This window comes from Hakea prostrata, chromosome 8 (genome assembly GCF_041222555.1).
Source record: "Hakea prostrata isolate BN-2017 chromosome 8, UWA_Hpros_2, whole genome shotgun sequence".
In the NCBI taxonomy this organism is placed as follows: domain Eukaryota; kingdom Viridiplantae; phylum Streptophyta; class Magnoliopsida; order Proteales; family Proteaceae; genus Hakea; species Hakea prostrata.
The window spans coordinates 9,559,009-9,631,097 of NC_142607.1; the positions used below are offsets into that span (position 1 = coordinate 9,559,009).

The 72,089-nt window shown below is 37.9% G+C and overlaps 4 protein-coding genes across 5 annotated transcripts in view; 2 read left to right on the forward strand and 2 right to left on the reverse strand.

The window, feature by feature from the left end:
- Positions 1-19,891: 19,891 nt before the first annotated feature.
- LOC149006740 (small ribosomal subunit protein uS4y) lies at positions 19,892-22,763 on the forward strand. Its single transcript, XM_089166583.1, has 3 exons — positions 19,892-19,968; positions 20,283-20,664; positions 22,366-22,763. Exons 1-3 carry the CDS (start codon positions 19,941-19,943, stop codon positions 22,547-22,549), a joined length of 594 nt encoding a protein of 197 aa, XP_089022709.1. The 5' UTR covers positions 19,892-19,940; the 3' UTR covers positions 22,550-22,763.
- A 12,353-nt stretch (positions 22,764-35,116) lies between these two features.
- SETH1 (phosphatidylinositolglycan synthase family protein) lies at positions 35,117-39,087 on the forward strand. The gene is made up of 2 exons (XM_089167289.1): positions 35,117-35,204; positions 37,673-39,087. Exon 2 carries the CDS (start codon positions 37,775-37,777, stop codon positions 38,684-38,686), a length of 912 nt encoding a protein of 303 aa, XP_089023415.1. The 5' UTR covers positions 35,117-35,204; positions 37,673-37,774; the 3' UTR covers positions 38,687-39,087.
- A 4,387-nt stretch (positions 39,088-43,474) lies between these two features.
- Positions 43,475-44,737, reverse strand: LOC149006742 (uncharacterized). Its single transcript, XM_089166260.1, has one exon. It carries the CDS (start codon positions 44,585-44,587, stop codon positions 43,949-43,951), a length of 639 nt encoding a protein of 212 aa, XP_089022386.1. The 5' UTR covers positions 44,588-44,737; the 3' UTR covers positions 43,475-43,948.
- Positions 44,738-69,568: 24,831 nt separating this feature from the next.
- LOC149006743 (F-box/kelch-repeat protein At1g26930-like) overlaps positions 69,569-72,089 on the reverse strand; it is an 8,679-nt gene continuing 6,158 nt past the window's right edge. For both annotated transcript variants that reach the window (XM_089165652.1, XM_089165651.1), the window contains exon 2: positions 69,569-72,089. This exon is cut by the window's right edge and continues 5,188 nt beyond it. The gene's annotated coding sequence lies outside the window, so the exon portion shown is untranslated.

Consider the following 72,089-nt stretch of genomic DNA (forward strand, 5'->3'; position numbering starts at 1 on the left):
CAGGAATCATCTACGAAGCTAAGAAGCTTGCAGGGAAACACTCGCTAAGAAGCAAGGTCCTCTGCCTAGAAGCAGGAATCATCTGCGAAGCTAAGAAGCTTGCAGGGAAACACTCGTTAAGAAGCAAGGTCCTTTGCTGAGAAGCAAGAATCATCTGCCGAGAAGGCAGGAACATTCTGCGAAGCTAAGGCGCTTGCAGGGAAACATTCGCTAAAAAGCAAGCCCCTCTGCTGAGAAGTAGGAATCATCTGCAAAGCTAAGAAGCTTGCAGGGAAACACTCGCTAAGAAGCAAGGATCTCTGCTGAGAAGCAGGAATCATCTGCCGAGAAGGCAGAAACATCTGCGAAGCTAAGGCACTTGCAGGGAAACATTCGCTAAGAAGCAAGGCCCTCTGCTGAGAAGCAGGAATCATCTGCGAAGCTAAGAAGCTTGGAGGGAAACACTTGCTAAGAAGCAAGGTCCTCTACTGAGAAGCAGGAATCATCTGCGAAGCTAAGAAGCTTGCAGGGAAACACTCGCTAAGAAGCAAGGTCCTCTGCTGAGAAGCAGGAATCATCTGCGAAGCTAAGGCGCTTGCAGGGAAACACTCGCTAAGAAGCAAGGTCCTCTGCGGAGAAGCAAAAATCATCTGCGAAGCTAAGGCACTTGCAGGGAAACATTCGCTAAGAAGCAAGGCCCTCTGCTAAGAAGCAGGAATCATCTGCAAAGCTAAGAAGCTCGCAGGGAAACACTTGCTAAAAGCAAGGTCCCTCGCTGAGAAGCAGGAATCATCTGCGAAACTAAGGCGCTTGCAGGGAAACACTCGCTAAGAAGCAAGGCCCTCTGCTGAGAAGCAGGAATCATCTCCGAAGCTAAGGCGTTTGCAGGGAAACACTTGCTAAGAAGCAAGGTCCTCTGGGGGGCGAGGAATCATCTGCGAGAAGCTTGTAGGAAACCCACGCTAAGAACAAGGTCCTCTGCTGAGAAGCGGGAATCATCGCGAAGGTTAAGGTGCTTAGGGAAACACTCGCTAAGAAGCAAGGCCCTCTGCGAGAAGCAGAATCATCTCGCAGCTAAGGCGCTTGCAGGGAAACACCCGCTCGAAGCAGGAATCATCCGTGAGCTAAGAAGCTCACGGGAAACACTTGCTAAGAAGCGGGTCCTCTCGCGAGAAGCGGAATCATCTGCAAGCTAAGGCGCTAGGAAACACTTGCTAAAAGCAGGTCCCTCGCCGAAGCAGGAATCATCTGTGAAGCTAAGAAGCTTGCAGGGAAACACTTGCTAAAAAGCAAGGTCCTCTGCTGAGAAGCAGGAATCATCTGCGAAGCTAAGCAGCTTGCAGGGAAACACTTGCTAAAAAGCAAGGTCCTGCCTCTGCTGAGAAGCAGGAATCATCTGCGATGGCGGGGGCCATACGAGGAGCTCCAAAAGTTTGCAGGATGCAGCAGCACAAGCTCTTGTATTTCTGGCAGAAACCCTCATACGCTGGCTTGTAAGATTTCCGCAAAGAGCATACTCCCAAGCATGACTAAATGTCAGTGCTTTCAGTATTTGTTGAAAGTCGGACAGCAGGTACAAAGACATTCCTACCGCGGGGTCCAGTAAAGAACACATTAATATTTATGAACTTTATCTCATGATTCCATCGGCCGAAACCCTTCTGGAATACCTCGAGAAACTGTCTCGTTCACCTCCGACGCTGCGTGGCGTACAGGACTTGAGATCTCCGATGCAAGCATATAAACTTCTGTCAACGTTAGATAGGTAGCCCCCTAGAGAAACTCCAGTACCTCAGTATTGCAGATCACCTGGCGTCTTACGATGATAAGGTTGTTCTCAACTTATCGCCGAGAAAGTTGGTGTCTTGGCGTACACCGCTTGTATTTCTACAGTTGTGGCAACGCTAGATTCATTTTGCTGCTCAAACCTTCTTAAAAAGGTAGATTCAGAGTCGATGCCATGAGAAGAAAAGCCATGAACGGTGTACATTGAACTTCAGAACCGGGAAACCCATCTGGCTCGTCAGCCATCGGGTTAGCCCCAGGACCGGGAATCAACGACCTTCAAGCTATCTTTATCCTCACAGTTTGTATCAAAGCAAAAGGAAAGCAACTGAATTTTTTGTTGACGCTTCCCACAGATGGCGCCAAATGTTGGTGCAAGAAATGTTATCTTAACAACATGGTTCGCTCCTGATCCAGCTCCAGCTCCTGAGACCAAGACAAGGTGAAAGTGGGCCGCCTCTGAGGACGGGAAGCCACCTCCAACGATCGAGTTAGTCCAGGCCAGCTAGTAGCAATCTTCGTTGAGGAGAGAAGACCCTAAGAGATGTGAAGACCATCCTCTTGAAGGGTTAGAAAGCTGAAGGTGAAGAAGGCTGGAGAGTGTAGAGCTTACCTTGCTTTTCGCCTCCCTTCCTCCTTATAAACCGGATCCTTACCTCTTACGGTGGCTTCCTGGCTGTAAAGCGAGACAAAGGTCCCTTCAGCCGCCCCTGCCCTTCGGCGAGTAAGGGCCGTCAGACATTCTATCGTCTCTGGGCTCGAGGAGATCCAAGGCCGTGTCAGGTGTTGATCTCATTCGGATATTTTGGCTGAACACGTGGGCCACTTGTTATCCAAACCTCCTGGCGAGGATAAAAAGACCTCCGCCCCTAGCCGTCCAGAGCCAGGCCTGACCCTATCCAGCTGGGTCAGAAATATTTGTGACTATAACACCATGTATGAGGGTATAAAAAAAATATCACACGGAGGAACAGAGTATTATTCCTCATATATATGACATGGTAATTAATTAGTTTTCAGATTTGTGTACAAAATCACTAATAGATCTCATAATACTCTGTCTATAGAGTTAGACCATTTGGTAAAACTTGTGAAAATTTGGTGGGGCCAGCTCTCAACCAAACAAACCCATCTCAAGTCATACTCGTAGGTAACCATTAGTTATAAAATTGTTTGATGAATTATAGAGGCAATTAATATTTCGGACTATATGTGACGTAGTCAACAAAAGTGAATAAAGTGAACCCAAATAAATATTTAAAATTGTGATGTTTATTAAAAACGTTAATTGTGTGAGGTGCTTTAAGAGTACTTCATTTCCTTTTTTTCTTCTTCTTCTTCTTTTTTTTTTTTTTTTTTTTTTTCTTTTTGTTTTTTGGGTAAGAATAAGTTTGATCCATTGGAGGCAATTGTAATACTACTAGCCTATAAAAAGAAAATCTGAGGTAATTTTTCTTTTTTCTAATTTCATTACAATATGAACTAAATTAGAATATTTATTTTTAATGAGTTGAGTGATTATTCAAATCCTTCAATTACAAAATTTTGTATATTTTAATCTACATTAGGTGGTTCTTGACATGTTTTCTTATTATGAACTACAATTTTGAAGTATCATTATATTAGAATTAATTGAATAAATTCATAATTGTATTGTGGAGTAAAGTTGTGTTGGAATTTTTTTTTTTTTGGGGGGGGGGGGGGTAACTTTTGTATTGGAATTGTTTTGGTAATTAGGTTAATCCGATAAGAGAACTTTTTAATGTTTATTGAAATCAAATATTTCTTTTTTCTCTTCTAGAGTAGTGTACAAGTAACCTATGCTGTCACCTATAATTGAGGAGGAGAGGAGAGAATAATTAATCAGTTAAATTAAACATAAATAAATTAACGTAGAAGAAAGAAAATGGTTATTAGGTAATTATGTATTATTGAAAATGGGGTTGCAATTAATATTGATTATTATTATATTATAAAACAAAATTTTAGTTTTCGGCATTGTTTATTATTGTATGAAAATTAAATGATTAAGGACTTTTGAGGAAATATAAATGTAGTCATTTATCTTGAGTTCATGTTTTTATAATAGTAGTAAGATTTAGTACCTTGGCAACTAGGATCCCATCACCATGTCTCTTAAAATTAAACAGCATTGTATAGTAGAGGGAAGAAGGTAACCCAGGGGCACATGGTGTGTTCCCTGGATTGTCATATAACTCAAAGGTGTCCCTGTAATTTACTCATTTATTTATTTTGGCCAAGAATGTAAATGGCATGCAGTCATGCACTTATCTTGCATGAACTCTAAAGTAGCATCTAGAAATCAGATAAGTAAATCCTAAGGATGTTTGACTCATCTCTGTGGAATAGCTTGATACAGTATTGCTTATTCAGATAGTCTTATTGTGCCTGTAATATGAAATTTAATTTGCTCATACACTTGGACGCATTCTACAGTCGGAAACATTTCACCCAGACACAAGCAGAGAAGTGGTGGACTGAAAATTTTGGATATGTATGCACGAGGCATGACATTCGGAAAACAGACACATGAAAAGCAAGCCCCGGATCACTCTACCAAAAAACAGTGGCAACCAGGTTGAGCTTATGATAGAATGTGCAGATTGCATCATATTTTCAGATATGCAAATTTCACTGCCGAAAGAATGTCCAGATTGCATCTTCCTTCTCAGGAGGATGAGGCTTTCTTTTAGGATCCCCAGTTGATTTGTTGGAGATTCTTCATGCTGAGTCTTATCAAGGTGTAATTCCTCCTAGTGTTGCTGTCTAGTGTGTCTTCCCCTTGGGCCTTTGGCTCTGTTTATGTACCAACAAAAAAGGGATCTTTAACCATAGCTGAAACTGTAAATTCTTTTTTCTTCCACATTCCCTCATAGGTAAAGTCAGCCACACTTGAAGAATCCCTAGGACAGTGTGCAGCATGGAGTTTGGCATGTAAGAAAGCACACAAGGGAAGACAAATGGTAAAGATGTGAACAATCTGCAGCAGGCAGCTATATTGAATTTGTTTTTTGTGGTTTCTCATCCAACTCCACATGCTCCATGCACTTCCAGCTGAATCAAATTTCCATCACCATCTGCTTTCCTTTTCTTTTAACATAGGGTTTATCCTTTTGTAAGATTAACTTGTTAAGGAATACAAATTAATTGATGTGTAACTTGTGTTATATGCTTTTCTTGGGTTATGGAGGCAGTTTAGTGGTAATCCAGTGTGGTTAGTGAAGGCAGCTATCTTTAGCTTGAGCTAGTTTTCATGGAAACCGTATTTTGATGGATCAAAGTAATTTGTTCTCCTCACTCGGTGTCCAAGAATCATCCAACAGGGCTTATATTGAAGCAACATGACTACCCTAATCAGACAATGAGGACTTCCTCTGTTGTCTCCAATTTGAAGTAATACAACAGACTTTGGAACATAGTTTGCTCGGCATGAAATCTACATTTATATTCGTTAGTTTGTGTTTGGGATTGATAATATTTTGGGAATTTTTTAAAGATACTAAAGATAGAAGACACCATAGAATACATCTTTAATTGTACTAGTAAAATCACATGTATGCATGCATTGATATTTATTCAAAGTATGACTTAAATGGAATTTTGCCATTATCAATGCGAGTTTGTACATTTCTAACATATATTAGGTGGTGTAAACATAGGTATGCGGTTGATATATAATCTGAAACAAGGGATGTAATGTAATACAATAAATTAGTGAGGATGTAAACGTAATAATTTATATGTAGTTTTTCAATCTTAAAATTTCTCTCTTTTTAATGGAATGCGGAAGGAAACATATGGGATACTTGATTGGTAGATTAATAAACAATAATTTTAATAAACAATAATGAATTTTCTTTTTTTGGTAAAAGTAAATCAATTAATTGAGTTTCTGAAGAAAAAATGTTTTGTTACCCAGATAACTTGCATGCCTGGTTCTGATCCTAACATGAAAGCTCCTGAAAAACGTTTACAGGAACGAAAAAAAATAACATAAAAGTAAAGCTCAGGTGCGCTATTTTTCATCTTGGGAAGATGAGATGGTAACAACCCTAAGGTAACCTTTACGCTTATTCAATCATTGCTCGATAGAATGGTGGTAAGAAGTTTAAAATTAGCACATAAATTTCTTTTAATTCTGGCGATGTGGGACTATAGGATTGCTCAAAACGTCGACGTTCTCTCCAACGCTTCTCTGCGAACTTGCAGTAAATTTTGAAGTCCAGTGAAAAAAACCTTTTTGTTAGCAGTTGTATAGATTTTTTTCCGTCGCTTATATCATTGATACAGACGTATAAGGATCTCATGTCAGTGGAGCTGGAAATTTCCTTCACAGATATTAATATATGCGTATAGATTTGATTGAGTTAGAGTGGAGTCCATGGATCACCGTAGAGGTTTATGCTCATTTTACATTTTTTCACCACATAATAGGGATAAGACTCATCTTTTAGTGTTGACCAAATAAATCAAAGATGGACCCTTGGTGGATTTCACATGGCTTCACTTCTACTGTGTTGTGAAAAAGTATAAAATGACTATATTACTTGAACTTTTACTTATAAAAAAGAGTTTTTTTTAAGTCCTTTTAGTAGACAACAAACTAATATTGGGTCCCTTTAGTGCAATATTTTATGTGGATGTCTTAACCAAACTAACACAATTAGTCACGGTTAAATATGTTCAAATTTCAAAGGTGGAGGGACCAAAATGCCCCTCAACTAATTTAATACATTGTGTTAACTATAGAGGCTTCCCGAATTAGGATTTTTATTTATTGCAGCAGAGCCTATAGCCATTAGCCGATGGTTCAGATTTCGCCACATCTACAAAATACAAAACAACCAGACACATGTCAGTTAAAATGGTAAGGGTTTTAATTGTAAATCCAATTTTTTCGTTTTACATTCTAAGGGTTCAAAAATTTACAAATTTACAAACCAAAACCTAGGCTCGACATACTCTAATCCGCAATTTCCCAAGCCCTAGTTGGTGATTGGCATTTTCTATTTTGATTACTCACAATTTCTTTGAGTTCAAAATTTGGACTTCAGCTGTAGGCTGCAGCAAATGAAAATACCACGAACTAGATACATTTGTCAATGTAGGTTTGGTAGAATAGTAAGATCTATACTTCTTAGTGGAGAGGTCATGGGTTTGACCCTTGCGGACGATAAAGCTTCCCTTGAAGATGTAATCGAGGTGTGCACAAGTTGACCTAGATGAACCTCAGATACCAAAATCAGAGATTTTAACAAATTAACCACTCAAACATTTGGCAACTGTGTTCGTTCGAACTGAAAATCTTCTGGATTCCGCCGATAATCCGAAGGAAACAAGATATCGATCCACCTGAAAATGAAAACCTTTTAAACCCGCCTTCTGTCTCATTAAACCTTCACCTACAACCACAATCAGACCGGTTCTTGTTGTAATTTTCGTAATTGATTTGAAAATTCAAATAATTTATTTTTCTGAAGGTGGGGTCTTTTCCTAAAATACACCTAAATGACCAATAGGTGTTCCTTTAGGGAGGCTAGTTTGGTGGCTAACAAACATGCCTTAAGGGAAGAGGTTTGTTCTTTGGGAGACAACCTTTGGTGGTGCCTTTTACTCTCCTATATAAAGGTGGGAGATGTTTGTTATTATCGAGCAAAAACGTTTTTGAGAAGCATTGGTTTTCTTTATGTTGTGTCATAGAAAATGAATTGGTGAATATAGCTTTACGGATCCCTTAGTCCATCAATTATGGGGTGCACCATCTGTGATGGTGGGGTTGACTGATCTTGGGAGTGAAAACGCATTCTTGACCCCATGTGCACTATTTGGGGGCGTTTAAATACTTTAAAGAAAGTGCCAACTACGATTGGCACATTTCAACTCTACAACTTTTTGTGCATCATTAGATGGATGTATGTAATGATGCTTTCAACAAGGAGATCATTCATGCTATTTGAAATAAGATAAGTTTTCATTTCTATTATTATGTTTCATTTGTCTTATACGATTGCCCATGTGGTAAGCTCTTTCTAACAGTTCTTCGCTTTCAAGAACGGTAAACATTGTTATCTTTTTTCCCCTCGCCGGATGCATGTTCTCCTTCAATTAATGGAAGCAGAGTCAGTGAAGAAGATGTATTGCATCCAAAGGTATTCCTGTTTGCTTCATTTGATTGGATTTGCTAATTATTCTTCTTCGCCATTTCTCAGTTAAAAGGGTTGTTTAGAAACCACGTCAGGGAGGTAACACAGGAATTTGATTCAAATCTTGTATTTGAACCAAATTTGTTGTTCTAAGATTCTCTGCTGTTTGCTTCTTGGATGATTTGTTATCTGCTAAGTTCATAGTTTTTGAGCAGAGAATAGTTTCTCTATTTGTTCTGTGTCAATGATTAACCAATGCATTGATCAACTTTTCTTGTCAACAAGGAAACCCAGAATTAGATAAGGGTCTATCTATTTAAGAATTAAGATCCAAATAGTGCTTACCCAGTGATACGGTTGGTTTTCTACCCAACCGGCTTTAGACCTAGGTGGGGCTAAACCAGACATTTAGTCGGGACCTTTACCGACTAACTAAAGAAGAGCATCATTTACGTTGGACCTATATGGCAACAACGCCTTAGATAGAAGGTCAACAACTAGGATGATTAAGTGGGACGAACAACAAGGAAGCGTATTCCAGGGAGAGATAGCGGCTCTCGTCAAGAAACCCGCCTAATACAGAAGAGGTAATACATATACACTATAAAAGCAATGACTCATTCCTCCGGTAAGATCCAAGGTTTAGAACATATCCCGGTAGTCCTTGCACGGGATCGTAATCGGTCAAGTGATTTTAAGAGACATATCGAGCGGCTGCCGACGAGTATTGTTTGCTCGTCTAACATTTCTTGCAACTCATCGTCTTGGGTACAAGAAACTTAGTGGCTCGAATATAACTAAGTGCATCACCCAAACCACATATGTACAACCACACGGAGCATACCCAGATCTATTGTATACGGGTGGGGGAAATTATTGTGAATAGCTAATATGCTAGTATTCAAGTAGTGGGTTATCGTGAGTTTTTTTAAACATTGCAGAGGTTAATTTGTACCCAATACATTTTGAACATAACCATTGCTTGGTTAATGTCTTAGGTGCTCTTCCATTTAAGCTAAGAATTTCTCTGTAAGACATTAGCACATTAATGCAAAAATTTCATTAAGTCATAAAAATCAGCCAATGGCAAACCTAAAACTAATCTAACTTAGACAAGGAGAGACTCAGCGAAGATAGGCCTCATCGTCTATTGAGAGGAACCGTAAACGAGCTATATATATATATGTAGGCATCAAAATATATAACTATAGATGTATTCACGTTGTTACTTTTCTTCTTTTAACTACAATACGAGTGCATTGTTTTATGAAATAATATCAGACTTTTTTTTCTTTATACTTGTCTCCTTTCTCGTAGATGTCTAATCATTACTGGATTTGTAATTTTTATTGTTAGCAATTATGTATATATTTATGATATTGTGAACAATTTAGAGATTAAGTTTAAATAGACGTTTTTAACTTGTTTTTCAGTTAATTTTAAAAAAAAATTATATTTATTTTAATGTGCTATGTGTTCATGTTTTTGCAGGAAATTCCTAGCTCAGTTTCAACTGGAATGAGCACCTTGGCATAGACACAAAAATTGATTTTTGCCCACCATTGATATGGTGTTATTTTTTCACTAATTAAAAAAAGATTTGATGTGACTTCTAAGAATCTAAATTTACGAATAATTTAAATAGATAATTTGTAATTATTGCATGTAGGAACTATGTAATTTTAGAAATAATAGGGAAAACTCTAAAATAGACTTGTTCGTATTTTCTTTAAAACTTTTGGAGGGTAAACATATGGGATATTTGATTGGTGATTAATAAAAATAATTTCAATAAACAATAATGATTTTTTTGAGTAAATGTAATCAATTAATTTTGAGTTTCTGAAGAAAAGAAGAGGAAAAAAAATAACAGCAGATAAGCTCAGTTACGATAATCGTCATCAGAAGAAGATGAAGTGGTGACAACCCTGGGGTCACCTAAACGCTTGTACAATCATTGCTTGAATGGTTGGTGTTCAGAAGTTAAAATTAACACATGAATATTTTCTTATAGTGGCGATGTGGGACTATAAGATTGCTCAGACGTTCGACTTTCTCTCCAACACTTAGTGCGATTTCTTTTTTCTTTTTTTTTTTTTAATAAACGCTTCAGTGCAAATTTGCCGTCATTGGAGCTGGATATTCTCTTCTCAGGTATGGATATCCCTACATGTTTACAGATTTGATTGAATTAGAGTAGAGTTTAGATCATCTATCTGATTACTATTTTTCTACACTTCTTCACTACACAATAAGATTGAGATCCACCTCTAAATACTGACAAAATAAATTAAAGATAGACTCTCAATAGACTTCACATGAGGCTTACTTTTATTTTGTGGTAAAGTAAAGAGACAATATTATTACATGAACTTTTACTAATAAAAAAACAGTTTTTTTAATCATCAACTCAATCCTAAGGACTAGGGCCCACAGTTCTAGAGGCGGGGTAAACATGGGGACAGGGCCGGAATATGCAAAAGGATGAAGGCTCGTACTGGAAACTTTCTAGTTTTTACTTCTACATAAGAGGTTTGTACATGAGATTTTCTTGTTTTTACTTATTTTACATAGGAAGCTTGCCACCATTGTGTTAGAAACACACATATAAGTAAAACTATTATTATTGAATGAGAAGGAAATTGAGAAATTGAGGGTTTCTAATTTTGTAGTATGGATTTATTATTTTATTAACTCAATTTGTATACAAGTTAGTGGATTTTGCTTGGGAACAGTGCCTCCGTGGCACTACTCCAAGCAACGAAAGGCTCGATGGAAGGGAGTCATGAAACCTTAAATCTTGACCACACAACATCAACATGTGCAATTTAAAACAATTTAAGTGAACAATCCCGGTTTTCCCACATAACCCGAACGGTTCAGGCAACTCAAACCAATTCATTTTGAACCAAACGAACCATATGGTATTTCGTTTTCATCTATGTTATGGGTGGGAAGTCGAAGAGCCTTTGGTTTCCTCTTTCCAAAACGATTGAGGCGCTCCTAAGAACAGAGAATTAATAGGTGCATTGCATCTTCAACTTTTGGAGAGCTTCAAAGGACAAAGAACCCAAGGCGAGAGAGGACTGAGCAGTGCATTGAGTCTTTGTTTTCCCATGAACAAAGATTCAACAAGAACCTTGGTTGTTGCCCTCTTTCAGGTATGAAGAAGCTCTACCTCTGGCTTAGGGCTGATTTGCTTGCTTGAGTTTCTGAACTTTTGTCACCATCTCTTATTTCTTTTTTCATTTTTTTTATAGTCGAGTGCCAAAAGAAAATGCAGCTTTAAATTCAAAACGTCTGATTTAAACCTACGGAATGATTTAAAGCTACGGAATGATTTAAAGCTATTGATGAGAAAACATTAAGTTTTTTAGGTACATTGCATACTATTATGTGAGAACATCCTTGGTATTTTGGTTCTTGATTATTCATGATTGGGATATATGTCATGAATAACTACCCCTTAAGTGACCTCATATTGTCATACGTCATTTTGCAGGTTGAACATGGATGGTCATCAACATAGTTATATGCCTAAAATGATATGAGATTTAACTAAGAAGAAGAAGTTTATGACTTTTATAATAAATATGGGCGTAATGTTGGTTTTAGTGTGAAGAGATTCTATAAGAACCAGAACTTAAAAGGTGCTATCGAATCAAGGTGTTTCGCTTGTAATAAACAAGGACTTGGGGAAAAAGGAGATAAAGAGGTAAAGTTCAATCGTCCAGAGACTACAACTGATTGTGAAGCAAAGATGACCATATCAAGATTGGACAATGGACAATATGAATGTTGTGATTTTGTTGAAAAACACAACCATGATCTTCCCACAGAAGATACCGTACATTTGATACGGTCGCAGCATGCAATATCTAGCAACCAAGCTACTGAAATAGATTTGGCTGATAAATCTGGAGTGGGGACAAGGATAACATCTAATTTATTGGGTCTACAAACAGGGGGTAGAGAAAACCTTGGATTCACCAAGAAAGATCTTAAGAATTATCTCAATATCAAATGCTAACGTGAATTAGATTATGGCGATGCTGGGAGTTTGATGCATTATTTTGAAAAACAACATGAGTTAAAACCTGCATTTGTGTTTTTTAAGCAGATGGACAATGAGGAGAAGATTACAAATATATTTTGGGCTGATCCAAGGATGCGATATGATTATGAACTATTTGGTGATGTGGATGAATTTGATACTACTTTCTGTATAAACAGAGAATTCCGGCCCTTTGGTCTGTTTGTAGGATTCAACCATCATAATGCAATTATTTTTTGTGCTACTTTGCTGTATGATGAGACAACCGAATCATTTCAATGGTTATTTGAAACCTTCATTAGAGTTAATGGTGGAAAGAAACCGAAGACCTTTTTTACTTATCAATATACTGCAATGGCAAGGGCTATAGCCAAGGTTTCATCGTGCACGTGGCATGCATTGTGCAGTTGGCACATTTGGAAAAATGTAAAGAAACACCTCGAATATCTGATGCATAAAGTGTCTCCATTCTATAGAGGTTTGCAAAAATGCATTTGGCATTATGAAGACGTTGATGAACTTGAAAATGCTTGGAGAGTTTGAGAGAGAATTATAGGATCCATGACACTAATTGGTTGGATTGACATATGCATTGAAATCAAAATGGGCATGTTGTTATATGAAAGATGCTTTCACAATAGATGTGGAGCACACAACTTGTTGAAAGCATCAATGATGATCTGAAAGCTTGTATAAAACCTAGCATGATCTTATATGGTTTATGGATCAATTTCAGATGGTTGTGGAGAATAAACGTGCAAATAAATTAAAAAAAAAGAGTTCAATGCACGAAATGCAGTTCTTGGGAGTTCACAATCAATGATACCAATGGTGAAACAAGCTTATCAAGTATATACTTCACACATATTTGAAGAATTTATGGAGGAGTATGAGTTGATAAATGCTTATATTTTCAAAAGTTAAAATGCAAATCATGGATGTTTTGAGTATGTGATGCCCTTGGAGGATGAGCACGGACTTCATACAGGTAGGGAATACAAAATCTTGCATTATCCAATTGAGCAAAGCATAATATGTAGTGGTAAGAAATTTGAAAGTTTTGGCATCCTATGTGTCCATGCTATGAAAGTCTTAGATCTTCTTCAAATCAAGTGCATTTCTGATAAATATGTTTTGATGAGATGGAATAAGGCAATAAGAAGTTTGTTAATGAATGATAGGAGAGAAAGGAAGGTACTGAGGTAGATGGCCAATTAAGTCATTTACAACGATATATGATGATTTATCCCATATATCTAAAACTTATTAACCATGCCTGTAATACAGAAGTTGGTTATAAGATACTTCATAATAAAATTAAAGAGATATGCAAAGAGCTCTAAGATGTAATTGATGTGGAACCTATTGAACATGTTTCAAAAGAATTTATTGCTGAAACATATAAACAATTACAGCTCAAAAAGAAAAAATGTCAGAAAGGTGGATCAAAAAAGCAAAAGCTCTGATATTAAAAAGTTGCAAACAAGAATAAAAATAAAGAAAAAAAAAGGTGGAAGGGCGGAGCTCCATTGAGATAATATCATATGGATTATCATCTTTAGTGAGCACATTAGATTTACATGATGGACCTGAAGTTATGCTACAATCTACTTTTATGTCACTATTACAAGTATAATCTGAAAAAGTTAATTAAAATTAAGTTGTAAGAAATTTTTTTTTTCCTTTAAACTACAATAATATTGCTTTATACATTGTTGGAATATGCAACAACTAGATGCTTCACAAGGTTCAATAGTGTCTAAAAAACCGTCACATCAGGGTTTTGATCAGGTGTATCCATCTCAGTCTTCAAGTCAAGTGAGACTAACATATTCTCTCTAGTTCTATTGCTTATACTTTTATTTGAAAAGTAATCTTACCTAAACCATTGGTTGTGGCAGTACATGTAACAGGATGGGTTGGAAGATTAGTGAGTCATGAAGGGGCTCGTATAACCATAGCATGGAGGGTAAGGTTTAAGGAAAAACCAATTTAAATTCTACTTTCTATTATTTTTGTTTATATTCCTTTTAAGTATTTCTATTCATATGTTAAAAAGTGATCATTGCATTTGATTTTTCACATGGAATGAATTTGTGATTCAGCAAAAATAGTGGGGGTAAAGGAGTTGAACTAGTTGGGTTTTGATTTTTTTCATGTATAGGGTTTTAGCCAACAACACACCTTGGGAACTAGCTGAGTTTTTACTAATTATAATTTTTTAAAGCCATTCTGAAGCCAATTATGAGAAACAGAGAACTTGAAATGGTTCATGGCAGCATCTCCCTTCATTGCTCTCAGGCCTGAGTTTGGAGCTCCAATTCAAATGTGACATTGATTCATTCTTTTTATTTTGAGTGTGAAGCTCTATTGCAAATCTAACTGTTCTTTTTCTGATCCAAATGCTCTTCTTTCCATTCAAATCTAAGCTCCACCATCATTTGGGCATTATTCACTATTCATTTGGCCCCACTGTGCCCCTTGCTTGGTTTTTCCTAAGATGGCTCTCCACTGCTAGCCAAATAAGGGACTAACACCAGCCAAGCAAAAGAGTTTAACAAATCAAACATGTTCCATTAAGAAATTGCCCGACCAACAAACATAGAAAGATGCAAGTCATAATGACAAAGCAAAAGATATATACTATTTTCATTATTATGAGTTTCAGAGATTAGATATAGTAAGCTAGAATTATATATTTTATTTACAGCATTTGCATAGCATAATTTTGCAGACTTATGAGCATGATATGAATGGTATTCCTGCTCACTATGTGAGTTTCTCACCCCCAAATGTCGTGCCGCTACCATCAAATAGCTATTGCATTTTTGCAGTTGAATGCACACACTAAACTACACAATTAATGTAAAAACTTAAACTATGAATATGTGAAGACTTGGGGGTTTGAATCCCCAACCTTTCCCCAAAAAAAAAAACACTCCACACAAAAAAAAAAAAAATTGGTGGTTTGGGGGCGCCTCTTCCGCGGGAGGGGCTGGGGGGGGGGGGGGGGGGGGTGGGGGGGGTGTTTAAAAATTTTGGACACACACACACAAAAAAAAAAAAAAAAAAAAAAAAAAAACAAAAAAAAAAAAATCTTTTTAAAAATTAAAAAAAAAAAAAAGAAAGGGGGGGGGGGGGGGGGGGGGGGGGGGGGGGGGGGTTTTTGGAGGAGGGGGGGGGGGGGGGGGGGGCGGGGTCTTTTGGGTGGGTGTGTTGTTTTTTTTTTCGCCCCCCGCGCCCCCCCTTCCCCCTTCTTTTTTTTTTTTTTTTTTTTTTTTTTTTTTTTTTTTTTCTTTTTTTTTTACAAAAAAATAAAATAAAAATGGTAAGTATGCCAATGATGTTCGGAAAGTTAAGGAACAAGTGTCTAGATGTCCCAAAGGAGGATTGGAAGGACATTTTATAGGAGGTTATTTGGTTTTTGAGCAACGTTAAATCATGCAAACAAAGTAGTTCCATTGTGAAAAGCAGAAACATGAGTCCCAATCAGAAATTGGATTTTGCAAGGGAGGCTTGAATGTTGTAATCTTGTTTAGTGGAGAAAATGATGAAAACAACAATAGTTCCATTGTGAAAAGCTAAAACCAATGTGTTGTGTTTATATTGTTGTTAATGCCTTGTTTTTCGATTGACTATGGCTCATTAGTGAAATTGAGAAATTTGGGTTTCTTGTAATTAAAATTGAGTAAATGACCAGGGAGTTGATGACATAAACCATGATTGAGTTAACTTACACTTGTTCAATATTTATAGGAAAGAAATGGATTCTTCTTGGCTTATAACAGTTTCATTTTAGGATTGTAATTTCAACATCCTAGTTGTTTGAGTGGCTGTTTTAACATTAGGATTTTTTTATTTTGTTTTCCCTTTTGCAGCCACAAATTGTACCAATAGTTTAGATTCAAAAACCACACAAGAACATGGTGATTAGAGAATTAAAGATGGGCACGAGGGTTGATACAAAGGCATCTTAGTGAAGGAGGTTTTCAAATTGTGGAGAGCTTTTTGGTGCAAGCAGAGCAGAAGGACAAGACAAACATCAAGCTTTTTTAAATTTTAAATGACCCAACTTACTGTGTTAGTTTTCTAAATGAGACAACTTCAGTCTTCTCAAGATTATGCTCTTCACATCACAGGCCTCTGAGATACCTGAAAGTTCTAATATTTTCCAGCTTTTCAAATGAGCCAACTTACTATCTTCTCAAGATCAAGCTTAATCCTCATAGGCCTCAAAGATAACTTTATAATTCATTCTCTCTCACATGTTTGCCTAGCTCTAATGTCCATTGCTTCTGTTTCAACTGAACCTAGACTTATAAGGTAATTGGTTGTGAATAAACCCATTTCATTATGGATACATTTCAACACCAACATGATGTATGGGCTTAGCCAAGTTCAAGGAACCCACATAAAGACCATAAAACTCCATTAAGGGATTGGGATTTTGTAAAATTATTAAAATAACGATTTATGTTAAGCTTGTCCTTATTTAATCATTTCTTGAAACCATAGGCTGTATAATATTGTCTCAGTAACTAGCTTAGTAGTCGGTAGAGCTTAAAATATATGTTAGAAATCAGTTCCACCAACTCTTAGGTGGTGATGGATAGAATTAAAAGACAATCAAACTCCTCATCATACACCTCATGTTCATCACCTGCAAATGTTTCATTGTATAAGCTGAAATCGAAAGAGAAAAAGAGGGTAGACAAGACCAAAGGCCTTGGATGCAACCTTCTTTTAGATCATGGACTCATCCTTGTATGTCTGAAACATTAATTGCTCATGTTGAATGCCAACTGAGCAACCACCATCAGGTCCTGCCCTAATAGCAGTGCCATGACCAGGAGTCAAAAATCTCAAATTTTGAATTTTCCCATTATACCTCCAAAAGCAAAGAATTACAATTTATGTTTCATGAATAAGCAAAAAGCCCTATCCAAAAGGTTCATCTTCTATAGACATTGTTAGTTACTTCAATTCCAGAATAACTAAAATGGGGAACATTAATCTTCAATACAAGGATTAAAGAAAAAGAAAACAGATCCAGAATCAAGGAGCAACTTCAACCCAAGGTTCAAAGCAAAATCCAGTGAAGAGCTGAAGTGAGAATCTCTTTGTCACAAGGCACTTTTGTGACCACTTCCATTGGTTCTAGTTCATATCAAACACAAGAAGAGCACCATAGCTTTGGATGTAGATGAGATCATAGGTTTCTCCACTAGCAAAGTCATTGTCAACTCCCCAAATCCTTGAAAGACCTTGTGGGGCATCCTCGAGATCTCTTGCCACTCTTTCCCATTCAAAACCCAAATGTCAAAACCCTTTATTATCTCTGGTCGATCTGGTCTACCAGTCCCACCCACCATCACCAATTGACGTGCCCTTGTGTAATTGATAACTAGAAGATTATCTTGACTAACATTGTCTTGAGCTTAAAGAAGTGTCACATAAAAGAGAATTTTAAAAGGCACTGATTCACCCCCCCTCTTAGTGTTAACCTAAGAATAACAATTGGTATCAAAGCAAGGTTCCCATGGAGAAAAGTTTAACCACTTTGGGATCTGATCAAAGAGATTTTACAAATGGCAACAAGTCAAGGAAGCTCAAAAGACCTTTGGGAAAATTTCTACTTTTGATGGTACGAAAATATGTTTTTTTTTTGGAAAGAAGAATGCAGATATACATTGGATTACTTGGGTATAATGTATGGCAATTTGTAAGCAAAATTAGTTTTATAATGTCTTAAAATAGAAGAAAACTCATGAGTTTTTATTTTTATTTTTTTATTTATGGTAAAATTCATTGAGTTTATTATGACATGTCAAATAGGACTAAATTATATTAATTAATCCATTGTCATTTTTTATTCAGATCTATTTTACAACTCTTGATCAGGTAGACCAGACTTTTCGGGCCCGTTTGGTTACATAAGTTTGGAGATTTCAAATATCTAGAGATTTTAAATCTATGGAGTCATAATTCATAAAATTAACAGTTTGGTTAACCGAATATATGGAATGAAATCTATGAATTCATTTGTGATTTTTGTGAATGCACAAATGTTTAGCGTTTTTATAGCAGAGATTTGAATTTCACCCCATACTCATAAATCTACATATTCACATTTTTAGTGTAAAAAGATGAATCTATAGATTTTCACAACCAAATGGGTATAAATCTTGCCTTCATGAATCCAGAGATTTCAAATCTCGGGATTCATGTAATCAAACATGCCCTAGTTTTGACTCAATTCAGCACCCGGTCCCATCAAAACCTAGTTTTGCCAACAATAATTTCCATACCTTATAACCTTGGAAGACATTGTAAAGTTTGTCGCTTCAATGATCGTGCCCCTCGATAGAAGACTCATTGGTATGATTTTCAAGAATACATAGTAACATAACCGTTCAGCTTAGTAAGAGAAAAAATTTTTGTTCCATCCTAGTGGTCGTGGTCTTTAATCTTCTCACATGACCAACAATGATTTTATAGTATCAAGAAACAATAGCGGAGGCATACCACACTTGAATCCCTGACTAGGTAACTTTGTTTGTGAATACTTGTTGCAATTGAACATGATTCTTTCATAAACCGTGGTCAACTTCTTACTAGTTGCATTGAACTTGTGCACCATGATTCAATAACATCACCACCCCAAGAATGAGATTTTAGAGTTCCAAGGCTAAGTAGTTGGAGAGAAAATGAAGAGCAATTGGGCGTCACCATTTAACAAGATAATGAGGAATAGTTATAGTAGAATCTAACCAATGGTTGTTGTTTGATCATTCACTTGGCCCATATCTCCTTAATGGTCAACACATTGGATGCAAGAGTTAATAGTCCCAAGTTGTCGGTTGTAGCAAGTGGCAGTGGTGGCCTGATTGGACAATCGCAGCCAACATAACATAGCCGCATTTGTTAGATGCATCACTCGAGGCAGACATTGTTAGATTCATGTATCTTCCCTATCAATCATGGGCGCATATTCATGGAAGTATCCCTAGAGTCTACAAGTAACCTCCAAGCTTCTTCATGCGTGCCTAACCCTAGGGGCAGCTCCGTTCAACTTGAAAGGTGGGGGGGGGGGGCATAGTCTTTGGGGGATGATGTTTGGAAGTCCAATCACCCCCCAAGCATCGATCCCTTGTCCTCGTGATGGTGTCAGGGTCTTCATCTTGAGCAACCTATGGGCTCGAGGTCAAGTCCCTAGGATCAATGTCTCTTGAACACTATTAGGATATTCTCTTGAGCTTGACCATCGAGCTCCAAGGTCAAGCATCCTAGACCGGTGGCTCTTGAACACTATCAAGATATTCACTTGAGCTTGCTCATCAAGGTCCAAGGTCAAGCCCCTTGATCAACTCATGACCCAATCAACCAATTAATGCACTATCCGGCTCCGCTACTGATTTGAGATTGAGTTCCTATACAAGGTAAATCTGGGATAACACCAAACATGACTAAAAAACTTCTTTCATTTTACCTACAGGCCCCTTCTCCAAAGGAGTCAGGTTCCTCGATCCTCATTCTTATCTATCCTATCATCAATATATTCAAGGAGAATCCATCTTGTCAGTGTTTAGAGAAAACCCCCTCCTAGATGTGTAAATAAAGAGTAAGATTATCCCAATTCTCTAAAAATTAACCCCCAAAAGTAGCTAGAGAGTCGAACAACAAAAAACCAGTCAAGCACAAAAGGAAAGATTTATTCGGTTTCTAAGCCCAATTGGGCCAAAACTTCTTGGACCTACAACGGTGATTACATAATTGAACCAAATTTGCGGAACGTCGATGAACCCGGTAAAACGATCAACCGGGTCGAAGCCCACTTGTAACCCTAGGGTTTAGTGTTTCCTATATAAAGTTATAAACTTTTTAGTTCTTCCTTCTTTCATTCGCCTTCGTCTGTGTTTTCTTCCCTCTCGGCACCAGTCTGGAACGGCGTTGTAGCCATGGTCCACGTTAATTTCTATAGGAACTGTAAGTTCTCTCTATCTCTCTCTGTGTTTTTAATTTAGATTTCGCATTGTTTTCTCAATAGCATCTGAAGATTTGGGCATTTTCTATAGAAATTCATACTGGGAAGTAGAAAAAAATTTCATCTTGAACAAGAAATTTTATAGTTTTAGTCTAGGGATTCAATGAACGTAACTCCATTTGATTGTTTTAAGGTGAAAACTCTTTTAGATCCTTGCGTTTTTTTGTGAATCAATGGTGGTGGCTACCGGTCTTGTTTTCATTAATGGATTTGTGTTAAAATCTGGATCGTCACCTTGTATCATAAATTGTTTCAGATGGGAAGACCTTCAAGAAGCCTCGTCGCCCATACGAGAAAGAGCGATTAGATGCTGAGTTGAAGCTCGTCGGAGAGTATGGTCTCCGATGTAAAAGAGAGTTGTGGAGAGTTCAGTATGCACTTAGCCGCATCCGTAACGCTGCTAGGGAGCTTCTTACTCTTGATGAGAAGAACCCTCGCCGTATCTTTGAAGGTGAAGCCCTTCTCCGCCGGATGAACAGGTACGGGCTTTTGGACGAGAGCCAGAACAAGCTCGATTACGTCTTGGCTCTTACTGTAGAGAACTTCCTTGAGCGCCGTCTCCAGACTCTTGTGTTCAAGTCGGGTATGGCGAAGTCCATTCACCACGCTAGAGTGCTCATCAGGCAGAGGCACATCAGGTGGAAAATCTACTTCCTGGCTTTTAATCTGTATATCTTACTGGTTCCATTGCTTCATGGTTTAGTTAAGGTCCTGATGCTCTTAATGGTGACTAAATTAGTAAATTGCTTGTTTTAATCAATGCTAAATTACTTCTTTTAATCAATATTCAGTTGATTGCACTTAAGCACATGATCCATGAGGATTAGGCTTTGGTGATTGCTTTTTTGAACTTGCATGGATATTGTTTTTTGCGTGTACCTCACATTAATTCCTACATTACCCAGAAGCGGAGATCTATTCCTGAGGGAGTTGTTGAGTACCGCTATTTTTGAAATTGAACATTTAAATGGCAGTTTGCAAAATATAAAATTTATTGTTCAATACTAAAATTCATTTTTGAGTTTAGTGCGCTGCGGTAGTATGCCACTATGCCATACAATGCCTTAACTGCTGATTCTGGAGGCAGTTTTATGTTGGACAGAACGGGTTGCTTATCAAAACCTAATGTGTGCCATCCCTTGACAAACGAGGTAGGAAAAATGGTAGGTTGTCTTTGTGGTACAACATGGATTGTTGCCTTCTCATCAACTCATTGTTGACAGCTGGTGGTGGGCAAACATATAAGACATGTGTCTTATCTTCTAGTTCTGTTTCTTTTCTTATTGGTTTTTCCCAGTTCATGCCCATTCATTCCTGAGGTTCGTGTCACTACCCTTATTTTAAGGAGCCCTGCAGAGAGAATGTTGGTGAATCAATCTATGAACTTGAATTCCCCCGGGTATTAACATGAACGGAAACGTGCCCTGTCTTTTTTGAATCTGTGGTGTAGGCTTGAATAATAGTCTTGTAAAAATGTGACTTGAGTGTGAGAGATTGATTCTTTGGGCCTCTGAGTGTTTGGCCTTCCATTCTCTTAAGTTCAATTGCAACTGTATAATTGGTAAAAATAGCTTTAGGTTTGTGTTTGGAGTTTTCTGTTCTTTTTCTCTATGTACATAAACAATGCTTTGGCACCATCTGAGCATTTTGCTAACTGTAGTTAGGTGCTGGAGATGGCATTTTATTTTCTGCCGAGTTCTCCCTATTGTAGGTGGTGGAGGATAATCTTGTTTACGACATCTGCTCAAAATTAATGGTTTTTCATTAGTGCTGTGCTTTGTATTACAAAGCATTTGGGGTTGTAGTTACTGTCCATGCTTTTCCCACCCTATTTTCCATTTGGTATTTTTATCGTCTGATTCCCATTATTTGTCAGAGGTATTGAAGTGGTATGTTGTGTAATGTTCTCTGTCAATCTTATTTCTGCCTGGATAGCCTTGTCATATATTTCTGCCACAATAGCTTGACATTGATACCCCAGCTTTGGCATTCATGGGGATTGGTGTTCTTTTTACTGATCTAAGTTTGGTTCTAGAACCTTTTGTTGATTACACCCTTTTCTGATGATGCAAATGCAAACCAGCAATTAAATTCCAAAAATTTATAGACAGTACTGTTTTCTTCTTATATTTTGAGGACTGCTTTGGTAAAACAGCAGAGTACCATGAAGTGAATGATACTTGTTTGAGGAATTTCCGTGATCATCAACATTCTCTTTCTTGTAGTCATCAGAATTTGATTGACTTGCTTCCACACAAACCACTTGGGTTTACCTTGCTTAGGCTTTAAAAAGATTGGATGCGGACAGATTATTAACTGGAATTCATGTCACATTCCAGAGTTGGGAGGCAGGTGGTTAACATTCCATCTTTCATGGTGAGAATGGACTCACAGAAGCACATCGATTTCTCACTCACTAGCCCACTTGGAGGTGGTCGCCCTGGAAGAGTGAAGAGAAAGAACCAGAAGGCTGCTGCAAAGAAGGCTGCTGGTGGGGATGGAGATGAAGAGGATGAGGAGTAAGCTATCTAGAGAAATTAAAATAGAGGTTCAGAAGCTAAAGATTGTCGGTTTTTGTTACATGGTTTATTTCTTTTGGTAGAAGACTTGGTTTATTGTTGCTATGAAGAATTTTGCGACCTATATTTAAATTTTTTTGGCTGAGACATGATGCATTGTTGCATTTGATTACTGGTTTTGATCCTTTTTGTTATTTGAGCAAAGAACTTAAGTACAAGATTGCTCTTTTATCCTTTCTGTTGGAGCATACATATTTATGCAATCAGGTAATTTAAGACTGGTCATTTGTGGTTGATGGTTTTGAGGTGAGGTAGAGGATCTAGGCTCTCATCTAAATTGGTCCATTGGGCTAGCGGTGTTGAAAATATCTTCATGTGGGTTGAGATGGCAGTTAACCTCAAATCTCAACCCTTTCCAGTGAACTTCAACATATAGATATATATGTGGTGGAACTCTATACCATCAAAGAGAGTGAACTTTGTGATCTTTTTATTAAGAGATATTTGTTATTTTCAATTGAGCCTGTCCTTTTGAGCTGGGGTGGCATGTCTTTTTTTCTAGATGTACATACATATTCACAAAGTCCTGCAAATTTGTATTGGTTTATGGATTTGCCTGCAAAAATTGTAAATCATTTTTTCTTGAGTGACTGCATTCTCCTTTTAGGTATAAAGTGTAGGATTGAGAGATGGATGTGGGTGTTTGGGATCTGGCAAAGGCATGAGCAGCGTTATAGTAATGGGACGATTACTACACGAAAACTATTTATTATTCTTTTCTGGCCAGCACAACCGGCAAGGGGGGAAAAAGGGAAGACGAAGCCAAGCGAACAAGATTACATAGAGACTCTAGCCAAGGAGCAGAATTGGGCCAAATAGTCCTGCCATCGACCAACTTGGCCCTCTTGGCTAGGTGGTCAGCAAACAAGTTGTTCCACTTAGAAACATAAACAAAGGAGCATCGCATTAGGGCCTGTTTAGTTGCGTGAATCCAAAGATTTCAAATCTCTATATTCATAAATGCGAGATTTAACCGGTTGTGAAATCTCGGATTCATGAATTCTAAAGATTCATATTTTTACACTAAAAATGTGAATCTGTAGATCTATGGGTATGGGGTGAAATCCAAAGATTTCATAAAAAGTGCTAAATATTTGCACATTCACAAAAAGCACAAATAAATCCACAGATTTCATTCCACAGATTTAGGTTAACCAAACAATTAATTTATGAAATATGATTCCATAGATTTGAAATCTCTAGATACTTGAAATTTCTAGACTCGTGTAACCAAACAGGCCCTAAAGCATTGCCCCATCTCCAAAATATCATGTTTAATGAGTACAATATCCAGTGGGGGAGAGGGTGGAGGTGCCCCGTTAAGTAGGCGAACAAGCTCACAATGATCAGTCTTAAAAATTGCCAAATTCACGCCTTCACCAAAAGTATAAGAAGTCAGGTAAGACTTACGCCCGACACCGAAGTATCTTTATTTGACCCAACCGCACATCCGACGCCCCATTAATACACTAAAATACATTAGCGTACCGATATAGAACGATCGCTCTTAAATCACCTGACCGATACGATACTCGATATCGATACTTTAAACCTTGACTGCCGTATGCATAGTGTGAGCCTTGGCCATGAGGGCTGAAGATGCAATACTCGGCATAGAGAGCACAATACTAGGAGTTCCCAAATGATCTCTCACAACAAAACCCAACCTAAAGAGCTAGTATGCAAGTCATGTGCAGCATCCACATTGATCTTATTGACTTGTGGTGGAGGCGGTGTCCAAGTTAGTGTTGTTGAGTGTTGTTGGATACCCATCTTAGCTGCCTGCCCCAAGTTGGTTAAGTTATGAGCATCATGATATTCCTGGGCCCAATGCCAAACCTAGCTCTATAAGATTTCAAAGGTGCTGCTTGAAAATAGTGTCATTCTTGGCAATCCAAAGAAACCAACACATATAAAAATACATTGATTGTACCATCAACTTCTCCTTTTTTTCAGCTATGGGAAGAGCAATGATATGTTGGATCCATTCCTGCTCCATTAGGGAGTTGATTATCCTATCCTCTAAAGCCTAGTGGGCAAGAGAACCAAGCCAACTTAGCAAAATTGCACTGAAACAAAAAGTGATGAGTATACTTCATTACCTCACCACATATGCAACAAGAAGTATCAACTTTAAAGTTTCTTTTTGCCATCGCAAGACCCGTGGCCAAACCATTTGCAAGTACGCACCACATGAACTTGGGAACTTTAGGGATAATTAAACATCGCCAAATGAACTACCAAGTATCTTTAGGTATGGATCTCCATGGGGCATGGTGGGAAGAAGATCGTTGTTGGCTACATTGAGTGACTGCTTCATCACATGAGTTTAAATACATTGCGTTGACTAATATCAAACCTGTTGGTGAACCAACGCTTATTAGATTATTAGACTTGGGAAATAAAGATAATGGTATCTTCTGGATGGCCTGTATATCCTCGTCATGGAACCAATTTTGGAGAATCTCCATATTCCAGACACGGTTCTCTTCATCAATCAGATGATCCACAGTGTTTAGAGTGCAGTCCGACGGTCATGGATGGTGTAAGTGAAAGCTTGAGTGGGAAGGGATCCAACCATCTTCCCAGATTCTAATATCAGATCTTGATTCAACCTGCCACACTAAATGTTTCTTAAGTTGAGTACTCTTCCAAGCCCATGAATCATGTGATCTAACTTGGGCTTGAAGAAATTTCCCATGAGGGAATTCCATAGATGGTTTTATAAAAAGTGGCCCAAAAAGAGGTTGGATGTTTCAACAATCTTGCAACTACTTTTGTTAGGAAGGCACGGTTTTGACATTCCGAGTTTTTATAGCCTAAACCACCTTGACATTTGGGCATACACAACTAGTCCCATGGGATCTAGCGGGTTTTGTTCTTTTCTTCTACACAACCCCAATAAGAGTTGGCTGATGATTTTTGAATATGCTCATGAAGGGACTTGGGAAGTTTAAAGTGTGCACTAGCATTTTGTGGAAGAGCAACCATCACATATTTAAGTAATAAATCCTTACCAACATGAGATAATAGTTTCAATTTTCACCCCTCCATGTTGTGTGTGACCCAATCATAGAGCTCTTGAAAAGTCTTTTGCTTGGATGGATTCACCTTAGAAGGGAGGCCTAAGTATTCTTCCAATCCTTTAATTTATGAGATCTTTAATACTCTAGAAAACCACCTCTTGAATTTGATGTGAATGTTGGGACTAAAGTAGATATTGGACTTTTTAAGATTGATTGTTTGGCCACTTGCTTTACCATACATATCTAAGCAAGCCTTTAAGTTGCACACTGCTTCAGTTTAAGCTCAAACAATAAACAATAAACAATCATCTAGCAAAACGAAGATGAGCTAATTGCAGGGCCCATTGTCTTACCTTAATACCTTGAATAAGTCGCATTCTTTCAGCCTGTGCAATGAGTGAACTCAACCCTTGGGAGCAAAGAATGAAGAGTGCTGGTGATCATGGGTCTCCTTGCCAAATGACTCTAGAGGGTGTGATAGGTACATTGATATGACCATTGATGAGGAGTTGATAATATACCAAAGTAATGCATCTCATCACCAACTTCACCCAATAAATTGAAAAGCCCAACCGGAGTAATATGGCCTCCATTTACCTCCACCCTAACCAATCATAGGCCTTCTTCATATCTAATTTCACGGCCAAATATTTTTTCTTGCCTTTTTTCTTCTTCCTTGTGTAATGAAATACCTCGTGTGCAATAAACACATTATCATAAATAAGACGGGAGGGGATAAATGTTGATTGGTAGGGGGATATCACCTCATCTCAAATGCTATGCAATAGTAAGAATTTTAGAAATGATTTTAACCACCACCCTCCCCAAACTAATTGGGTGAAATTGACCAGCTGATTCAGGGCTATCAATTTTTGGTATAACACAGTTATAAGAAACATTGAGCTCCATATTAAAAATCTTAGCTTCAAAGAAGTGCAATACAAACCCCTCACTAAATCCATTTGAACACGATCCCATAATTTTTGAAAGAAAAGAGGGGGTAGACCATCTGGACCTGGTGCTTTAAGTGGAGCCATCACAAGAGTGTCGTCTTCACTTCTTCTATTGTAAGAATCTTGCATAATTGATCATTCATCTCTCGAGTTACAATTGGGATCATAGCCTGAAGAAGATGGTTAAGGGCCTCCACATCAATGGGTTCTAAAGTAGAAGCCTTTGTGAAGTGGTTCACTAAAATATACTCAATGTCTTCCTCCACTGTCTTCCACACACAACTTGCATCCTTTAATTTCAGAATTCTATTTATATGTCCACGTTGTAAGGTGCAAGCATGGAAATAGCAAGTATTTGCATCTCCTCCTTTTAACCACTCTACATAGGATTTTTGTCGCCACAACTCTTCCTCTTGGGCCAATTCCTCTTCAAGTAGACCTGTCCAATAATCAACTTCTTATTGGGAATAGGAATCCCCATCAACTCCTTGTAGTTGCTCCAAAATAGCTTTTAGTTTTTTAATCTTCGAGTGGATATGCCCAAAAACGTTTGAATTCCATTTCTTAAAATCAGTTTGGCACTGTGACAGTTTACCCAGCAATTGGGAATCAATCAACCCATGTTGAGTTTTGTTCCAAGCTTGAACAACGACATCTTTACATTGGGGACGATAAAACCATGTACTTCCAAACCAAAAGGGTCTCTTGCCATGCCATTTACCACCTTTAGTATCAAGGATTAGTGGGTTGTGATCTGAACCAAAGGATACTTTCTCAAATGCAGCCCCATTAGGATATAGGCTCCACCATGAATAATTGACTAAGACTCGGTCCAGAAGTTCCCAAATATTAACCGCACCTTTGCGTTTGTTTGTTCAAGTATATGAAGGTCCATTGAAACCCAGATCAACTAGGCCACGAGTGTTGATCATATTCTGAAATTCAGTGCAATCATAAGTAAGTTTGTACACCCCCGCCTTGCTTTTCCTTCCACATTATATGTGAGTTGAAGTTAGGGGTGTAAACGGATCAGATTCATATTGGATTCGGAACGGATAGTGGTAATACCATATCTGCATCCTCTTATATTCGGATGGATTTAGTCGGATTCAGATGATAGTCGGATAGTTTTTTTCTTAACTAAATTCTTCTAAATGAGTATGAATACAGATTAAATACAAGTTTTTGACTATTTGTTAACATCTTTACCACCTTATTTGTTAGGACTAGGTTGGAAATTTAAGAAATTAGTGATTTTGGTAGTTATTTTAGTAGAGAATATAGAAAAGAGTCACATACCTCAAGCGAAAGATCTATAAAAATAAGAAAAATAAATCCAAATAAGTGACTTAATCGGATAATTTTTTTCGGACGAATAAGAAGCGGGTATTACCATATTCGCATTTTATTAGTAATCGGACGGATGAGGATGCAAATTCGGAAGTGAATTTCGATTATCCATTTACACCCCTAGTTGAAGTCCTCAATCAAGCACCATGGCGGCTATCTTTGAGCTCCCAGACTATAATGATTTGATCCCAGACAAGGTTTCTATGCTCTCTTCTTGGGTCACCATAGATAAAAGAGGTAAATGTACAAGTACCATCAATATTCGGGTATTTAGCATCAATGACATGGGCATTAGTTGCTAGTATCTCCAATTGAATATGGCGTTTCTAGAAGACAACTAGGCCTCCACTTTGACCTTTCGGATCTACACAGAAGAAGTCATGCATCTAGAGCAACTTCTGAAATCGAGCCATATGTGCAGAAGGTAATTTGGTTTCCATTAAAAAAATGACATTTGGGTGATTGGGAGAGATGTTTTATAAACCGCCATGACAAGGCGCTCCCCAAGCCTTGTACGTTCCAACTTAGGACCTTTAAAGCTACCCGTGAGGATGGTCCTCGCCCTCCACGGAGCCGATCATTAATGTTGATTGGCAGTGGATACGGGTGTTGGGGAAGAAGATGGTGGAAAAGGGGAGTACCTAGTGGACCTTGGTTTCTTAGCCTTCGTTCGGCATTTTGGTGTGGGCTTTGGCCTAGTAATTCTGGGACGAAGTGGGACCTGAAGGGGTGAGTGAGAAAGTCCAGTTAATGAAGGTGGGTCATCAGGACTAGGGACATGTGGAGTGTTGGTGGATGGAGTGATGGGTAAAACAAAATAAGGTTGGTTTGGGTAAGGGGATAAGTGGGCTCAGTTAGGGATAAATGGGTCAGGGTTTGAGGTATATAGATAGGTTCAGGGGTAGAAATGGAAATAACATTAAGTTGGGGTAAGATGCGGAAAATAGTCACCGCTATATCAAGGCGTTGGAGAAGGTTTTCAATGGTGGGGTCAACAGATGGGAAAGAAGTTTCGATAGGGTAGGGACTAGTGGGTAAAGAGAAGGAGTAGAACTAGGTGGAAAAATGATGGGCCGCAAATCCAGGTGAGTAGGGATCGTTGCAGGTTATACTGTTAAAGGGAGGATTTGGAGGATATGGAGCACGTGAGGATTTCGGTTGGGATTCCGTGGCAATCCCCATGGTCTGGGGGACAACTAGGAAATTGACAGAGTGGGTAACAAGGGAAGAGCCACGTATCTGTCTAGGATCAGACAGAGTGGTACAATGAGCAGTGGCTGTTAGGGGGTTGGTGGCGGTTGCATTAGGGTGGCCATCTTCTCCAACAATGGGGGAGTAAACTTGGCGCCTTCGGCTGGCCTCTTCAATCAACCTACTCGGTGGAGGCATTTCTCGAAGAGTATTACTAAACCTACATCACTCAAAATCTTTGCAAAACTCATCTCGAGAGTACAGCTATGAGAATCCTTATAAGCAGATCCTCAAATAAACTGTTACATCAACTATCGTCGCGACTGAGGAAACCACAATAACAACAAAAGTTCGGTAGTCTCTCGTACTTAAGTTGAATATAGTGTTGAGACCTATCACGCCGGTATAGAGGCACATATTGTATGTGTTGCATCTAGACATTCACGTCAGCCGGATAGTTGGATGACTTCTTGAAGGCTTCTCCAACTCGATATGAATAGGTGTAATGCTTGCACTCACAAAGGAAATTAGAGCAACTCGACCTGGTGTTGGTCGAGGGATCGCCTCCGACGCCCAAGTTAATCTAAGCAACAATAGAAGGGCTCGAGAGGGTTCTCAAGCATAGAGAATGATAGTGAGTAGAGTCTCATACCTTGCCCATCTCAAGATGAAAGTCATATAGTGGTTACCTAGGGGCAACCCCCTCCGTTAAATTCACCCATTGAGTTGAAGAGTGGGGCGAGTTGCCTTGGGAAGCATGTTCCTTTTCTTAGTGGGGCTAATGGAGTCGTTACTCTATCATTTAATTCTCCACCCAAAAAAAAAAAAAAGAAAAAGAAAAAAAAAAAAAGAATTTTGCTTACAAGCATTTTTGCTTGGGAGCAGCGCTGCGGCCAGCAGCTTGCCGCGCAGAATAATTTAGGGTCCAAAGCAATCACTTCATTCAACGGTCCAGATTTGCTCTAGACCCAAAATTGAATCTGGATCATGCACTGCTAGGAGCAGCACTACTCCCAAGCATGATCCTTCCTTACAAGCATAGACTGAACACTCATTGCTTTGTTCTGTGTAGTTTTCTATTCTTCTTTCAGTCATTCCTTGGTTTCAGATAAATATTAATGGGACGAATTGCAACTGGAACGAATTGCAACATAGCATCTTGTCGGGTTATGAAGAACCCACCGAATAGAACAATCCGCAAATAAGAGAAACGAATAACACAATAATATATGGGCAAGAGAGAAAACTCCACTATAAATAAAGAAATATCCAAGAGAGAAGATATTTGGGATGATTAAAGAAGAAGGAAGAGGCATTCTTTTATAGCCTCTTCCTCTCCACATATTCCCACATCAGTCGATGTGGGACTAATATTACAACACATCTCTGGTCTCAAATCTTGATAAACAAGTTAGTGCCTCCGAGTTTTCGATGATCCTCCTCCAAGATTTAGGGAGACAACCTACTCCTACTCGTTCGGAAGTTGACGAACTGTCTTCCATGCCAATCGAATTGAAGCAGCAACAAGAGGAGGACCGAGGAAGAGAAAGATCGATGGAGTCTAATCCGTACAAGTCATCTAGATCGGATGAAAATGTGGAGCTAGCACTGGAGAAAGAACATTGTGATCGTTCATCATCAGAATTTGAAGATCAAAGAGGAAGATTCACACAGAGGGGAAGAAATCCGTGAGGAACTCAGCACGAAAGAGAAACTTGCTGTTCTCCATCTCACTTCACAGATGGACAGATTTATGCTTTCAAAGCCAATCTTACCTTCTTCTTCCTTTTGTTGAAACATCCTCAAAAATGTTCTTCTATAAATGTAATTGAAGGAAAAATAAAATTATAAGCCAAGTAGTTCGCTATGTTTTTCTTAGCCATTTTTTTTCTTCTTCACTATCAACTCCAACCCTGAGTCATCCTTAATTAATGCCATCCAAAAAGACAAGAATTTTTTAGTTAGATTTCTATCGACAGGTTAAGTTTTAAAAAGGGTAAAACCGTAAAATTACCTTTGAATAAATACGAAAAAAATACAATTGATTTGAACGGAAATAAAGTACAAATGTATACAGCATTCACTACAAAAAAAAAAATCCATTTTTGGCGACGCTTTGAGAAAAAATATAGATTTTCCCCGAGGGTATATAGTAAACCATTGCCAAATAATAATTTTCCCCGACGATACACTGAAACCATCGCCAAATGTGGATACGGCGACTCCTACCTAAAAACATAGTTGAATCTTCTTTTCGGTGACGGTTCTCTGTTAGTTAGTTAGTTAAGCCCATTTCAACCACGACCTTCACTTGTGTACTGAGGTGGAAAAAAATAAAACATATGGGTATCATCATATGTAATGAGAGGGAGAAGAAAAGGAAATGAAGAGATTTTGTAGAAAAGTGTTAAATGTGGGTCTCACTACATCGGATTAGTCAGGGCAAAGCCTTGGAAACCGGGGTTGGCAAACTAAAAAAATAAAATGTATGGGATGAAAAAGTTAGTATATCATCTCAGCAGACAAGTTAGGGATGTCAACGGTGCGGTTTGCCCAAACACAGTCCGTTAGTAAAATAACAATTTTTTTAAAATAAACAGTTTTTTATATGTTTTCAGTGATAAATTTGACAAATATATCCAATGAAAATCTAATTTTGAGATCTCTGTGCTTTTTAAACATAAAATGGAGTGTCAGTGCTTTAAGGCCTTCATTTTCGGGTACAAGTGCAGTGGACTCAAAACTTGATTTGAGCTTTAGACAAAGCTAACAATAATTATGTGGTCCAACATGAATCACGAGACGAGAAATACCAAAGATTGACTCCCTTTTCTTCGTTCGTGAGAATTTTTTGATACATCGGACGAAAGAAGAAGAAAATCACCATAAATAAGTAAAAGGACATGTTTATACAAGTGAAAGAAAACTTAGAATTGGTCCCATGTCTTTTAGGGTGTATTATAGTTCAGCTTGGCTATAAATAGAAAGAAATAATTCACCATAGGACCAGTTGAACCATGGGTGGCCCGATTGATGTTTTGTTAGAAGACAATGATATGCTTATATGCATGATGATCTAACTCGATTATGTGAGTATGAAATCTTTACCCTGATCAAGAGTTTGACTTCTTTTTTTTCTTTTTTTCTTTTTCTTTTTTAAATACAAGGTTGAATCATAACCAAAGAATGGAAATTGACTAAATATCATACATGCAATAGACAAGGTCACCCTGGCAAGGAATGGGTCGAGCCCAAGCCCTTAAAATAATGGTTGTAACAACCACAACAACAATTAAGCACCAGGAATACGACATACGTATTCTCCATCATAAACGCCCAAAGAGGCGACACGCTACATAGGCGGAAATAGACACGCCACAAGGGCGAAAGATAATATGCCACAAGGGCGGAAACAATAGCCACAGCGAAGACACACCAACGGCAACCAACAACACGAGACTCTTGCAGTAGCAAAGCTTTCCGATCCACGGAAGATACTTCCAGCTTCGGCATAAAACCTTCAGACTTGCGGAATGCACTACCGAATCTCACATCTACTTGAATTTTTTCTTTTTCTTTTCTCTAATAACTACAACCTTCCACCAATTGGGGAAAAAGAGAAAACAGGGACTTCATGGGAGATTGAGATTTTTTTTTTCCTTCTCTAAACCGAAACTTCATGGGAGAGAGGGAGAGAGGGAGGTGAGGGAGCAAAACAGGGGTGGGGGTGGAGAAAGCAAACCGAGAGGTGGGGAGAGGGATAAAGGAGGCAATGGAGCAAAACAGGGGTGGGGGTGGAGAAAGCAAACAGAGAGGTGGGGAGAGGGATAAAGGAGGCAATGGAGCAAAATAGGAGTGAAAAAATAAAAAAAATCAGAGAAAACGAACAGAGAGAGGGAGAGAGGAGGTGAGGTAGCAGGTTCTAAAGGTTTAGGGTGGAGGTGGAGGCGGAGAGATCAAAGCGCGGCGGCGACGTTCGGTTTCTTCAGAGCAGTTTCTTCAAAGCGGCGCTAAGGTTTTTATTGCACTTCAACGTTGATTGACTTGCATATGTTCATGACTTCAATTCATTGAAACGGTTGGAAGGAAATATAACAGAGTCTACTATCTACTTAATATTGAATTCCATAACTAAATTAATCATGTTCTTTGTTCAATCATGCGGAAGACAAAATAAGGTATTTACCTCCAGCCAAAGAAATTTGTTTTTAGAAGTCGTTTGCAAGTTCCTCTTTAAGAAGATCATCTTCTTCAACGTTTAAGAAATCCAATTCTTCCAGTTTTTCCTTAGCAAGCGAATGATAAAGAGACAGAGAATTTTATTGCTAATAAAACTGGGGACCACAGAGTTCACAGAAAACTGCAGTGATGTTTTCTTCTCAGAATACAGGTTCAGATGAGTCCTATAGAAACGGTGTTCTCATCCATCACTTCCAGATAATCGACAAACAATTATCAAGACGATTACCTTGGATTAAATCATAATATTTGGGCCACATCATACTTATGAGAAGTTAAAGCAACAGTCTCTTTAGAAGTAGGGACGAAAAGCTGGCTACACGCCGCAGCTACCTTTGTTGTTATCTACTTTGATATATTACACAGAGAAAGCCACCATGGGAACCCAATTAGTGTAGCTTTTATTGCAACATGATATATATATTTGTCACCCCTGTGACAGAAACATAACTAGAGAGACTATGTCTTGGATCATCTTTGCAATAGAATTCTCAGAAGCTCTCCCTCAGCACTGTTAGGATCCATAGAGGTCATCAACTGTGACAGCCTCTCACTGAGGTCCTCCACCTCTCTCTGCAACTTCTTTATGTAGTTGCACGTCTCCCTCAAAATCTTCGACGTCGATGCCTGAACTACCTAAAGAATTATTATCTGATCACTTATCATTTCTAAGCTAAAAATAAGAAATGTAAGATCTCTTGACCTTTAGATTGCAGAGGAAATAGTTAGCATACCTTCTCTGTGCCGGTCCGGTTTGCAATCTCCGGTATCGCAGCTTGTAGTCTGCAAATTAGCTCATTGATCTCATCTTCGGTGATTCTTGAAGCTCTTGACACTCTTGCAGACATCACTGGAAGAAAGTTGTTCTTCTTTCTTGCTCTCACAGGGGAAGGACAACTCCTTCCCTTCCTGTATGGAGTATGGTGTATATATACAGAAGGGATTTTAGGTTTAAGGTGGCAACGAGGATAATGACAAAAGAAAATTGTATAAATTCTAGTGTTTTGGGCCCATTTGTCGCAGTTTGGTGAACAAAGATGGGCCCTTAACCCATCAATTTAAGTGGGCCCGGGCTCATTAGGAATATCAAAAGCCCAATTTAATATCTTTATTTTGGGTGTAGATAGATTCCAATTTAATACCCTTAAATGGTAAGTTCAGGCTGGGCAAATCCAATGAACGCAATTTTTGTTAGGACACGTGTCAATCAAAGGATAAGACAAGTCATTTTTTTTGGTATTTTATTATTTTTTTCTCACCTGGGGTATATGCTATATAGAGCTAACCAGAAAGGGAATATATCTCTTCAACCACAAGCTCTCTGTGGCTGCTTGTGCTGCCTTGTCTTCTGAAATCATGTCATGTTGAAGCCATTATTTGACTCCAAACGAATATTTAATCCACTTTTCGTACTCTTATTGGGTGAAAGTATCGGACAAGGATATTTTTGTGTAACTGATGTGTTCTAATTTCTAATGGAATTTGGATTCGTCTACCAAACCCTCAATTTCGCTCCCGAAATTCCCGCATGCAATCAACGTCGTTAAATTGGCACTGTCACAGTTTCTTCTCCACGTGGCGTTCATTGATCGATCCGCCCACGTTAATGCTTATTATATGCTTTCGTCATAGCCTCCTGGGCCTTGAGGAGGGAAAAGGACAGTAGCCTAAGCCCAAACCCAAGCCCAAGCCCATTTGAGGTTTTAAGTGGACATTCTCAAGTCAGCCCACCTATACAAGTTTGCAGCAATTGTTTTGTTTACCAGAGACGAGAGAGAGAGAGAGAGAGAGAGAGATGAAGCCTCTTTCCTTTGAGGGACAGAGCTGCGACGACAGAGAGGTATGTTGATCTTCGAACTCTCTTTCACTCTCCTTCGAACTGTCGAATGGATTAGGGTTGAATTTCGTTTAGGGTTTAGAGTTACATATCCCAAAATCCGTGTCTTCTTGGCTTGTTTCTGTATTTGTTGGCTTCTTCGTTGTTACTTTCTTTTCCCCCACCCCCACCCCCTTTTTTCCAGAAGATATTTGGATTCCTTTTGCAGGGAGAATGATGAAATAAGCTGCTCTTCCTTTGGTTGTTTGTGATAAAAACAAACTCAGATTAGCCCCAACTACTCAATTTTGTTTGCCGTGACCTCAAATAGCTAATGATGTGTGTTCTTGCTCTTCCTCTTTTTGCAATAATGTGATTGTTCTTCTGCTTCATAAAAATCAACTAGAGGATAACTAAGGTCAATTGATTAGTTTTTTTGTCTTCAAAATATACTCCAGAGGTATTTGTGAATTTTATGAGTATTGTTTATAGGACAGATAATGTGGGTTCTTCTTATTAATATTGTTGATTAGGGATTTCAATTCAAATGATTAAATAGGGAGTGTCACAAGAATAAAATGGTAAAGCCTCTAAGCTAGGAATCTCTAAAGACACTTTAAAAAATCTGGGCTGATTGGTTTTGTGGAACACTGGTGTACATTTGTCTGTGCAATTTGCGAATATTTGACTTGTCATGAATTTAATTATATAATGTGGATGAAAACTGATGGAGTGAAAAAATGCATCTGTTAACTGTTGAGTTGGAAAAAGCTAAAAAAAAAAAAGAAAGAAGGCGAATGTTGAGTTTTAGCTACAGGGAAATGTTGAGTTTTAGCTACATGTCTTAGATTATGAAAAAAATATTATTTTTCCAGTGCATATTGTGGGCAGTTTGATCCCATATAGAGGTCCACACAACCCAATTTCCGCAATCATCAGATTAATGAGATTATATTCTGCTTCATATATATTAGAACAAGAAGAAAGAATGCTGTAGAAGAGCTTCATTTGCCTACGAATTGGACTAAATGGGAGGACTGGAGAGTTAAGAGATGAGTGGAGTCTTGTTTTATCTGATTTTTGAAGAATATAATTTCAATTTTTGGGGAAAAACATTCTTGTTTTTGCTATTTCATCCTTTTTGGAGTAGGTAGTGCCAAGGGAAGGAAAGGAATTTGAATTTTTCTTTCCCATCTTCTATTTGTTAAAATCTCTAAATGCATTACAAGCATTGGTATTTTAACCTTACCCCATCCTACTCTTCCTTTTGGAAACTGATTTTTCTGTCTCCTTCAAAGTTTATAAATTTCAGGTTTCCCCCTCTGCTAACAATTGCAATTTGCAATTCTTAATTCTGTCGATTGTGGATATTTGGGGTGGGACTTGGGAGGGGATTTCAGATGCAGACATAAATTCATGATCATCAGTTCTTTGCAAACCTTCAAATGATTTCAAGGGACAGTCTCATCGACAAGCTCCAGACAGGTTCACCACTTCAAAACCAGTCTGCTTGATGGTCCTTAGGAAATTTGGATAGCCTCTCACACTCTACTAATTACTGATGAGGGATTTTAATGTTCTCTTTTGTTGATGATTTAGGAATGTTAATCTACAGCTTTTTGGTTGGTGAGTAGACAATAGTATGATTAGAAACATCACTGTGTACTTGATTTAACAGTTATCTTCTTCCTATCCTATCTATTGAATAGTGTTACAACTTATGAGTTAGAGTAGATTATAGCTTAGGTTGTCCTAGGTTTGAAGTAATTTCAAATGACATTTAATCAGTTAGGATTATATGATTTATTTACCTACATTTTTTTTTTGGGGGGGGGGGGGGGGTGTGGTTGTTCTGGGGATGGGATTCAGAGCTTTACTTTGATCATGCCTTTTCCAATGAGGTTTCCTTTCGCTCAGATATTCTTTTCCCCTATCACTCAAAGAAGTAAAATTGATTGCTTCTAATGTGAAATGTTGCTGTTGTATGTGACTAACAAGGTGTAACTCCCAAACATACTTGCTGAGGAAGTATTCAAGATTTGTTAGAAACAACTTCAAGTCATGTTTGAATCATAGGCTTTTAATAATGGTTTTAATAATCTATGACAGGATTTCTCATGTTTTAGGTTGATAGTCAGACTGACTATCGGTATACTTGTCGCTGCATGTGGAGGCAATCTGAGTTTGTGAAGAAAGAGTTTATTATCTCTCAACTTTTTGCATACTTGGTTTCCATATTTCCTATATTGCTGGTGTCATCTATTAGCAATTTGATTTGTTAAAACTTATTTTTGCTCTTAAAAATTTTGGTGCCATAGGTTTATGATTCACAAACTGTTCCCCATGCCATATTTTCTTTCCACAGTAATCTAAACATTTAGTATTTTCAGCTTCAGATGAGATCTGGATTTATCTGGATTCGTCCTTCTTAAATCTTTCAAATTCAATGGCCTTAATTACGGTACCTGGATTTATGGATGATTCTTTAACAGGACAATTCTGAACCACATTGAACCTGAGTAAAGCATGAGTAGTCCACTATCACACAGTGAAAAAATCTAAGCAACTTTATCTGCAATCTAGAAGTGGCCCTGATGGATGCCAAGGTTGAAGGGAACCAATTGCCAACTCGGCCTAAGTGGAGAAAAGTGGCATATGGAGGGATGCAACAAGGATATGATGACAACTACACTGATGAGTCTTTCCTTGAAGAAATGGTCATGAATGCCAATGTGGTGAAGCGGGATCTGTTGAAGGTGATGCAGGATTCTATTTCTATCTCCCAGTATTTGTGCATTGTTGTTCTTGTGGTCTGTGTCTGGACTTACATGCTTGGTTCTGCCATTGATGTGGCTTCTCTCATGTTGCTTGATGTGAGCCTTCTTGGAGTAGGATTCTTAGTACTGCTTGTCACTACAAAGAGGGTTTCCATTAGTCTTCTCTCTCGTTATCTCCTCAACGTTGCGTTCTTCATAAGTGGGCTGTATGTTTTGGCTCCTATCTACCACACTCTCACTAGGTCCATCAGCTCTGACACCATTTGGGCACTCACAGCATCACTTCTTGTGGTCCATCTCTTTTTGCATGATTATGCAGGGTCTACAATAAGGCCACCGGGGGCTTTGAACAATCCAACCTTCACTAGCAATGTCTCTTTAAATGCATCTATTGTGGCTTCTGTTTTAATTGCTTCTCGCCTCCCATCAAGACTTCATGTGTTTGCCATTATGCTTTTCTCATTGCAGGTCTTCCTTTTTGCCCCCCTGGTTACATACTGTATTAAAAAGTACTCCCTTAGGCTGCATCTTTTGTTTTCTTTTTGGTTGATGACTGTAACCTTAGGGCTAGTCTTCACATTGCAGCGGCTTCTGTTTGCATTGTTACTAGGACTTTTGGTATTTGTCACAGTTTTGTGTCCTTATTGGCTCATAAAGATACAAGAGTACAAGTTTGAAATAAATGGTCCTTGGGATGAGGCAAAACTTTGTTTTGATATAACAGAATGAATTTGAGATGTTTTGGAATTCTTATAGGGCATCATTTCTTAGAGAATGGGAATGAGGCAAAACTTTGTAATTTTTGCCATAATGTCTTGCAATCCATTTAGCACTTGTTTACAGGCTGTTTTTTCTGAGAGAACTGATCCAGGATCTTTGAATGATTTGGTGGTCGAAACACAATTTCTTCCCTTGGGTTTTCTGGAAATTATATTAGTAGGTCCAATGCCTCTATGTTGGGTTTTGATTAAATTATGGGAGTCCTTGGTTTTTTTTCATTAGCTAATAATTTGTTACAATAGAAAATTAGAAACACAATCTAACAAAAATACCAAAAGACTCCTGTTGCTGAGGAGATAATGAGAGTAAAGAAACTGCCTGTGCATCTCCATTTTAGACTGATTCTTGTATGCCAGTGACTCTTGTCAGGTTGAGGCTCAATTTTGACTGAGGCTATCTGTTCTTGGAGTTCCGTAGTTGACTACACTTTGCAATGATGTACGTAGCTTGAAGATCGTGAGAATGGGATTTCAAGCCTACTGTGTTTTTGTAACCAGATTTTGGGGTTCACGTTTCATGTTAATTTAGTGATTCCATCATGTTCATGAAAAATTAGTTATCACACAGGAGCATGTATAACAGGAGTCTTAAAAGTGTTCCAGTTGTTAGTGATGAAGTGTGTTTCCCCCCTTCCCCCCTTCCCCCCCTTTCTTGTAGAAAGATATGGTTTGCTAAATTTGAGATTTTGCTTCCATTACTGTCCTAATTATTCTTGAGGGATCCTCAGCAGGCTCAAATCCATCAATTCAAGCAATGCTAATTCTTTTTCTCTTTTTATGTTTTTTGGTACTATAACGGAGTCAGAGACCCAAAGGAAGAAGATGGAAAGATCAATTGAGGCAAGCTTTCGATCCACCTGAAGAAACCTGGGAGGACATCTTGAAAGAACATCCGAGAACACGTAAAGTCTAGTGTAACCTTAGATATTCAATTAGCGGTCTCATTCGTATGCCTTCCAGTGTGAACAAAACAAACTCAACCGTGCCTCTATCACTGAACCAATTTGTTCAACATAGTGAACAAACCTACCCCCTGTTGATGCAACATGGATTTAAGAGGTTGAGGAGTTTGGCCCATTTTGCAAAGGCAGCAATTTCAATCAAACGGCCGAGCGTAGTCCCTTGATGTTTGCGGCCAACTTGGCTTCAAATGCTTGACCTGAAGGCTACTTCTAATAGTCAAACTAAACGATTAGTGTGTGAGGGAATGGCAAAAGGGTGGGAGGTATTGCAATGTACAATTAAGGAGTATGAAGACATGCTTTAAGATATAACGCTAGCCCTCCTCTAGGTAAGTCTAGTCACTCTGATCCCTCACAGACTGGTTACCTCTGTTAGGATCCCTATCAAAATATTCAATCATCGTCAATCAACCATGACTGGGGCTTAGGTCAACACTCTCTTACCATGACCATTAGTATGAGTACTAGCGCATGTTAGGGTTTCTAATTCAATGCAAGGTTAGCAGTAACATACTACATGTAGTCCAGATACTTCCTTGATGGCACCAACCAACTCGGTTCAGTATCCTTTTTTTACCTAGGAATGAAAATCTTCATGCATTGGTTATCGCTATTGGACTCCATTCCCTACCCTATGGTCATCCACGTATTGTTGGGGCAGATGCTCTCATGACCCCTCATGACTTCCGGCCGCTCCTTGGATGTCCATGAGTCCAAACCCTAACATATGCGACCCTACCAATGCATGATCAACAATGGATCACTGAATCTCCGCATGGATTGGTTAGCGCTGTAGGATGAAACAAAGTCACGTCACTATTATCAAGGGTCATTCGGTTTCAATTCCCCTACTGAAAGGGCAGTAGCATGTGTACCTAACCATGCAATCTAAACTCCTTAGGTATGTCATCCAGCAATTATGATAGTGTTAGGGGCGTCAGTAGACAGTGTCACATACCACATCCTTCTAATTTCCTAAGCAATGGATAACCAAATGGACACCCATTCCATCACAATTACATCACATCATCAACCATTATTAGATAACCATTCATTCTATATCACAAAGTAGCAAAGTATATAAACATCATTTACAACATATATTCGACTACTAATCATTGAATTATACAGCTATAGCAAGTTATAAAAACAATGATATATATAAGAAATCAAATAGTTCATCATATAGCATATTATAGCATATATATAAGTGTGTCCTTACTTGTAGAAACGTATAAACTACTGAAATTGCATTTAAACCTCTCAACATGAAAGTGCAGAGAATCTCAGAGATCACCTAAGTATAGATTTACAAAGTTACATTAAGTATAGAAGTCAAATTAGGGCAATAACCAACTTCACAGAGCTACTGTGACCCAGCCGGTAGGTTGGGGCTGTTGGTTGGTCAAGTGACCGCCCCTGTTCCAGACTGCTTCTAAGTCCAAAATTTTGACTTTTGATCATCCAATTTTAATCCGATTTTGAGATAATCTAAATTCGAATTTCGTCCTTAAGGAGCCTAGAACACAAGCACAAAACAAAACCCTAGAATTCTAATGATTCAATATTCAAATCATCTCCTTCGATTAGAACTATCCTTTACTCGATGCAATGATTCGTTTTCGGATATAATCTAACCAAGATCACATATGGGGAATAAAACCAATACAATTAACTCACCACAAACCCAAGGAGGATGGACCTACATTATTCAAAGAGATGAGGAAAGAATATAGAGAGTGTGAGATCAACCTACCTCCGATTGATGTGCTAAACAGACGAAGGATTGGATCTTCTTCACCAATCACACTTCTCTCACCTTCCAACACGTGTCATCTGCCTCCTAACCGTCCACATCAGCAATTCCGAATAGAATAATGAGTAAAAAGGTCGGGGTTTGCTGTATATATAAGACTGGGGCAAATTAGGGTTAAAATCCCGCAAGAACACAAGGTGGTCGTTTGGGGCGTTGATTGGTCAATCAACCACCTTAAGCAACCACCCCCACCAATCAACTGCCTTAATCAACCACCCCCTAGTACTTTTCAGTTCTTGAGTGCTTTGCTCAAGGGGTTGATCCCCAACCTAACCCTATACAATATGTGGGGGAGTTTTTACCTTGATTCTAGACATCTTCAAACACACCTTGACTCCGAATGGTGATCCACACTCCCAGTCCATTAGGGTTTCTACGGGTTCTTCTTTGGATTCCCAGCAAGGTAGGTTCTTCATCTGCAAAATCCAGATCCATGGACTCAGGATATGGATCATGGACTTCAATTCGGATACTCCACAACTTATTCCGACTGAACCTTCGGGTACTCAAACCTGCAATACTAATCCCGGGTTAGAAATACGGGTTTGTTACACATAGTTAGTTACTAACTGCATTCATGCTTATGCATATCATCTTTCACTTATGTTGCCTAGTATGATATGATGTTGACATGTATATGAAATATGTTTCCTTACTGAGTTCGCCAAAACTCATTCCTTTTGTGGATTATTGTAAAATTAAGCATATGGTGATTTTGGATAAAATTAAGTAGATGGTGATTTTGGATTGGGAGAACTTTCGCAAGACTGGGATAACTCCTATGAAGAAAATTTGGAGGCGCCAGTGGGAAGTGGCGATGTATACCACGAAGCCACCTACGGGTGCCTAGAGGAGGATTCACGTAGCTCGTCATTTCGAGAAGTCAATGAAGGAAAGTTGGATGACCTCTTTCATTGAGAAGCTAGAAAAAAAGACCGCTGCCTATGAGAGAGAATAGAGAAACAATCAAACTTAATATTTATTTGCTTTTGCTGAAACTCCATTTGAACCCAATTATTTTATTATTTTATTTGATTATTTCTTTTTGAGACATTGAACTTGTGTTATTTTCTTTGTTTAATTATTTGGATGATTCTTGCTCTCGATTATTATTATGTGTATTATTTATCATTGATGGATAAACTGTGGATCTTGTGACTGTGGATCGCAATCATAGATTGTCGGGCAGGACCGATATTGGCAGGTGGGGTGTGACATAAAACCCGGCATATGTTAGTTATATAAAAGCTTCCCTGAGGATGTAGTCAAGGTGTGCGTAAGCCAGCCCAGATGAACCTTCGATCCAAAAAAGATGATTCATAGTCTTATCATTCCATATCACTAATATTAGGTTATTCCATTCCAACTTCAGACTTCCACCACAATTTTATTCGAACATGGGCTTGATTTATTTATTATTATTATTATTATTTTTAATTTCATAGATTAGATTTCAGTAGATTATTCCATGATTTTAGTCTCAAAGGGGTATGGGAGAGGGCATTTTCTCCCTACCTACCTTGCCTTGACTTTCTCTTTTGTTTGAGATGTTTCTTCTCTATGAAGAGAGGAAGTAGTAGTACACATTGGTTCTCAATAAACACTACTACATGTAACTTCATGAGGTTGATTCAATCACCTTACGCTAATGAGGTCAAGTGTTCGTATTCTTTTAGGGTAACAGTTAAAGCCTTAAATGCCCCTGAGGATGTAATCAAAGGGTTTGGTTCTTCTTAGAGGGGTTCTCCCAATTAATCCCAATGAATTATAGGATTTAACCATATGAAATATTTTAATTCAAAGGATATGAAAATTTTAATGAGTGTTCTTAAATTAAAACACTTACACATGGCAATCTCTTATCATTCATTGAGAGATATCCTCCAAGTAAAGGATCCAAACCCGTAATCAAAGTGTGCATAAATCGACTCAAACGAAGGATTCCAAAAACAGAACATAATAAAATAAAGTAAAATATTGCCACAACAGAATGAGAGATATCTTCTTGGTCCCATGGTATTGTCCAATGTAAGAGCTAAAGAGAGCATGTACAACTGTGCATGCTGCTAGAACTAAAAAGATTTCTTTTTCTTTTTCTTTTTGGTAAATAGAGATAAAAAGCTAAAAAGAAATTAAGAAATAGAAAATGGAAGAGTGGAGATTTAAAAGGAAATATCATTTCAATTTAATTACGAAATGGTACCCCAAGGGCTTTTCATCTTCTGACATTGTTGCACCACTCAACTAAAAAATTTAAAATTTGAAAAGAAAACCAAAATAAGGGAACATGGGGAAGTCCACTGCAACTTCCCTTTCCCATTTCTGTACTGCTTTTACCTAAAAGTCTTAAACTCTGTTTCTTTCTATCTTTTGCTGTTCTTTCTTCATTTCTGATCACTGACTTTACTAATTCTTCTTCAATGTAAAACCATCCTCACATGAAGAGCTCGGATTGCAAAAGTGTGTAGTAGTTAGCAGTTACATCTTCAAAATCCCACAACCCATCATCATGAACTCCAAACAAGGAGAACCCAGTTACTCCTTCACCATTAATGCCATCACCAAACTGTAGTTCTGCTCCAATACCACCATGGATGAACTCGTTGCTGTCTTGATAATCTTGATCTGTACCCTCCAATCTGATCTGGGCCTGTGGAATCCCAAGCTCGTCGTCTGATGCTTCAAGAAGATGTCTCATAATCGTCGTTCCCTTCTGTTCTTCTTCTTCTTCCTCCTCCTCAGAGTAGTCTTTGAAGTGTTGTGGAGAAGAAGAGGTAGATGAGGACAAGGAGTTGGGCTCATTACTACTTGCACTTGAAGGAAGATCCACGGAAGAAGCAGCTTCGGAGGGATTAATGGTAGAGGTGTCGGAGGAGGAGGAAGATAGCTCTTGCTGGAGGGTTGTGATAAGAGAAGAGAGATCATCTAGGTGAGGCTCTTCTTCCTCTGCTTCTAAAATAGAGAGAATGTGGTGATAGGGCTTTTGGCGTTTGGTTTCTTCCCTAGTCTCTTCTCCTGCTTGTGGGTCTTCCTCCCTTGGGCGTTTAAGTGATGTTTCTGTGTTGTTGGCCATTGTTGGAAATGACTTGAGATGGACAAACAAGGAACAGGAAACAGAGGAGTGAGAGTGTGTCTCTGTGTTTGTTTTGAACTAGGAACTCAAGAGAGAAGAAGATCAGTTGTGGGATAAGGAAAGGGGTGAGAGAAGAAGGGTTATATAGAGAGAGACCAGGTGGGGAAGGGAGAGAGAGAGAGAGGAGATCCCAGTCAATGAAACAGATTACAGAGAAAATTGAATTAAATAAGAAGAGAGAGAAGAAGAGTTTTTTACAGGAAAGAGAGGAGCAGAGCAGAGCAGAGCACAGCAAAGCAAACCAAAGCCAATGGAGGTGGAAAGTGGCGTATATGTTTGAAAGAACATTATTTTATTGGTGGGAAGAAAATGTGATGATTCGTGATTTTAGGGTTTGCCGTTTTGTTTGGATGGTTGATTTGTTTTGATTCTTTTCCATTTCTTTATTATTTCCTTCTTCCTCACAACACTTGATTGGATGGGTCACGGGTGTATGAATAGACTTTGACCATTTTAATGCAACTCAGGGGTATTTTGGTCTTTTATCTTTCGGTTTAAATTCCAGTATGATGACACGTGTCCTGAATTTAAAAACCATTTTTTTGGGTCATTGTCTCGAGGGTAACCTGAAAAATTATTCGATAGAACTTCAGTGTTGTACATTAATTATGCAGTATTGAGCTGTGTACAGTTCCGATGGAACAGATGGTCAACCAACTTGCCTGTGTTTTTTATTTTTATTTTCTTTTTTACTTTTTCAACCATATTACCCCGTCACATAAGAAAAAAAAAAAATGAATGGTCGAGATTTCAACCTCAACCACCAAAGAGATCATGAGCATACACTGCTCAGTGTTGTGCATCGAATGAGGCAGCACTAAAGTTGAACCTAAAATCACTTCCGGTGCCTGTCTTTTTCTTCTTCTTCTAAATGAATAAATCAAAGATTCAAACTTCAAACTAGTAGAACGAGGAAGAACTTGTGGAATATGAAAAGGAAATTCAATCAATTTCCATGGTCTACCACACTAGAGTCCATTCCATAGACTTGAAAAAAATTGTGACATATAATAAAAAATATGTAGTCATAGAAAATTTAAAATTAGGAGGAAATGAGGATCTCCAAATTTTCATTCCCATAGACTTTTAAAAGGGAAGACGCTTTAGTGAGTACAAAACTAAGTAATGTTTCTACCAATTTAATTAAGAGAGTTGTTTGAAATTGTCATTAAACAATTAAATTAATATTTTTATAAAATAAAATAAAATCTTATTGACTTTGAGGTATTCACGATAGGTACGTGATAGTAATATTCTATATGACTTATATTCAAGCATTAAACCATTAGATTGACATGATCATACATGATTTATGACTCTTCACCATACCTTCCCTTAATACCTAACTTTGCTTGGGAGCAGTATTGCTCCCAGCAATCAAAAGTCCAGATGTATTTTGAAGTCCGAGCAAATCTGGACTGTTGAGTGAAGTGTTTATTCAACAGTTTAGATTTGCTCTAGACCCAAAAATTTATCTGGACAATGCACTATGGGAGCGGCGTTGCTTCCAAGCACGATCTCTTAATACCTTAACATATTACATACATTATGGTATTGATCGATCATAAAATCAATACAATATTAGTATTGTGTATAATAAAAAATATTCTTGAATTTTTTTTTCAAATGTACTTATTTTATTATTTATTTATGTCATATCATTGTATGATATTAACACAATATTAATATTAATATCAATTACTTAGGGCCTGTTGGGTTACATGAGTCCGGAGATTTCAAATATCTAGAGATTTCAAATCCATGGAGTTATAATTTATAAAATTAAGTGTTTGGTTGTGGAATGAAATCTATGAATTCATCCTAAAAATTTATTTGATCGACAGATTTTGTGAATGTACAATTGTACATCTTTTGAAATCCCGGATTTCACCCCTCACCATAAATCGATCACCACACTAAAACGTGAATCGAGATTCATGAATAGAGATTTTACAACCAAACGGGTATAATTCTCAGATTCATGAATCCAGAGATTTGAAATCTCTAGATTCATGCATGAGTTTGGAGATTTTAAATATCTAGAGATTTCAAATCTATGGAGTTATAATTTATAAAATTAAGTGTTTGGTTGTGGAATGAAATCTAGGAATTCATCCTAAAAATTTATTTGATCGACATGATTTTTGTGAATGTACAATTGTATAGTTTTTTGAAACCGGATTTCACCCTTACCCATAAACTCGATTCACCTTTTACACTAAAACGGAATCTAGAGATTTTTACAACCCGGGTATAATTCCGGATTCATGAATCGGAGATTTGAAATCTCTAGATTCATGTAACCAAACAGGCCCTTAGTAAATTATGCCGTACACAATGATATATAAAACCTTAGAACGTCTCAATCCTCTAAAGTGGATAACAAAATATGAATACAAGGTGCAATCTAAAGAGGGGGGGGGGGGAAATAATCTTAAGTGGTTGACTCAGTCGACATAGACCGATGCCTCAAGAGTTTGATTTTTTTCGAGGCCAACAGTAAACCCTATCGTATATTTAAATAATTATAGAAATTATTATTTGAGGATGTGTTCGAGGTGCTCGTAAACTAATTTGTACTAACCTCCCTTCTAAAAAAAAATAATAAATAAACAAAAAATGAATAAAGTTTTTTTTTATATAAAAATAAATATAAACAAAGAAAGGGTGAAGGGGCCCACTTGGGCAGTGACAGCATCAGCTGCTCTGCCGATGCCCAAAGCTATGGTTGGCATGCCTTGGGGATTTCGAGATGCATCATACATACATGCATGCATCACACCCAAGGTTTGGTTAGGTTAACTTTCTCTCCTTTTTTGGAAAATTAAAATTATTGGATTTTTAAATTAATATTCTTATTTAGTGGGTCGGTCTTATTTATCGGGTGGGCCCACTAGGGCCCAAGACCCACGATTCACAATAATATCATATCTGACTAAATTAAATACATTATTCAATTCTTTTTTTCTTTTTCTTTTTTTGGGTAAAATACATTATTTAATTCACCCCTAAAAAATCCTTCATCATCTAATAATACTATCCTTTTTTATTATTTTTTTCAAATTTTCTGTGGGACATTATGGTCATCTTACTTGACTCAGTGTTACAAAATAAGTAAGGTGAACCATACATGATGCATGATTATGCACACAATTGTTAGACGAAAGATGAGGGATCTACAGTACACCTGCTCGTCTCTATACGACTATTGTACACAATGAAGCATCGCGCCTGAGAGGTAGATCCTTCCCTGCTCTCTAATTTATGTATTATATCTATTATGATTAAACTTTGTGGGGTGTCATTTTTATTTTTTATTTTCTAGAAAATTCGATTAAACTGTTTGACTTGTTATATAATTAGAAAGGCCTTGTCAACTACGTGTACGATGGTTTACTTGAATCATAATAATAGTGTTGGGTCTTATAATCCTTCTTTCACGATCATTTCACGCGTAAATGAGTAGAATTAGATTGCTTTGTCAACTTCTTGAATTTGTATTCATTAAAATTGAATTGAATTAAAGTCTATTTAAGGTTCAAGTGGAATTGGTTTCTCAGAATAATTTGATGAAACATTATTAGTTTTACATTATAAATAACAAATTCAAAGAGTTTTCATGCCAGCTTTCCTACGTAGTTGATGTGAACTTGGACTACTCCAGTTATTATTTTTGAAAACGTAGAGAAATCTTCATGGTGTTGACCAGAATTTTAAATTTTCCTTTCGTACTTAGAACAGATGATTTGTCAAAATCAAAGACCTAATTTTCCAACTACGATAACAACAAGATTTCCACCATCAATCCTCGAACCCACAAAAACTGTTTATGGTAGAATTGTGATGCGTCCAAAATTTACTCAGCCCTTAGATCTCCTAAGAATTACCTGCAAAAACGATCGTCAGATGTAGCCCGACCGCTGGGATCGAGAGTCCACCTCCGAAGACTAAGTCAGTTGATGAACTTAATCACAAAATGCTCTATTGGGTCACAGAACTAAAGAATGAATAACGAGAATACAATTCAGATTGTATCTGTATCTGTATGTGTCCGTCCCCCTACCTTGTGGGTAGGTGATGTCTTATTCCTTCGTTGGATGTATTTGAGCCTTCTTCGGATAATCGTTGGATCTTAACAGATAGATCCGTTGAGTGATAGATCTCTACTAGGTTGGACTAGTAGATGACTCCTTTGATAATACGATCGTTATATGGTAGTTATCCATATAATAGCAATGAATGACAGCCGCCAAATACTGCTGGCCGTCTTTAGGTTGATTAGCCTATTCCGATCGTATCGGATTAGGGCGTACTTGTGACTGAGTTAGTTTTCTTCATCAGCAAGCTATCTCCGGGACCGGACTCGCTCAGAAGCGAATCGATTCCTTTCGTCCTGACCGGAGTCGCGGGTCGAACCAAGATTGAACCAGGTTCGGTCATATTTTCTCCATATCAAATTGTTATGGTTATAATCTCATTTGACTGAGAATGAAATGTATACCCTAGTGAACAAACATGCTCATAGTCTTTCTTTCCTCTCCGGCCTCTTCAATGCTCTCGGAAAAACGTCATCGTTGTACCAAACAATATACTTATATGCCAAACAAGTAGCTGAGAAAACTTAAAAATTAAAAGAAGATTGAGAATTTTTTTAAAAATTCAAAACTAAACCTTTAATCACAGCTTTTTGTTTTGGATAAAAGCGCACTGCTGCGCACAGCAGAGAGATGTGCACAACAGAGTTTTTTTTTCTTCTTGAAATGCTCACGGAGAAAGCAAAAACTTCAAAAGCATATTGTAGAATTATCATTTTTATTTTTATTTTTATTACAAATTCTTTTTTGGGTTAGATTTGTACAACTATCATAATCTCTAGGCATGGGTGAAGGTTCTTTAAAATAGAAAAAAAAATTAATTCGAATCCATACATGCACTCATCTTCTTAATTTAATAAACATACTCTAAGAAGACTAACACTAGCAAGATCAAGAGTTGAATTCTTCTTGACATCTAATATATATAAATCCCTCCAAGGATTAATAGAGATGCACATAAACTAGCCTTACATATAACCAAAAATGGGGGAAAAATTAATAAAGAAAGCCTAGTAACTAAATATAAACATACATGCTTGCCTGCATAAGCCATCATGGTTTGCTTGCATTGTTCTTGACAGAGTTCTTTTTTTTTCTTCTTTTAAACCATGAATATTATCTTTTATTACAAATAAATTTTATACAAGTATATCTAGTACACGAGACTTCCACCATTGTCAAAATTGAGCAAAATTGTATTAATATATATAATCTTACCACATTTCTTAGAAAGAATATTTCTAAACATAAACTTTCGACCCTTAATTATAATAGAACCGCATTAAAATGGTATTGAAGTCTACTCTCTACGTCGTGCAACCAATTTAATTAATAAAACAATTATATTATCATAATTTTATCTAGAACTGTCTTTATTTTTTTTCCACTTAAACTATTTGTTAAATTTGCATTAGAAGAGATATGAAAAATATACATATATGCAATGTAAATACTCCATTAAAGAAAAAGGTTTTCTCAACTATTTTTTTCTAGGGTTAGTTAGAAGGGTGGAGTGCTTCTTAGGATCCCTAGCTAGTTCATTCTTTCCATTAACAAGCTTATTTTACATGATCTGTGAGAGCGGACTTGTATAATTGGGAATCACTCCACAAATTATACATTAATAATTGTTTTCGAGGACAATAATATTGTAATCTGAAGCATATCTATCATTCATTTAATTAGGTCAAGTTCAGAGTTAAACAAGATTAATGCATCTTTGATCAGGGCAATCCATGCTATTGGGCGTGATGAGGATGATTTAATACGTGCTACTCAAATAAATGTAAGCATTGGATTAGATGATACATGGTGGGAATACATGTAAAACTTGTTTGGTTCATGCTTTCAGCTTGGGTGTTTACTTGGTCATGGTTGGGTTTTCCATAAGTTGCATTGATATTCGTTATTAAATTCTTAATTACCCCCATTAAAACTAGAGAAAGATTTTAAAAACAATAACTTTAATTGGAGAAGGAAAAAAGCCAATAACTAGGGCAAATGTGTGGCCTCGAATCTTACCTCTTTTGCATAAATTGGAAAAATATAAAAATTAGGGTTTGGTTTCTTCAAGGTATATTTAACTTTATCCAAGCACTTAGCTTTTAGCTTTAGATCAACAAGATATGATCTCAACTTTACTCAATTTAAGAAATTAAAGTTGAGCTCCCAAGGTTTCTTTCAAATTGGAATAAACTATTAGGATATCTTTCTCACCACTCCTTGCTCTCTCTCTTTTAATTTATTCTTCTTCTTAATTTAATGGTTTGTTTTAATCAAGATGTGTTCATGCTGACTAAATATTTAATTCAAATTTCAAGTCTAGCTAGCTGTGCATGGGATATCACATTTTATTTAAAGTCTGTTCATAGATTTGGTTGAAGAATTAATTATTTCCTTTATTTTAATTAAATATTTAGTGTGATGGAGATAGAGTACTGGAATGACAAAGCAATGGGGTTTTAATATTTATAATGGTTCATTTTAAACCTAATCACATAGAACCACTAAAAAATTTAATGGATCTCAAATCAAGAACCCTAATTTAGATATGTCTATGGGACAATACATGTGTGTTTTGGACTGTTAGAGACCAGTTTTGTTTGCCAAAACTGATAATAGAAGATCAATACAGCAAGAGAAACTTTAAAAAACTAATGAAATTTAAGAGTGGAAGAGTAGCTAGAGAAGCTCATGTGGTGTGGGATCCAAATTAAAAGGGACCTACACATGGTATGTTTGGACTTTAAATTTCATGATTTAGTTTCCCTCATGGTTACATGAGTTTGTTTGTTCCAGAGGGGCTTAGAGATTTTTGCTCTTACTCTTCCATTATTGTGTTGGACTTTAACACCTCAACCACAAGCAGTGATGACTTATTTAAATCAGTGTTGATGTTTATAATTGATTCTTTACACTCATAAGGTGACACTGCTTGTGTGGGTTGGACAACACTGTCTCTAATGATCTACCTGTAGAGTCGAATCGAGTCTTATTTCATACATATTCTCTCTCTTCTTGACACTTGCGCAGATGTGATTAATGAAACAGTTTAAGAATTTTGTGTATGATAATGTAAATGGAGAAAGTGAGATGATAAACCCAAGAAAGACCACTTGTGATTAAAAAGAGAGGAATCAAATAATCACTGTACTTGAAGTTTCTCCGCCGTTCACGTCAAGTTCGAACCCCACTTGTTTATTATTCCATTGCTAATGGTTGTTAATTAGTGGGCACTAATTAAGTATCTATCTAAACCATATCTCACAAGATCTGGCATAAGTTATGGTACAAACACTTAATAATTTAGTTCATTATATGTTCTTGTGAACCACTTAGTAAGACATACATGACCCAACAGACAGAACATGAGGAGATAGAAATGGATGGATGTCCTCATTAGCACTCAGAAAAGACTATCAAGTGAATTTAACTAACAAGTATTCAATTCCTTAGTTGCTAGTGGGTGATATTGATTGATGATATGGTTTGTAAGTAGACATGCAGAATTGAAGCAAGCAAAGCAAATCTTTCTTTTGCTTTTAATTACTTTTTTTCTTCTTTAAGGTAAGAAGACCACAAAGGCACTAGAGAGGTTCATGGGTTAGGGTCAGAATGATTCATATAAGATGGAAGAGAGCTTTTTATCATCCACAACCCACCAGTACTGATAGAAAAGGAGCTGGAATTGCACTTTATATTTGGTGTGTGTGTTATGGGTGTTATGGGCCATTGCTTTTTATCATTAACAGCTCGTTTAATGCTTCATTGTTCTTTCTTTTTTTACTTTGTTAAAGTATTGAAAACGATTGAGAGATTTAAATTTGTGAAGGGAGAATCAGATGAGATCCCCTTAAGCTATGGCAATCCAACACAAAAGGAGCTTTGGGGAACTAGGGTGGGGTGAAAAAACAATATCTCCAATTATTATCTTCTTATCTAGTAAGCCTTTGAACCCTTTTTGACTTCAAGCATCATGGCTATGGCATCTATTCTCTCAAGAAAATGAGATAACTAACTAAAGAAGAAAGAGAAGTTCCTTCTTCTTCTTCTTTTTTTCAACATAAGATTTTTCTTTTATTATTGTTTTCAAATTTGAGATTCATTTGGTCCAGCATATAGGTGTGAAATACTTCGTGATACTTTCTTGTGGACGTCTTTTTTAAAGATTGCGTATTTTAGGTGGATTCACAGTATTCATACGGTCCATTTCTTTTTTTCTATGAACAGGAGAACAAAAAAATTAGGGAGTCACTAACAAGAAAAATGCATACATCAAAGAGAATTTTGATGGAGAATTTTTTTTTTTGGTAAAATGAAAATAAATTAAACTGGTCAAACAAAATTAAGTAGAAAAGATTACTATTATTAGGGAAGAATAGAAAGAAGGGTATGGAGGACTTCATGGGATAATATTTGAAATTTCCTAAGCAACTTCAATCCTCTAACCGACATGCAAAAGAAATAGGGGGAAGATGAGCAGGTTTGCAAAGTGTGGAATAAGATTGCAAAAAGAGGAGAGAGAGAGAGAGAGAGAGAGAGAGAAAGAGACGGAAAGAACATCTTGAAGTGACCGGAAATAGGGGGGAAGATGAGTAGGTTTACAAGGGTGGAATAGGATTGCAAAAAGAGGGGAGAGAGAGAGAGAGACAGAGGAGGAAAGAACATCTTGAAGTAAGTCCAAATCCTCTTTAACTACATGGAGAACAAATAAAGGGGAAATGAGTAGGTTTGAAGTGGGTGGAATAAGAGTGCAAAAAGAGGGGGCAAACTTGAATACTGCGCACTAAATGTGCAACAACTGCTGCCAAAGATCAAGATCGAAATCTTGGTGGAAATTTTGATCTCGACCGTTGATAGCACAGTGTTGCGCAACACTAAAGTTGACCCAAAAAGAGGGAGAGTGTGAAAATTTTCCAATCCCAGTAGCTATTTTGATATCAAACACAGGTTGAAAATTATCCCCTCCAAATGGCTAGAGGATTTCATTTAAGATGTCTTTCCTCTCTCTCCTCTCTCTCTCTCTCTCTCTCTCTCTCTCTCTTTCGTCTTTTGCAAACCTACTCATCTGTCCCCCCTCCCCAGCCCTTTCTTTGCTTCTGTTTTTATTGCATTCTACAACCGCAATCCACTCCTTCACCTGTATTTCACAGTGCCCTGAGCAGGCACCACCTCAGCCCTTGCATGTCACAGTGCTTCCTCCAACAGCTTCTTCAATTAATTCTCTCAAGACCTCCGGAACTGAAACCTGTCAGAATATCTCCTTTTGATTTTGTTGCTAGAGCTTTGGGATCGAATCATTCTTCTACTCACCTAAAATTTGGCAACATGGGAATAATGCTTGTTTTCTGAGAAGCAAATCCATGGGATCATTGGACATTAATTTCGCATTTGCTAGAACCAAATCTCCAGAATCCCAAACCTGCAAGTGTTTGAACAAACCCTATTAGAACCTCAAATAACAGATAAGAAAAACCCTCAGACAATGAAGAGAGATTCCGGATTGTTGTTCATAATTGATTAATTGCGCAAAGCGTTTAATTGCCCGTCAAAAGGTTTTTTGCTGCAAAAATCACAACCAGAACTTCCCAGGATTGTATTTATCTTCCATATTCTGAGTATCAAAGAGGGAATTCTAGGAGATCAAGCCCACTTCTGTGGGGTTCTTAATGTTCCCAGAACAGAATGACAATTGCAATACAAAAAAAAAGATAAGTGAGGAGAACTTCAATTCTACTACTTAATCTGACAAATATAAAATGAGGCTAACAACTACAACCGAAATGTACTACCATACAATTTGTCTTGGTCCAAATTCCAAATCACTAATCCTCTCACAAATCTGTGAATCTGTGAAGGAGATCTCACTTCTACTAGTCCAATCTCATCCAGATTTGCAGCCAAATGACAAATCGAAGAGTCTAGGAGGTCCATTAAATTTGTATTTGTTATGTGAGTGCCACACACATCCCATGCCAAGCTAACCCTTGGATGATTCTCAAAATGAATCCATCAGTCCAGCCATCATTGTCAATTAAGCTGCAAAAAACGATACACAGAACAAGTTGGTGAACCTGGCCTTCAATCACCATTGCCAAAAGAGAAGTTTCTTCCTGAACTTTCACAGATTTAGAGAGAGACACATAAGCAAGACCTCTAAATCCTTCCCATGTCACTAGGAGTGGGGCGTAAAAAATACTCTTACAAGCAGAAAACAGACTTCAAAGAGATGATGCTATTCTAGAGTCACTTTAGAATTTGCAGTCTAGTTTCTAAAACCAATAAGAAATTCAAATAATCTAGGTGGCAATTTGAATCGGATTACTGGAAAGATGAAACCAATTTGAATCAGATTACTGGAAAGGTGAAAACCATCAACAATGAAAGCTGGACAACCCAACCGCATGACTCCAAGATTTATTGGTACATATGACCCTTGGTATAAACAACGTTGTGTGGTTCACTTCGATCCACTTAAAGACACAATAGCCAATAATAGGAAGATAATGGCAACTTCATAATATTTCAGAGTCTGTTCAGGGAAATGACAGTTGTAATTAATCAGAATGATCAAGGACCCCTTGGTGGTTAAACAGGTGCTGGGATGGAAAAGGGTTGTCCAAACCTCTTGCCAACAGAACCAGCAGCAGGGAAGACCACTGCTTCAAACTGAGAGTCTCACTCCTAGGAGATCCGATAGACTCAAGTGGAAATTGTTACACGTAAACTGAAGGATAACACATAATAATCTTCCGATTCAGATATGCAAGAGCTATCTGTGATCCACAACTATTAGTACTTCTCATAGTGGGCCTTGACTTTTTTCAGGGGTTGGGGAGAGGATCAAGGACTAGATCACCCTAGAGTTGGGATGTTACCTCCAATGAATGAGGAAGAAGGAAATGAGGTGGAAGAGAAGAACAAATGTTCATTAAGATCGAGCAGTTTTTCTGGAACAAGTTAATGTAAGAAGAATACAGGAAGGGAAGAAGAGAAGAATAAAGGAACAGCAATGTCACGGAAAGGCGAAAAAGCCCTGCTTAGGAAATTAGGTTTTGCAATCTGTTACTCAAAAAGTGTCCAAACCATTGGCTTACAAGCATATTCAGAGAAACACGATTGTTACAAATTACCACCAAGGAGTTGGTTGAGTTGGCATAACACCTCTTAGTAAGTGGTCTCGAATTCGACTCTTGCTGGGGTATGTATAATCAGTTACAACACCCCCCCCCCCAAAAAGAAAGAAAAAATCAATGTATATATAAGCACCCTTCAAAAAGAAAAGAAAAAAATCCTAAAAACTGAAAATACTATAAGGCTAGGGACCTGATGCAACTCAACTGAGTGTGGGTCAATTAACCACAATATAAACTCAAAAGGGGAAGAGAAGGTCTAGGGAAATTCGGTTCTGTGTGCATGGGATGCATTTACCGCCTGATCTGAAATTGGAGGTGTACTTCAAGATTGGTTAGGTTTGGATGGGGAAAGAGTAGCAAACAATTAATACAAGAGGTTTTGGGGGTCTTGAGATGATAAGAGAATTGGGGGTTTTAAAAGTAGGAATGAGCCAAAACTTGGATCAAGTGCAGCATTGGTGGTGGCGGAATGTGTCTTTCAAGCTAGGTTTGGATGAATAGAATAGGTGATATTAGACTTCTTGGTTTTTAGGGTTTCAAAATCTTGAAATTCAAGAAGTTGAAGATTTCTGGGTTTGGGATGATCAGAAAGGGGTGAGGTTAGGATTGAAGGTCAAGGTTATGATGGAGATGCTGTGCATGAAGTTAGGTCAGATTCTGATGGCCGGTTTGGGAGATTAGGGTTTCTTGAATATGGAGGGAAGGGTGGTTCTGCTAGGTGGTTTAAGATTCAAAAACAGAAGAACAGGGAAACTACAGGACCTTGTCTTCAAGTGTGGATGATAATTTGATAAGAATCGTAGGCTGAATCCACAGTCACAGCTGAATCTTGGACTTGAACACTTGAACCACCAAGAGCTTAGGAAAACATCTCGAGTATGAATCATCATGGAACCCAGAACACTTGGATATTTTACTCAAGGAACCAATCAAATCTTACTAGATGAGACAAATCTCACAGAGAAGTAGCAAAGCTGATTAAAAAAAAAGAAGCAAATAATCAAGTTTCATTCATCCTATATTATTCTCTCATTTTTTTAAGGGGGGTGGGGGTGGGGGTGGGGCGGTGTCACATTGATGGTGAAACAGCCTTGCAGTAGGATTCCTCCTTTCAAGGACTTAAAGATCCGCAGAACATAGGATACCTACTGGAAATAGAACTTAAAACACTTGTAACTGGATTTGACCTCTAAATCATGGAGGCCTTTATAAGCTAATAAACTCGTGATACTAATAAATAAACTAAAAGTCTATTCTGCCCTTGACTTAAGTTGGGCAGAATTTACTAAAACAGCACTCTTACAGAAATTTGAAGGGACTTCTACCATTACTAATGCTGCCCAACCATAGGTCCTTAACTGCTGAACAGTAGTCTCTAGGAGCTGGGCAGCAAGCCCAAGACCCCTATTTTAGTGTTGGAAGCCTGAATCAGAAACTAGCTTAATAACAAAACTAAATGACTAATAAACCTGAAATAGAGAATCCCTCTCCTATGTATTTAACTGATACTTCAAAACTAAAAGTCGCAACACTTCATAAAAATAAATTTATAAAATGATGAATATCCTACTAGGCCTAAACCCAAACACAGATCTGTTCTCATCAGGACAGCCAGACTAATCAAGCTGGTTCAGCCACAAAATGGCATAACTGGAGCTCTCCCCTGAGTTTACTACACTTTCCAGGAGGTAAAAGTTCAGTATCAATAACCCACAACCCATCAAAAGTAAAAGGGTGAACTTGGGGCCAAAGGCTTCCACACAAGCAGAGTGAGGGGAAGGGGGGCACCTTTCCTACGCAGCCTTACCCAAACATTTTTTGATGGGTGGCTGTTTCGATGCCTTGACCTTGGGGCTACAACCCTAAACCCTCAAAAGTATACAAATCCCCAAACCTGCATTGACCAAAGCATTTGGGTGGTCTTTAAACAATGGGGCTATTATCAACTTTGCATCACACAAGGGAGGGAAGGAGAAAGAGAAGAAAAAAGGGGGGGGGGGGGGGTGCAAAGACAAAGCATTAATAACCTTAGATGGGTGCACTCCACCATTTCCTCCTAATACGTGTAACAAAAAACCAATGGTGATCTTCACCTAAAAATGACAAGAACAAATGGTTGCTACTCCACCGTGGCAAATTTAGCCTGTACTCCTTTGGTATATGGAAGTAGGAGTCAACTTCTCAAGCTCTATCTATGTGTCCTAGAGGAAAAGCAAAAACATCTTTCTTAATTGATGCACTAACAAAAAAAAATTTTGCTTTTTAAACCCCCTCCCACAAGAAAAAAAAGAAGGAAAAAAAGAAACATTATAAAGCAATGATGTGTCGGAAAAATGAACTGTACATATAGGTACTCATCCAGATGGCTCCCCCCACATTTGGATAATGCCGACAATCCAGGCTTTGGAACCACAGCACCATGACAGCCAGAGATTTTTGAGTTCCATAAAGTATGAAAATACAATCAACCAACATCAAAAATAATAATTTGTCTCAAAGTATCATATTATCATATGCCCATGATCCCTGGCACACCCAAAAAACTACCAAAAACTCTTGTAGGCCTTCTGAGTTATGTCAAGGACCAGAACACATGAATTATTGTGAGCAGAGGATGCTAACAAAGTAATGAAGAAAAGAATTTCCAACTTAAGACTATATATATCCATGGGCACAATACCATATATGGATATATAAATTAAAGTTCCACTTTATCATGTGAATGGAAGTGTCAATAGTATCAAACGTTAGACTATAATTTAGAGTCAAAATCACCAAAGCAGTAAAGGTGCAGCAAAGAATTGATGTTGACAAGTAGTTCAATTCATGTTCAGACACAATTATTAATGGATAATATCACATTAAACATTTCTAGATTAATAAGAAAATTACCTAGAAATTGTGCTTCTTTTAGCATTTAAGCTCAGAAGAACAAGAACAAACTGTCTCTAGGAGACCACAAGTTAATCAACTCTCTTCATGACCAGCAGCTAAAGACAGATAGCATGACACTAAGGACAACCTGCAAAACCAAAGAAATACAAGAAATATATACGGAAAATACCCTTCGAGCCCCAATTTTTCCCTCTTGACCCTTAGGCCTTAGGCATGTAGTAACCACAGCAGGGACGTTACATTAGTTGCACCATACCGGCAAAATTGGAGAATGGGTCTGTTATACCTCATAGAAAACCCACTACAGGTTTCCTATTGTTAACAGAGTAGCCATATGCAATGCACGCTTATGACAGCTCTCTACTTCTAGATGACAATGAAGCCTAGACTGAGATATCAATAAAATGTGCTCTGGTTGGTAGTTGCAAATCTGTGTGGGGCATAGGTTCACAAAACTTAAGTGGGCCCCTAACTAAAATATAATGAAATGATAATCTAAACAAAATGATTTTGTTAACTTACATGACTTGTACTGAAAAGCATAACTGATAGAGGTCATACCCAGTGCACAATGGGTCAGATGTGTACAGCCTTTTCCTTGTTTCCAGAGAGGCTGTTTCCAGGTTATTCTGAACAAGTATGTGCAAGGGAAACACCAAGTCTAACAAGAAAGATGCCACTAGTCATTAGTACCGCTGCTAGTGGATATCCCCCAAAAAAATGACCTGAGACTGTGCCTAAACATTAGTTGGCAACGTTGTATCCCTGATAATACCCTGAAATCCCAAAAAATGCAACAGGTACTTATCTGGGTTATAAATAATTGATGGGTCAATGACACCAAAAATAAGCAATAAGGATAAAGCATAATTCCTTTATGGTAAAATTATATAAAATAAAAGTTGAAAATGCAACAAATACTTAAGCTACCATATATGTAGTCAATTTTTTACCGCCCCTTTAATCCAAAACAAGAAACAGGGTGAGCATTTTTCATATATGGCATTAGAGAGCCTGTTCAATTGCATAAAGAAAGCAAGCACAAAGATATAACCATCAGGTGGGCTTGGCAGAGTTAACATTCAGATTGCAGGAAAAAAATGCGTAAACCACCTACCTTGGGGAATACTATCAAGCCCAGATTAAGGAGGAAGATTTGTTTGTCAGGTCGGCACCATAAAAGTACCCAAGCCAAACCCTTTTAACATGGATTTAGGGACATTATATTTTCAGCATTATACAACGGGGTCAGGTCAGTCTTCTGAGGACTACATTATAAGTTTTTTTTCTCCTATTTTTTGTTCTTGGGGCATTTTTTTTTTTTTTTGGGGGGGGGGGGGGGAGTCTAGTCATGATTCATAACTAATGGAGCCCATGGTAATTGATAGAGTATCCCAAGAGGGCCTACATTGTTCCTACTGGTCAACTGGATCAACTTCAGAGATCCAGAGAAAGGATCAATTAAGAATGCCAGAAGATATTAGCAAAACCCGGTTTGCTCTATCGACCTGGTCTTCTAGCTAGATTTATGTTTCGAATAACCTCTCACCAAAAAGAAGAAGAAGAAGTCAGCCTTATCCCAATCAAGTGGAGCCAACTACAAGAATCCTTACCAGCCAATCAGCTCCACTTAAAGGTCATACTTGATACAAGGCCTACTCCATGTATATCTTTGCTCACCACTTCTCCTATAGTTATTTTAGATCTGCACCTTGCTCTTTTAGTTCCTTAAATCTAAATTAGATCACTCCTCTATACTAAGGCATTTAAAGGCCTCTGTTGAAAATGGTTGTGCCATCTCAAACAACTTTCTCATAGCCTATCATGTATTAGAGCTACTCCCAAGCCAACTGGTCTATACATGATAATTCTTTACTTCATCCTAAGGAGTTTTGCCACTCATCCATCTCAACATCCTCATTTCTACTACATTGAGATTATCTATATGATGCTTCTTAATTGCCAAACACTCTACATCATATATTATAGCTACTTGTATAACGGCCTTGTAAGAATGTCCTTTTAAAGGAATACGTCAATCATGCAAAATCATGGACACTCATCTCCACTTCATCCATCCTGTCTTAATTTCCCCTACATCACCTTTTATATTTATGATTAAACTTCTCATCAAGTTTCACCACCTCATTATATGTTGGAGTATGACCAAATAATCTCTCATCATTTGTACTAAACCAAACATGCAATAAATGATGCACAACAAACAAGGTGTAAATGCTATGCAAACTATAACTAATTAAATCTAGCAAAACAGGATAAGATTTATATTTGAACCAAATGAAACCCGATATGGAATATCTCCTAACTCAAAGAAACCGGAAAATCAGATTATACTGTGTGAAGACGACATATAATCTTCCGTCCGGACTTGATGGAAAGGCAACTTGGTAACAATCTCCTTGGAATCTCAAACTTTTAATAAGAAATCAATTAAAGCTGGGTTTATGGACTTATGGGGCCTAAAAATAATGGAATGTGCCAATAGCTTGGGTTTAGGAAATAAGGGAATGCGGATATCATTACATTTTATTTGACTACTTGTACTAGGAAGGTGGCTAAAGAGGTCATAGGCGAATCAAAAGGAAAGCTCCATTCTCATTGAGATACTTGGTGGCGGGATGGTGAGGTTCAAGCAGCCATTAAGACTAAGAAGGCTAGTTTTAAGACATGACAAAGGATTAAGGATGTACAAGATCTGCAAAGGTATAAGTTGGCTAGAAATGATGCTAAGAAAATGGAAAGAAAAGCAAGGAGAAGTATGAAGGTTTATATAATAAGCTAGGTACAAAGGAAGGGGGAAAATCTAATTATAATATAGCTAAAATAAGGGACAAGAAGAATAGAGATCTAAACTATGTTAGATGTGTTAAACGTGAAGATGGTAAAGTATTCATACATGATGAGGACATCAAAAAGAGATGGGAAGCTCATTTATCTAGTCTACTAAATGAAAAAAAATTCATGTAACTGTGATTTGGATGATTAACAACTTGCCATGGCACCAATTTTTGAACGTATACATGGAGAATTTCAATATCGGAAATAAACCAAGCTCTAAGGAGTAGGAAAGTTGGCAAGGCACAAGGTCCCAATGAAATCCCAATAGAAGTATGGAAAAGCTTAGGAGCCGATGGGCTAGCTTGGCTAACACAGTTGTTTAATAAGATTATAAGCACAAGGAAAATGCCAAATGAATAGAGGAGAAGCATCATGGTTCCAAATTATAAAAATAAAGGAGAAATCAAAGTTGCAATAACTATAGAGGCATCAAACTAATGAGTCATACTATAAAATTATGGGAGAGGGTAATTGAAACCCGTTTGAGACAAGTAACCACAATTACCGAGAACTAATTTGGCTCTATGCCAGGAAGATATACAATGGAAGCTATTTACCTTATTAGGAGCCTTATGGAAAGGTATAGAGACTATAGGAAAGATCTTCATATGGTTTTTAATGTTGCAAGTAAATATGTACATCTTTCCTTGAGAGTTTTAACAAAGTCCCAGTCTATGCAAGACTTTGAGTAGTCCAATTTTCAAGCAGGACTCCTTCTCAGTGTCAGTAATTTGATTCCTTCAATATGTCTTATGTAAGATTCTAATTAGGATTCTTGAAGAGTCCTTTTGTTATTAATTAGTCGAGTCCTTGTCTAAGGGGAATCCTTTATGGATAAAGCTCCCCAGTTTGAGTCTTAGTCAAATTGCTTAGGTTGTAAGGCTCTAAATAGCCCAATGAGTTAGTTATGGAATTAGTTCAGAGTTAATAAGAAAATCAGAGGCTTAGGTCATAGGGAAAGAAACCACGCAGCCTGGGCTGAAGAGTGTCTCGGTGCAATTCGGTTATTTCCAGCATTCATGTTCTTCTTCACGCTCACAGCAGCCTAGTGCAGTCAAATTCCAGCAGCAATCAAGAGATCCTTCAACCCCAGCCAAGTAAGTACAACCCCAACCCCCTGACCTTCCTATTACCCTCCCTAACCCCTGCACAAGGCCTAAAATCCCTCCCCACAGCTTGCGGCAGCAGCAGCAGCCTTCCAAATCGATACCCCCATGCCCCTTTCCCCTTTCATCCCATTCCCCTCTTCTTTCCTTATTCTTTTCCCTTTCTTGGCCTGCAACAACATAGTAACCCAAGGACCCATCACATTCCCCTTTCTTGGATTGCAGAATTTTCTGCAATTCAATTCTGCGCAGAATTTCAAGAAAGAAAGAGATAGAAGAGAGAAAAGAAAGATAAAATCAGAAAGATGAAGGAATTAACTAAAGCCTGGAGCTTCCTCTATCTCTGATTTCTGCCCCATCTCCCTTTGTAATCTTCTCTACAAATTCATCTCCAAAATCCTTGCTAATCGGATCAAGCTCGTCTTGCCTTCCCTTGTGAGCCCAAATCAATCAGCCTTTATTTCTGGCCGTAGTATCTTTAACAATATCCTCCTTTGTGCGGAAATTATCAGAGGTTTTGATAATTCTTCCCACTCCCCAGCAGCCCTTCTAAAGGTTGACCTTCATAAAGCTTTTGACTCTCCTCTTATGGGATTCCCTCCCTCTTTTGTCTACTGGATTGAGATTTGCATCTCTTCTCCCCATTTCTCCATTATCATTAATGGCTCCTCTAGGAATCCGTCAAGGATGTCCGCTCTCTCCCTATCTTTTCACCCTGGTACTGGAAGTCTTATCCCATCTCCTCCAGTCCAAAACTGATCAGCTTCTCATTTCTCCCATTCCTAAAGGTAAAGCCCTCAACCTCACCCACCTTGCTTTCTCTAATGATCTCATGATCTTCTTGAAAGCTGACCACACCTCTATCTCCAATATTCTCTCCACTCTCTCCCTCTTTGAATCCCCTATCTGGTCTTAAGGTCAATCTGGAGAAATCCACTATCTTTCTCTCGGGCATCTTTGATTCTTCTCAAGCTTCCCACTTGCAGCTTTCAGGTTTTAAGCTTGGCTCTTTCCCTGTGACTTACCTAGGCCTCTCCCTCATCCCTGGTAGGCTCACTCGCCACCATTGCTCCTCTATGTATGACAACATTCGGAAAAAACTTCAACTCTGGAAAGGCAAGCTCCTCTCTTTTGCTGGTCATGTGATTCTCATTGGCTCTGTTTTCCAATCCTCCTATCTCTATTGGTGTGGTATCTTCCCCCTTCCCAAATCCACCATCCATTCCATGGAATCCCTCTTCTCTACTTTTCTCTGGAAGGGCCATGAAACTTCCCGTTTTCTCCCCACTATCAATTGGTCTTCCATTTGTCGGCTTAAATCTAAGGGAGGTCTCGACATCCGTAGGATTTATGATGTGAATTTGGCTTGCCTCCTCAAGCCCATCTGGAAAATTGCCCCCAAGCATGATTCCATTTGGGTTGCCTAGGTCCACTCTTACCTCCTCAAAACTAATTATTTCTCGACTACCCCATCCCTTTCCACCTTTGTCCGGATCTGGAAAAAGCTCTTATCCCTGCAGCTGCATGCTCTTACTGCTATCTCTTTTCAAAATATCTTCTGGATCCTCCACTTCCTTCTAACTTGATCCCTGGCATCCGATGGGTATTTATTCTCCCTTCTTGGTCCCTAAGTTGTTTATGTTTCCTGCATCCCCAAAGCTATCCCTCTCTCCTCTTTCATCTCTAATGGTGCTTGGTCCCCCTCCCCCATCCTAGTCTCACACAAGTCTGGAACTCCCTCCCTCCCCTCTCATCCGCTGCTTTAGATACCCCTATTTGGTCCCCGTCCCACACCAAAACCTTCACCACTGCCTCTACTTAGAACCTCTTCATATCCTCCTCCCCCCTGTCCCTTGGGCCCCTTTAGTTTGGTTCAAATGCCACATCCCTCGCTATTTCCTCACCCTTTGGAGATCCCTCAACCTAGCCCTCCTAACCCAATCCTTCCTCATCAGTCGCCACATCTCTGCCAATCCAAGTTGTACCCTTTGTTGGAACGGTGTTGAAGACCTTGACCACCTTTTCTTCTCCTGCCCCTTCTCTAGATCTATCTGGAGTTTAGCCCTTGCTTCTATTTGGCCTAGATCGAGACGTGTTTATGGTTTTGCTAGAGATTGGAATTGGATCCTGAGAACTTTCTCTGGCTCCTCCGTTTGTGACCTTGTGGGGAAGCTAGTCTTTGCTGCTACTATTCATCACTTGTGGTGGGAACATAATATGAGAAGATGGACTTCCAAATCTAGATCCCAAATCTTGATTTGGAATGCCATCTAATTTGATGTTTTTTTAAGCTATCTTCTATTCCCCACTTCTTGTCTCTAACTTTCCAAGGAATAGGTTGATTGTTAGTTCCTAGAGTCTTAGATCCTCGCTTCAGTCGCTCCCTTGACTATTTGCTTTGCCCCCCCTTTTGTTTTTCTTCCCTCATTACTTTGTTTCCGGTTTCTTTAATATAATTTTTTATTCATCCAAAAATAATAATACGTAATTTAATCTAATAAGATATAACTTAGGAAATGAATACTACTTAATCGGCTTCTTCTCAGTGGCTATCTTCTTTCTCCATCATTTTTCCCTATTTCAATCCTTTTTCCCTCTGAAAAATCCTTTGCAACAAGGAAATCAAGAGCTAAGAGGGTTTTTTTTTTCTTCTTATTTTTGAAATAGGGGTTAGATTTGTTATTTTTGGGGTTTTTTCTCAACATGAAAGAAGCTGGAGAAAAACCTAACCTCGATTTCAAAACAAACAAAAAAAAACCTCCAATATCGAGGCCCCCGTAATGACGAAACTATAAAAGGAAGAAAAAGATCAAGAGAAGGGGAAAGAAAAGCCAAACCCCTGAAACTACAAGGTTTTCTTTTTTTTGGTTCCTTTTTCTTACTGAACAAGAAAAATAAAGGAAAAGAAAGTACATCAATACTAAGAACAATGTTCTCTAAAGTTTATTTTTAAAAAAAAATTTGAGAAACCCTATTAGAAGCAAGGAACTCACAATAAAATTCACCCGAGAAAAAAAAAACTCAGAATAAAGTTCATCGGAGAAAAGAAAAGAAAAAGAACTCACATCCTATTGAAGAAATAATGTAGCAAAATCATGATTTTGCAAAAAATAAAATAAAAAAGACAAAAAATACACACACGAGACAACAATTTACTTAGGTCACACCTAAGAAGGAAGGCGACACCAATAGCTAAGAAATAGTTAGATCGACAATTCTGCCAAATAACTTACAGCCCTAGTTACATACCTACTTCTGAAGAAGATTGACCACTATTTATGGCAAAATAGAGAGAGAAAAAAACCACACCCCTAAGCTTAGAAAGTTTGAAAAAAGCCCTGCTAACGCATAATTGGGTGTACTGACTGCATCCCTAACTTCAGAAAGTGCAAAAAGCCCTCCTAACACATCATTGGGTGTATCGAAGATTTTAACGAACTCTTTTCAATCAAAACACGTATCAAAAGCCAATTGGCCCCTTGAACTTTCAAGATTAGAATCTAAAACAAGCTTCACCAATTGCACCCCCTAAGCTTGGAAAGTACAAAAAAGCCCCCCTAAAGCACTATTGGGTGTAATGAAGATTTTAAGGAGTACTTAACTAACATGTATCAAAAGCCAATTGGCCCCTTGAACTTTCTAGATTAGAATTTGAAATAGGCTTCACCAATTGCACCCCCCAAGCTTGGAAAGTACAAAAAAGCCCTCCTGATGCACCAAATGTGTATCAAAGACATTAACGAGCTCTTTCAACCAACACGTATCAAAAGCCAATTGGCCCCTTGAACTTTCTAGATTAGAAGATAAAGGAAGCTTCACCACCATACCCCAAGCTCGAAAAATACAAAAAAGCCCTCCAAATGCACCATCGGGTGTATTGAAGATTTTAACGAGCTTTTTTCAACCAACACGTTTTAAAAGCCAATTGGCCCTAGAGTAGAATCTAAAAGAAGCTTCACCAACTACATCCCTAAGCTTGGAAAGTACAAAAAAGCCCTCCTAATGCACCATTGGGTGTATCAAAGATTTTAACGAGCTCGTTTCAACCAACATGTATCAAAAGCTAATTGGTCTCTCGAACTTTCTAGTTTAGAATCTGAAACAAGCTTCAACAACCACACCACCTAAGCTTGGAAAGTACGAAAAAGCCCTTTGAACGCACCATTGGGTGTGTCGAAGATTTTTACAAGCTCCTTTCAACCAACACGTATCTAAAGCCAATTGGCCCCTCAAACTTTCAAGATCAGAATCTGAAATAAGCTTCACCAATCATACCCCTAAGTTTGGAAAATACAAAAAAGCCCTCCTAACACACCATTGGGTTTGTTGAAGATTTTAACAAGCTCTTCGGAAACCCTTCCCATTAGGATTGTTAGAACCCCAAGCCTTCCTTTCTCGTTGCACAACATCCTAGTTCTAATTTCCCTTCCCCCCATCTTAACTAGGGTATGTTTGGGTATCTCAAACCATACCCATATTAACCCTCACCTTCTCCTAGCTACATACCAAAGATCCCAGTCATTTCCATCCCATCCTAGGTTACCCTTACATATCTAAAACCCTATCTGGTTCAAATCCAATCCCAATTATATTTGTTAAACCCAACCTTCCCCTAACCCTTTCTCAATTGCAAATCTTTAATCCACTCCACCTTTAGGTATCTCTTAGGCAGTGCAATCCCTTACTTTTTTAATCCTATTTATTTTGTTCCGATCCTAAACTTCCCCGTCCCTCCCATAACCTTTTTTTTTAAGTTCAATTTCCCCGTGGGTTACCAAAATTGAGATAAAAGCTCCCAAGGACTATTTGTTTGTTAGTTGGTTCACTTTGAGAGCATCCTAGAGGTTAATCCAAACCTTGGGTTACAAAAAGGGTGTGGGTCTTTTGGGTGGGTGGCGTTTTGGCCATTTCACAAATGAGGTTAACACCCCTTAAACGATGTTACTTGGTGCTGGACCCAAACCTAATTTTAGCGACTAAAGGGACTTAACCCAATTTTAGGCCTCAATAAAGGGACCCCAATGTAAAATTTTCTATTATCAATATTAGGATACGACTTAACTGGTATCAATGCATTGAAAACTTATTTATGGAAACAATAATCAAACCAAAAACTTGGGGAGACTCGAGTATTTCTTGATATAAAAGTGGGTCAGTTCAAGAAAGGGAACCTTATATCACAACATAAGTATGTGATTGATGTATTGTCAGAAACAAGGATGCTCGGTTCAAAGCCATTGGAAACCCTAAGGGCCTGTTTGGTTTTCTGAATCCAAGGATTTCAAATCCCTGGATTCATGAGTTGGAAATTTATACCTGTTTGGTTGTAAAACATCTCTAGATTCATGAAATCCATGGATTTCACTTTTTCCCTAAAAAAGTGAATTAAGCCATTCTTGGGTATTGGGTGAAATCCATAGATTCCACCCTAAGTATAAAATGGATGAAATTTGCGGATTCACACGAAGTAAGCAGACGAAATTCTACAAACATCGATAGATTTGAGGCTAACTAAACAATTAATTTTTTGAACCATGAATCCATTTTTAAATCCCATTTCATTTCAAATCCCTGGATTTATGTAACCAAACAAGCCCTAAGGAATAAAAAATATAAAACTTATACCTAAAGATGAAGTAACCGTTGATGATCCAGAGAAGAATCAAAAGCTTGTTGGAAAACAGAATTATTTGGCAAAGACTTGACCTAACATGCCTTTCCCGTCAGCGTTGTGATTCAATTTTTGTCTATTCATCAAACTGCTCATTAGGATGCAGTTGTACACATATTAAGGTATCTTAAGAGAGGCCCTAGTCATGGGTTCTTCTACATAGATCACAGTCACAGAAGAACTGAAGGATTTTCAGATGCTGATTAGGCTGACTAGCTGACAGATTAAAGATTTACCACAAGCTATTATACCTTGGTTGGAGTGAAGTGTGTCATGTAAGAGTAAGAAACAGATAGTGATTGCTAAATCAAATGCAGAGAGTATCAAGCCATAGCACTTCACACATAAGAGTTAACGTGGATTAGGCAATTTTTGGGGGACCTTGGCTTTGATCATGAGTAACCTATGTCTCTATGGTGTGATAATCAAGTTTCCATTCACATAACATTAAATCTTCTTTTCCACAAGTGAATGGAGCAAATTGAAGCAGACTACCACTTTGTTCATGAGAAGCTGCAACAAGGACTGATTCCCATTTGTCATGTTCAAAACAAAGAACAGTTAGTTGACTTATTTACAAAATCTTTGGGGGCTGAAAGAGTGAGTTATCGGTAACAAGCTAGGAATATTCAATGTATATTCTCTAGCTTGACAGGGGAGTATTAGAAGAGATGCTTGGGGGTAGAATAGGAAAAGAAATAGAGCTCTCAGGATTAGTGACTTGCACTGAATCTCGAGAGCCTGTTTGGAGAAATTGAGAATCCTTACTGGTTTGACCAAAAAAAAAAAGAGAGAATCCTAATTGGACTCTTAAGTCTCAGTTGTTTAATTCATAGTTGTCAAGGTGACGCTTAAGTGTCCAGGCAGTCCCTGCCTAGCCAAAGCGACCGTTGCTTTTCTTTAAGTCAATAAAGTGGTCGCTTAAACGTCCAAGCAGGCACTTGGACGTTTTGCTTGCCCACCTGCCGCTTTATTGGCACTTTTAAAAAAACAAACAAACGTTTTTCCTATTTTCTTCTTTGAGATTCTGAAATAATACTTCTATGGTAAACCCAATATCAGTATATCGCATCTTTGGTTACCAACAATAAACCCAATATCACATCTCTGTGATTCTAAAATAGCATTTCTTCTCTAAGATTCTGATATTGGTGTTTTTTTTTTTTTTTTTTAATGTTACTTTTTTTGGTTATCAACTGGAAGTGAATGCATAATGCCTAAGTTATTAATTTAGCAGGTGTCTGAGTTACCTTTTGTCTCCCAGTAGGGTTGTTTAATTGTTTTGATAATTTGGTTGTTAAACTTTGAAGTTTGATTTGTGACTTTGATGTTATTATATTTGAAGTTAATGACTATCTTACATTCTCCAATCTTATATACTGATTATATGAATGAGCTTTTCATTAAGTTTGCAAAATGTTTCATACGTAAATGCTAGGAATTTTATGTAACTTTTGATATTTGGATCAAATATCAAAAATTAACACTAGAACGCTTTGACTTCTTAATCATCGATGTTAGCACTCAGAAGCTTTAGTGCCTTGGAAGCCCTCCATCGCTTTGGTCGCTTTGACAACCTTGGTTTAATTTGAGATGTATTCTTTTATTTTTCCTAAAATAAAACCCCTGTTCTGGACTGCCTCACTAAGTAGTGAGGTTTCTCTCTCTCTCTCTCTCTCTCTCTCTCTATTTTATCTCTCAGGCTTTCTTCATTCCATGTTCTTATAACAAGTAACATGATTTACTCATTGCAAACACTTACTTTGAAGGGAGAACAGCATTTCGATACATTCAAAGTGGGCACCATAACAGCTAAATAGATTCCATCCTAACTAGAAGAGGTTGAATAGATTGTCATCAACAGATTATAAGGTTATATTAAAGGAAAGCGTAACCACAGAACATGGATTTGTGGTAACAAATGTGTAAATCTACACAAAAAATCATTGAAAAAAGCGAGGGGGGAAAAGAGTGAGCTTATTTACCCTAGGCTAAGGTAGTGGAGCTTGAAAAGAGATACCTCGAAATTATTTATTGATAAAGTAGTCAAACAAGGAAGTGGAACTTTGATAAAGAAAGTAATACGATATGGACTAAGAAGGCTGCTGAAGTAGCATATTGATAGGAAAGTGCCACTCCTCTACGCAGAATTGGTTGATGACGTTCAAACTGCCATTGAGGACAAAGTTAGTTTTAAAATATGGCAAAGGACTAATGACGATTAAGCTAAGAAGAATGTAGGAATAGAAAGGTGAAGAAATTTGAAGATCTATATAACAATCTTAGTGAAAAGAAGTAGGGAAAGCTATCCAGGAGACAGCTACAATGAAAGAAAGCAATGGCGGAGAAGATGTAATTCTAACCCTGAAAAAGAAAAATACCAAAACATTGTGCATGTGAACAGGATACAGCCCACATTGTGTCGGCGAGAATTCTCTTGAGGTTCCTCTGGGGCCCAAGATCCGGTTCAATTTAGTCTGCGTGAGGGGTTAACAATTCAGTTTTGTTGACTTGGGTAACAAGTTAGTGACTGTTAGTTACTTTAATCTTTAGTTTCAACATCTCTGCTTCTATTTTTGCAGGTCAATGTGATTAGAGTTACATAGGCAGCAAATTATTCTCTGTTTTATTTTAAGCAACTTAGTCCTGTATATTGTAATAGACAAGAACAGGTGTCCCCACGATTTGAATGAAAATGAAGTTTGCTTGCAATTCGCTTAGTCTTGACAGACACTGACAAAGGGTGAGATGCCTTGGATGAGATAACTGACCCACCTTATCCCCATTTCCCCTTCCCTTGCTTGGTCTCTCTTCTTTTTCTTATAATTTGTATTTGTTTTACAAAGCTGTTACAGAGAATCCAAGACACCTAGTTTAAGTTTACAGACTTGTTGGAGGTCCTCAGTAAGCCCTACAACTACTGGAATGACTGCTTCCTGGATTGAGAAATCAGATAAACCTAAAGCAGTTCAGTATCAAGCTTTGTGTTGCTGATTTCTGCCTACGGATTGGTGTGTCATGTGAAGTCCTACTAGGATGAAGTTTTGGAGACTAATCTGATCATCAAGGCCTTCACTCACTTACCAGGAGAATATATCCTTAAGAGTTTCAGCACTTTTATGAGGAGAATATATTCTTAAAAGTTTAAGAACTTCTTAATTCTGCATCTGCAACACTGTTTCTCATCAGTTTTTGTTGCAACTTTGAACGACAGTCCACATGCAAACCCACTCCTAATCAATATCATCGAGTGAAATTACTCCTCACTTGCAGAACCTAGGTTTAACCATGGTTTAGAATCAAAGTTTTGGCTGGATTGTCTGGAACTTCTTACTTTCTTCTTTTAGCCCCTACCTTCTATTTTTCTGACTTGCATATATCCCCACATATGCCCACCAAAGTAGGCCTAAACTTGGAGGTTGATCCACCAAACAAGACCTAAGCTTGACACGAGCTTAATATTGTTGATCTGTTACACCTATTACATTTTAGGGTTAAGTTAATAGTAATCTGTCCTTACATTAAGAGATCTGAACATTATTAGAGATGTATTAAAAGTGAAGGTAGGTATTAAAAAGGGAGATTACTTCTAGGACCTACTAATTGAAGACAATTCAAGTAATAGAGCCCCATAAGATTGCATTATTCACCATGATACTAAATGTATCCATGAAAGATTTG

Excerpts from the sequence above, each read along its gene's own strand:
- LOC149006740 (XM_089166583.1), top strand. The coding sequence starts at position 19,941 with ATGGTCCACGTTAATTTCTATAGGAACT. Across the intron at positions 19,969-20,282 it reads CGTTAATTTCTATAGGAACT|ATGGGAAGACCTTCAAGAAG; the intron begins GTAAGTTCTCTC and ends AAATTGTTTCAG. Across the intron at positions 20,665-22,365 it reads ATCAGGCAGAGGCACATCAG|AGTTGGGAGGCAGGTGGTTA; the intron begins GTGGAAAATCTA and ends GTCACATTCCAG.
- LOC149006742 (XM_089166260.1), bottom strand. The coding sequence starts at position 44,587 with ATGGCCAACAACACAGAAACATCACTTAAACGCCCAAGGGAGGAAGAC.
- SETH1 (XM_089167289.1), top strand. The coding sequence starts at position 37,775 with ATGGATGCCAAGGTTGAAGGGAACCAATTGCCAACTCGGCCTAAGTGG.